This window comes from Miscanthus floridulus, chromosome 15, assembly GCF_019320115.1.
Source record: "Miscanthus floridulus cultivar M001 chromosome 15, ASM1932011v1, whole genome shotgun sequence".
NCBI lineage: Eukaryota > Viridiplantae > Streptophyta > Magnoliopsida > Poales > Poaceae > Miscanthus > Miscanthus floridulus.
The window spans coordinates 83307547-83370192 of record NC_089594.1 but is presented as its reverse complement, the minus strand read 5'-3'; the positions used below and the strand labels follow the sequence as shown (position 1 = coordinate 83370192).

Sequence of the window (62646 nt, the reverse complement as noted above, 5' to 3'; positions counted from 1 at the left end):
GCGTCCTTCGAGTAGATTCATTAAGTTACCGATCTTGCTGATGTTTTTATTGTCATTAGTTTCAGCAATATCAATCTGCCCGATCCTTTTTAGTCCATCGTTTATTTTGCTACATTGCGATGGTTCTTACTTTAAATGATGGATTATGTTTCATCGGCTGTTTTGCTTCGATCTTGGTCGTGCATAGTATGCGGTCAAGGCATGTCTGATCTTGAGAAGGTTTACTAGCTAGTTGAATCTGGTTCATAGCTCGCTATTATGGATGTATCGATCCGGTCGACCCCCACTGTTAGTACTTTAGATCGAAGGATACTAGCCGGTAGATTTGCTTTCGACCAGGCATGACCCTGACTATTTGCTATGCCCGCATCGGCTAAATAGCCGATCGCCTATGCCTTAAACGCCTATAATGTGTCTCCAGGATTCTGTTAAATGTGAATAGATCTGTTTATTTTAAATGGTTGATTTGTTGTCTTTATCAAGGCTGCCATCGATCCGGTCGACCCCCACTATTAAAGATAGCAGGTTAGGTCTAATGAGTTTATAGGTCCGTCCTTGTTAAATAGTCGATTGTTCACATGTTGTAGTCCCTCTTCTACTTGAATCGGCTATTTCAGCCGATTCGCTTGAGCTTTCACACGTATAGCGTGTCTTTTAGAAAACCTGTCAATGTATAGACGGTTTTATGGATTCTTCGGTTTTAGTTTGTTATTATCATCATAGCTGCCATCGATCTAGTCAAACCTCACTGTTGATGGTAATAGATTAGATTCAGAGCGTTTGTAGATCCATTTGTACTGGACAGTCGATTTGTTTGCATGTTATATCCTTTCTCGTTAGATTCATCGGCTGAATGCTTTACACTGGTAATATCCACCTAGCTGATGATTTTATTTACATCTGTGTGTATTGTACTTGTCATCATAAAAACAATCGCAATCCACGAACTTTACAGTCCTTAAAAGCCGATTTCTTCGTGTATCGGTTGTTTAGTCGGTTTTCCCGTCTGGCTGCTCCCGAAGCGGCACACTTGAAACTGTGTGGATAAAAACCAGCATGTTCCATCTTAAATTACTGATAAACTCTCTCTTCTTGTCAATTACAGGTAAATTTGACTGGCACACCTTCGAGAAGGAGCAAGGAGATACAGCACCGATGTGATGCAGCAGGGAAGGAGGAAGCTGTGTGATTGGACTTGGAGAAGAAGAACACAGAAGTTGGGAGAGGCAAACACCAACCAACATTTGATATATGGCCTGTTCCATATTCTTCAATGCAACAATGGCAAGGCCTGGATCTCTTAAGTCACAATAACAGTATTACCACAAATGTGACAATGACTACTCATACACTTTAATAAAACTAGTTATAGCGGATTAGCTGGTTGCAAGCTGCACATACTACCTGGATTAGCGAACGCCTCAGCCAACCGTGGAAGGACATTGAGCAGCGCAATCCTGAATCCGGTGGAGCATGGCCACTCCTTACTACCCTCCGTTGGATGTAGAAAAACGAGTTGTAGTCCCGGTTCTCAACCCCCTGTAATCCTAGTTTTGGAACCGGGACTATGAAATCAGGACTAAAGGTCTTGATTTTTAGTCCCGGTTCCTCCAACCGGGACTAGAGGTGTTTATTGGGTAAAAAAAAAGTTGCAGCTGCGGAGATTTGAATCTACGACCTCCCACTTCAGCTCTTGCACGCGTTACCATCTCACCTACCACCACACATCTTACTTAGATAAGATACTCTTTCCTTTTAAATTTAGTTTGGAGACACCTTTAGTCTGGGTTTGAGACATAAACCGGGACTAAAGGTACCTTTAGTCCGGGTTGGTGTCTCAAACCGGGACTAAAAGTCACACTTTTAGTCCAGGTTCGTGTCTCAAACCGGGACTAAAGATTCTCGCACTTTTAGCCGTTGGGCAGGGACATTTAGTCCCGGTTGGAGCTACCAACCGGGACTAAATGTTTCTCTAGTCCCGGACGCGAAAAATACTAGGACTAAAGCCAAATTTCAAAGTAGATCAAAGATCGTTTCTCTACTAGTGATTCCCCTCCTCGTCAAGCATGCCGACGAGGCAACCCTCCCAGTACACCTCACACGCCCTGATCACATACTGCCCACGGTGGCAAAAGTGGTCTCTGACAAACTCATCGAAACCCACAGGCGGCCGACGCAAGAGGTGGAGCATGGTCTGGAGGCTTTGCAGGAAGGTGCTCTCACTGTATGGGAGCTCGTTGCGTTGACCCATCGGTGTGCTGGCCCGAGCCCAGGCGGGCTCATTGTAGTAGGGCTGGGCAGTGAGCACGAGGCCCTGGATGGAGACGATGACCTGGAGGATGGTGGATGCCTCCGGCGACCAGAGCTCATCTTCGTCTTGGCCGCCGAAGGTGTTGAGCAGGCTGAGGCACATCGTACCGGAGGGGTAGAGGATAGGGTTCACGTGCAGGCCAAATGAGCGGTAGTTCACCAGCGGCGGCTCGGTGGCACTACTACAGGATGGCCTTGTTGTCCCGGGCGGTAACGGCCTTTAGTCCCGGTTACCGCGCCGGGACAACGATCCTGAGACTAAAGGTGGAACCTTCAGTCCCGGGTCATCGAGCCGGGACTAAAGGCCCTCCAGCCGAGCAAACGTGGCTGCACCCTTTAGTCCCGGTTGGTAACCCCAACCGGAACTAAAGGTTCCTTTTCTTTTTCTTTTTTTTTGTTTAATTTGTTTTCAGTTCAGTTACACATATTTGTTTAATAAATAATATGTTTTTATGTACGTATTCTATGCTACTAATATAAATACACGCACGCATATAATTACATCTAATTCTCATCTCGAGCATTATTATATTCGAATAAAGTCTGAAACTATATATATTATAGATATATATGTATATATACAACACTTTTATAATCTTGTTCTCGAAAATAACGATATCAATAAACATTTAATTTACATCATTTATTCCTTAGGATCAAAGTAGAACTCGTCGTTGGGATTTAGCACTTTTTCTAGAAGAAATCCTACTATTGACTCTTGAACTGCTTTCAGATGGTCTTTTTGCATGACCCTTTGTTTCAACCATTTAGTCTTGCATTTGAAATAAAAGGAATAGTATTAATATATATATATATATATATATATATATATATTCATTTAAAAATAAATAAAAAATTGATATATACGTACTCTAAGGACATCTTCAGGAGTTCTTCTTATGTGTGTAGTGATAAATTCACAAACGTAGTATCCACACAAGTTATTACCTCGTTGCTGCCGCAAACACCACTGTACGAGAAGAAGATTATTCTCATCATCTCACATGTAAATTGAAGTACAATATAGTAATTAAACACGTGGGGAAGTATATATAGTACAACTTACTGGTATTTCAACTACATTAAGTGGTGCCTTGCAATCCTTGCGGTGTTGCCGAATAAACTCTTTCCAAACCCTGTGTGACCAATAATGTACGATCGTTAATAAATTATGGCAAAGTCTATTCAATAATAGTTGTGCGCGAGAGATCAAAATTACCCCTGGATAATGTCTATCATATCTTGGTATAGTGCCCGCTCTTTTCTCAACGAGTCCAAGATTACTAACCGACTTGAGTTTAACTCAATGACAATGAGTATCCAGTGAAACCTGCATTGGTTTATACACACATGTACATGCATATAAGTTGTATTGATATTACATAAAATGTGTAGACTATATTATTATTAACACTTACTCAAAGTTGTACGGGAAAAGTATTGTTGTCTTGTCGTGCTGCTTCACGAAGAACCTCATGATATTCTTATGTGCTTCAGATACCCACTACTCCTTGGCAATAATATTGGTTTTGAATACGATATAAGGATCAATGAAGCCAACACTAGTGTCTTGTATTCTTTGGAGCTCTGACATCTGGAATCTATATATAAATATAAGTTACATGTGAGGATAATTATATACACGTACGCATGCATGGAAGTGAGTTTATTAAATAAAAGTATGAATCAATTACAAACAAAAGGAGCTAATGATTGATTTGTCCAGAGCGTCCATGTGGTATAGTTGATGCAATTCTTCAAAACTAATATGTAAGATGTCATCGCCATGAAAGTAATGATGGTCTCTAAATCTGACAAAGATCCACTCCTCACCCCTGCCACACGCCTGCATGTACCACTTGTTGAGCAAGTACATTTGCGTACCCAATTCATTCAGAGCCGCAGGGTTGTACAGACTTTTGCCAAATTTATAAGTCTTCTAGGTATCAACTTCCAGGTTCTGGATTGGAGCTTTGCCCATCAATTGATCCAAGGTTAAACCAGTTAGTTCAAAAAAAGCATTAAGGTCTTGAACCGACACTTCTCTAGAGTTGTCTGGTCGATAGACTTCTATGTTGGAACCATATTCATTAGCAACAACAAGATTTTGCATTGGTTGCTTCTGTTGTCCGAGCTGTGGGACATCCTTCCCTGATGCTCTTTTTCTTTTCTTATCTACATCATGTGACTTCATGAGGGAGCGGACATAGTCTGATAGTGGCGGAGGCTTACGAACTTTAAGCATCTTTTTCTTGTGAGCTTCGACCTTCTGCCTCAGCAGATCTCGTGGTATGTAAAAGTACGGCTTCTCCTTAAGCTTCGCTTGTCTCTACTTTTGGATATCTATAAAAAAATCTTTCACTTTTTTGTCTTCTTCAGCTGCTATTTGCTCATCAGTCTTTTTAGGAAGTATTTCTTGAGAAATAACTCTTTTTTTCGGGGTCTTCTTTGTCGCCGGGACCTTAGACGTCTCTATAGTGCGTCGCTATGGAGGGGGTGGGGGCGGTGTTGGAGACCGGCGTGGAGGCGATGAGGCCGGTGTTGGAGACCGGCGTGGAGGCGTTGGAGATCGTTGTGGAGGTGGTGGGGCTGGTGTAGGAGTTGGAGATCATTGTGGAGGCGATGGGGCCGGTGTAGGAGTTGGAGATCGCTGTGGGGATGAAGTCGTCTCGCCCCCCGCGACGCTGTGATGAGATGGGAAATGAATGATTGGGCCAGGCTGGGAGGAGACCCTGCTACAAAAACAAGTTGTGAGTCAATTATTTTTGAAGCCAATATAAAATTAATGGAAAATAATATTTCATTCACTTTCATTCGTACCTAGGGTGAGGTAGGGGAAGCGGTGGCGTCCCAGGAATGATGATGAAGCATTTGCGCCATTGAATAAATGTCTTCTCTGCTTCTCCTAGTGTCTTCTCCCCATCACCACCTTCAATGTCAAGAGGAACATTGATGTAACCTTTGAGCACTCTATCGACCGAGACGCTAGCATATCCAGGTTGAATAACTGACCAATGGATTCTTGGTGTCTTCGTTTGGTCTATTGGAGATACAACCCCGATAGCCACCGTGATTGATGCATTATTACCATCTAGAATGTATAGCTCACATGTTGTTAGAGGCTCGGTAATGTCATCAATAGGGAAGCGCAACCCAGCATCATCTTGAATAACTAGCAGCTTCGTGGAAGCACAACTGCTTTTCATCTGACCAACGGGGCTAATGGTGACTCTCGGCGTTGATTGCGATTGCATTTGACTCATTGCTAGCTGCACTTGCCTCTTGATCTCCTCCTGCATTCTTGCCTCAAGAGATTTTTCTCGTTCATGTGATTCAAGCAATGCTTGTCATGACTCATTAATAAATTGCTCCAATACACGGATTTGGTCTACCTCCTCATCCTTCTTTCTCTGGCGGCTTCTGTAGGTATCCTTGTCTGCTGGGAATGCTTGTAGCCACGGAACCACCCCATAGCCTCTTGTTCGACCACCGTGTTCGGGACTCTCTAGGGCATATGTCAATTCATCCTTCTCTCTGTTGGGCTTGAAAACACCACTATCAGCTTCTTCCCTAGCACGAGCTAGTCTCTGTGTTGCTCTCTCAATTTTTTGACCGAAAATTAGCTTGCCAGTGTCTGGGTCTAGGCTTCCCCCGTGAGCGTAGAACCAATTCTTCGCACGTTGAGGCCAGTTCTTCTCTATTGTTCCAGGTATGATTCCCTTGGCAGTAATCTCTGCTTCTAGGTTCTGCCACTTGGGAATAGCACTCCTATAACCACCTGATCCCATGCGATGATGGTATTGTTTCTATCGGGCATTCTACCGATTCCTCATCACACGTTCCTCACTCTCTTGAGATGTCTTGTATTGTACGAAGTCATCCCAATGGGACTCCAACTTGACAAATGCCTTAGCATTGAAATCCGGCGTATCATTCTTCAAGATAAACATTTTATACAATGTCTTCTTCCAACTCTGGAACAATGTTGTCATCTTCTTCATTGTCCAATCCCTCACTAGCACCTTCAAAGCATCATTTGCTTGTAATGTGAAATGTTGAGTGATATCTCTCCAAGCTAGGTTCTTGTCACGATCAGATACAAAACTAATATTAGGAGCGGATATCTTCGGCTTCCATTCACGAGCACTAACTGGGATCCTATCTCTTACAATAAACCCACATTGATTGACATATGTCTGAGCATGTAGTCCCAATGGTTTGCCGGTGTCGGTGTCGAATTTTGATATTATGAAATGGCCCTCTAATGGCTTTTTTGGCCCTCGGACTTTCCTACTCTTGCTGGTGGTTGATGTAGATCCAGAGACCAGCTACATGAGTAGAAACACAACGATTAACAACAAATATACGTATGCATGCATCTATAAGAGATGATAGATAATCGAATATACCGCGCCAGTATTTTCTTGCGCGACAATTTGTTGATCTTCAACCACCGGGATATTTAGGATATCCTCATAATCAGCAAAGTACTGACTCGTGTCATCTACATCCGCATTGGTGCCGGCGTTGATAATATCCGCCATTATGTCATCATTCAAGTTATCATCCGGAGCAGCCATTTGTATCTTCAAGATAACACATAGATAGAATTACTATGGCACATAACATAAGTACATGTGATAACACATATAGAATTACTAAATCCAATTAAATATAATAACACATAATATTTCATAAGGATAAACAATAATAAGGTATAGGCTTTGGAATCGAATCAAAAACACTTTCGATCCAAAAACATGGAAATAAGTACATGTATATATACATATAGAATGATACAATTTTCTCTCTCTCTCAACACATAGAAATAAGTGCATATGTATATATCTCTAGATATGCATGTGATAACACATAGAATGTCTCTCTAGATACAATTTTCTCTCTCTCTCAACACATGGAAATAATTAAGTACATGTATATATACACATAGAAATAATTAAGTACATATATATGTATACATATAGAATCTCTCTCTAGATATGCATGTGATATAGATAGAATTACTAATAAAATATCCAAGTGATATATAGATAGAATTACTAAAATAAAATATGCATGTGATATAGAGATAGAATTACTAATAAAATATGCCTGTGTCAATTACTAAAACAAAATTAAATCTAACATATATATAGAGAGAGATAGAATATAATTACTAAATCCAATTAAATAAAATAACACACATATATCTAGATAGAATTAATTACTAAATCTAATTAAACCTAACATATATACATAGATAGAATTACTAAATCAAAATTAAATCTAACACATATATAGAGAGAGATATAATAATAATTACTAAATATATCAAAAACTATAATAAAAAACTATAATAACACATAAATCTAAATAAAGTACTAATTAAATTTTAATACATTTAAATCTAATTAACATATATCAAAAACTATCTAAAAACTAACTAAAAAACTAAGAATAAACTACTAATTAAATTTTAATACATTTTAATCTAACATATATATAAAAAACTATCAAAAAAAACTATCTAAATAACTATCTAAAAAAATATGGCCGAGATCGAGCAGCTAGCTAGCACAGGCTAGCTGGGGCGGATGGCGGGTGTGCTGGCTGGCCATGGGGCCGAGCTGAGCACCTCGTGCGAGGATGACGTACGGCAGAGATGAGCTCGACGACCGCCGGGCGGGGCTCGACGACGAGGCCGGGCGGGGGTAGACGACGACGGCGGCGCGGTAGAGACGAGCTCGACGGCTGGGCGCGGCAGAGACGAGATCGACGTGTAGATCGAAAAGTAGAAGATGAACAGAACAGGAACCGTTCGATATATATAGGCCGAAACCCTTTAGTCTTGGCTGATAACACCAGCCGGGACTAAACACCATTTAGTCCCGGTTGGTAAGCCCAACCGGGACTAAAGGTCCAACCCTTTAGTCCCGGCTCGGCTTACTAGCCGGGACTAAAGGTATTTTTGGGCGGGCAATTCCGCCCACCCTTTAGTTCCGGTTCCTGGCCTGGGCCGGGATTGAAGGCCTGAAAATTTTGGCAGCCCGTCAGAGTAATTGGAAAGGCCTGGAATTTTGATTTTGTTCTCCTTGTTTAATACTAGGTTAATCAATTAATTCTATAGCAACTTCAATACTTTACAATATTTATTTTAAAAAATACCATTGATTAACTAATTATTTATTGTAAATAGGAAAATTTTGTAACCTAAAGTTTTTAATTTCTTTTATGAATATAGAATATAAATGTTACTAATACTAAGTATTTTGTTAATGCAAAAATATATTTGTAACTTAAAATTAATAAAACTAATATTATTCGATAGGAAATTTATTATCACATTAATGTAACGTCAATGTTTAAATTTTTTCTCGGTTTTTTGACCAAAATGACAGGAAATTTTTGTTGAACCTATAAAAATAAAGAAAATATAGTATTTTTGTTCTACAACTTTTTCAAATGAAAAAATGGCCTATATAAGGATTATAGATCTTGATGAGTTGAACAAACTTAATATTCAAAACTTTTCAATTTGAGACAATCTAGGATTCCGAAAACTAGTTTGTAGGCGTCAAAATTTAAAAATCATAAATTTGAACCATCTAAACTTTCTCAAATGGAAAGTTGATCAAAACAACAATTGTATATCTTGATGAGCTGAACAAACTTTGTATTCAAAACTTTTCAATTTGAGACAATCTAGGGTTTTGAAAACTAGTTTGTAGGCGTCGAAATTTAAAAATCACAAATTTGAACCATCCAAACTATCTCAAATGGAAAGTTGACCAAAACAACAATTGTAGATCTTGATGAGTTTAACAAACTTGGTATTCAAAACTTTTCAATTTGAAGTCATTTAGAGTCCATAATACTAGAGTCAAAGTGTTGTTTTTTCATTTGACCAAATTTGACTTGGTTAAACTTGCTCAAATGAGACACTAAATGACCTCAGATGAAAAATCTCTTAATAACAAGTTTGATCATCTTAGCAAGATCTACAATTGTTACATAGCTCATTTTCCCATTTGAGAAAGTTTTATCAAACACTAGTCACAAATTCTTAAATCTCATATATACTTTCTAAAACTATGTCACACACTTATGAAATTTGAACTACGTTTTGTTTAAACTTTCTCAAATGAAAAAATGACCTATATAAGGATTTTATATCTTGATGGGCTGAACAAACTTGGTATTCAAAACTTTTCAATTTGAGACAATCTAGGGTTCCGAAAACTAGTTTGTATGTATCAAAATTTAAAAATCACAAATTTGAACCGTCCAAACTTTCTCAAATGGAAAGTTGACAAAAACAACAATTGTAGATTTTGATGAGTTTAACAAACTTAGTATTCAAAACTTTTCAATTTGAAGTTATTTAGAGTTCATAATGCTAGAGTCAAAGTGTTGTTTTTTCATTTGACCAAATTTGACTTGGTCAAACTTGCTCAAATGAGAGACTAACTGACCTCATATGAAAAAACCCTGAAAACCAAGTTTGATCATCTCAGCAAGATCTACAATTGTTACATAGCTCATTTTCCCATTTGAGAAATTTTTATCAAACACTAGTCATAATTTTTTGAATCTCATATAGACTTTCTAAAACTATGTCACACACTTGTGAAATTTGAACTACATTTTATTCAAACTTTCTCAAATGAAAAAATGTCCTATATAAGGATTGTAGATCTTGATGAGATGAACAAACTTGGTATTCAAAACTTTTCAATTTGAGACAATCTAGGGTTCCGAAAACTAGTTTGTAGGCGTCGAAATTTAAAAATCACAAATTTGAACCGTCCAAACGTTCTCAAATGGAAATTTGACCAAAACAACAACTGTAGATCTTGTGATTTTAATAAACTTGGTATTCAAAACTTTTCAATTTGTAGTCATTTAGAGTTCATAATACTAGAGTCAAAGTGTTGTTTTTTCATTTGACCAAATTTGACTTGGTCAAACTTTCTCAAATGAGACACTAAATGACCTCAGATGAAAAAAATCTGAATACCAAGTTTGATCATCTTAGCATGATCTACAATTGTTACGTAGCTCATTTTCTCATTTGAGAAAGTTTTATCAAACACTAGTCATAAATTCTTGAATCTCATGTAGACTATCTAAAACTGTGTCACACACTTGTGAAATTTGAAACATATATTAAACATATTACAATGTGAAGTCATAACATATTATATAATATCCGTCTCTAAAACATAATATATTAAACATGCATCGTTGTATCATGCGGGCACAACAGTGAATTTTTTCTTGACGTATGACCCTTGGTTATGATCTTGTCGTAACCATAGAGTGTCTTCATCATTTAACATGATGCTTGGATCTTTCTTCACTATAAAGGGTGGAATTCAGACATTTCTTTCATAATCTTCTGTCATGTCTGACTTTCTTCAATTCTCACTATATTTATTTTCCCAGAAAGAACTATGTGGCGCTTTGGCTCATTGATCATTGAGTTGATGTCTTCGTTTTTTCCTCTCTTTGATTTTGTAGACATGTCTTTCACATAGAACACCTGACTCACATCGGCGGCAAGGACAAATGGTTCGTCTTTGTACCCAATATTGTTGAGGTCCACTATTGTCATTCCATACTCTTTGTCGACTGTTACCCCTCCTCCGGTCAGCTTCACCCATTGGCACCAGAACAAAGGGACTTTAAAATTAGGTGCGTAGTCTAGTTTCCATATCTCTTCTATGCGGCCATAATATGTTTGTATATTTCCATTTAGATCTGTGCTATCTATGCGAACACCACTATTTTAATTGGTGCTCCTTTTATCTTGGGCAACTGTGTAAAATGTATTCCCATTTATCTCATACCCTTGGTACGTGAGGATATACCACGATGGTTGCCTAGCCAATAAATACAGTTGCTCATCAATATTGTCATCGCCTTGACATTTTTTTCGCAACCAACCACTGAAACTTTCCACGTGCTGAAGCCAAATCCAAGCTTTAGTCTTCCCTAGAAACTTAGATCGTAAGAACTCCTTATGTATCTCGATGTACGGATTCACCAATGATGAGTTCTGAAGAACTGTGTAGTGTGCTTTATTGAAATAATCATCTTCCATGCCAATATATGTTTTCTTCCCTAAAGTTCCTTTACCACTAAGTCTCCCCTTGTGTCACGATTCAGGAACGCCAATCGGGGCAAGGTCAGGAATAAAGTCCACATAGAACTCAATGACCTCCTCTGTTCCATAGCCCTGGGCGATGCTTCCTTCAGGCTTAGAACGGACTTTCACATATTTCTTTAAGACTCCCATAAACCTCTCGAAGGGGAACATGTTATATAAGAACATAGGTCCAAGAATACTAATCTCCTTCACTAAATGAACTAGGAGGTGTGTTATGATATTAAAGAAGGATGGAGGGAATACCAACTCAAAGCTGACAAGACATTGAACCACATCATTCTGTAGAGTAGCTAGTTCCACTGGATTGATTGCCTTCTGAGAAATTGCATTGAGGAATGCACATAGCTTCACGGTGGCTAGACATACATGTGGAGGTAGAATTCCTCTTAAAGCAACTGGAAGCAATTGCGTCATAAGCACGTGGCAGTCGTGGGACTTTAAGTTTAGGAATTTCTTCTCTAGCATATTTATTATACCCTTTATATTGGAGGAGAATCCCAATGGGACCTTGATGCTGCTTAGACATTCGAACATGTTGTCCCTCTCTTCTTTGCTAAGTGTGTAGCTAGCAGGACTTAAGTAATGACGTCCATCATCTGTCTTCTCTGGATGAATGTTGTCTCATTCTTTCATGCCCTGCAAGTCCTGGCGTGCTTCAAGTGAATCCTTTGGCTTCCCATACACACCCATGAATCCTAACAGGTTCACACAAAGATTCTTTGTCAGGTGCATCACGTTGATTGTGTTGCGGACCTCTAGGACTTGCCAATAGGGTAACTCCCAAAAGATGGACTTCTTCTTCCACATGGGTGCGTGTCCCTTAGCATCTTTGGGAATAGATTCGCTGCCTTGTCCCTTTCCAAATACTACTTTCACATCCTTGACCATTGCGAGTACATCTTCCCCAGTTCGGTTATGAGGCTTCTTTCGGTGGTCTGGCTTACCTTTAAAATGCTTACCTTTCTTTCTTACTTGGTGATTCAAAGGAAGGAATCGACGATGGCCAAGGTACACGACCTTTCGACATCTTTTCAAATATATACTGTCAAGGTCATCAAAACAATGTGTGCATGCATTATATCCTTTGTTTGTCTGACCTGAAAGATTACTTAAAACAGGCCAATCATTGATTGTTACGAACAACATTGCTCGTAGGTCAAAGTGTTCTTGTTTGTACTCATCCTAGACACATACACCTGGTTTGTTCCATAAAACTAGAAATTCTTCAACTAATGGCTTCAGATAGACATCAATGTCGTTGCCAGGTTGCCTCGGACCTTGGATGAGGATCGGCATCATAATGAACTTCCGCTTCATGCATAACCATAGAGGAAGGTTGTAGATACATAGAGTAACTGGCCAAGTGCTATGACTAGTGCTCTGCTCCCCAAAAGGATTCATACCATCTGTACTTAAGGCGAACCTTAAGTTTCTAGCCTCATTTGTAAACTCTGGAAATTCCATGTCTATCGCTCTCCACTGGGACCCATCATCCTGGTGTCTCAGCATATTGTCTACCTTACGGTCTTCTTTATGCCACCGCAACAACTTTGCATGGTCTTTATTTCTGAACAAACGTTTTAAGCGTGGTATTATAGGAGCATACCACATAACCTTGGCAGGGATTTTCTTTCTAGGACGTTGTTCACCCTCGACGTCACCAGGATCATCGCGCCTAATCTTATACCGTGCTGCTTTACATACCGGGCATTCATCCAAATTCTCGTATTCATTGCCATGGTAGAGGACGCAGTCATTAGGACATGCATGTATCTTTTGGATTTTTAATCCCAAAGGGTAGACAACCTTTTTGCTTTGTACGTAGTGGTGGGCAATTCATTTAGCTTCGGAAGCATCTTCTTTATGAGGTTCAATAAATTCCCAAATACCTGGTCGGATACACCATTCTTTGCCTTTCACTGTAGCAATTCCAGTGTTGTACCCAGCTTTTTTTGCCCCTCTTCGGCCGTTGGGTATAGCAACTTCCTATGATCCTCAAGCATGCGCTCGAACTTATCTTTCTCTTTTTCACTTTCACATTCTTGTTGTGCATCACGAATGGCATCGCCAAGAGCATCACCGAGATTATCTTCTGCCGCTACCTCTTCTTCATCTCCCCCCATTGTAGTATCATCAAATGCATACTGAGCAATAATGTCATCAATGTCTAAATCTTTTCCTTCACCTTTTTTCATCATGACCCTGCTTTCTCCATGCTTAGTCCAACATATATAGTTTGAAATGAAACCTGACTTAAGCAAATGTGAATGAAGACTCATTGAGCTTGAATATTCCTTTAAATTCTTACATAGGGCACATGGACAGCACATGAAACCATCCCGCTTATTTGCCTCGGCCACACCTAAGAAATAGTGCACGCCCTCAATAAAGTCTTGGGAGCGGCGATTGGCATTGTACATCCAATGGCGTGACATAATCTGCATTACACGACAAATTATGAAAACCTTGAACATAATTAAGTATTTTATTACACAACATAGATGACACACACACGGTTGATTAATTAACTAAGCCTGGCTACAACGTAAGCAATCCCAACTATCACTAAACAAACTAAAACTACAATGCACTTCAGTAATATAATTATTTCGTGACCGTACGTAACTAAAACAGACAAATCATTCATCTGTTGAATATTAATAAGCTTCTCCTGCTGGCTCACTGCCGCATCATCAGCAGCCGCTACCTTAAGCGCACCCGAATTATGCACGTGTGTAGCATAATCTTCCTCCCAGTACCAACCATCGCATCCATTGCCCTCCCACTGAAATTAAAGCCAAAAAATATTTAGTCAAAAATATTCAAGAAAAGCAGGTCAATTAGCCATAATAATCAAATGCGTAAGAAACTCACACGCGATCCGGACACTTGTAGAAAACACGACCCTTGTTGGGTCCCTGTCTCTTGACTCGGTACTCCATCACAATCTTCTGCTTACACTTACCGCAGATAATGAGCGGGAGTTATGGCCTCAGTCGTTTCGCAACCGAACGAGAGGCCGAGGATCCGGTACCAGTTGTCATCTACTTTCTATACTTATTTTTGCAAACTATTGTAAATTTCACATTTTCTAAAATAATATATTTAAACAAAACTAAAATTATTTATTTATCTAACTAAACCATGAAATATGTACTATGTATAATAGTAAAATACCAAACTATCAAGTGATTTTACTATTGTAAATCATCATGTGATTTTGAGCTAAAAATGACATAGAAATCATAATCAAATCCACCATATCAAGTTACTTTCTATACTTATTTTTGTAAACTATTGTAAATTTCTCATTTCTAAAGTAATATATTAAAAAAAATAAAAATATTTATTTATCTAACTAAACCATGAAATGTACTACATATACTAGCAATACTAAACTATCAAGTGATTTTGATGAACTAATTTAACTTTTGTTTATCCAAACATATATGCAAATCATCATGTGATTTTGAGCTAAAAATGACATAAAATCATAATAAAGTCCAACATATAAAGTTACACATGCATCTACATCGCAAAATAAGATAAGCTATTGATAAAACATAAGAGGATTAAGTTTGTTACCTCCAAAATTGAAGAGCAACACCAATGGAGGGGGAGAGAGCAAGAACAACAGCAAGCTGAAGAACAGAGGCAGTGAGTTTGAATGAAATGGCTCGGGCTTGGGGAGAAAGAAATGAGCTGGTCTATAGGCCGGGATAATTAGTCCCGGTTAGGGGCTAAATCGGGACTAAAGATTAATCTTTATTCCTGGGGCATCACCCAAACTGGGACTAAAAGCTTTAGTCCTGACTGATATTACCAACCGGGACTAAATGTTTACCTTTAGTCCCGGTTGGTAATACCAGCCGGGATTAAAGATCCCTGCCTCGCGGATGACCGTTGGGCAGGAACCTTTAGTCCCGGGGGCAAAAAAAAATGTCAAAGCTAATGTTAAATTGGGACATCGTTCTAAAATCTGTTATATAGTAGTGTGGGTTATGAGGTGGTAGCTGGACATCGAAGAAGTAGTGCCCATCGTGGTATGGTGTCCTGCTCGCTCGTACCATCACCACACGCACAAGGTCCATGCGGTCCTCGAATACACGCACGTAGATAGTATCTGCATGCATGCACGAGCAATTAAACCATTTGGTAGATAATAAACATACACTACCCTAAATTTTCACATCACTTTCGGTTAAAAAAACTCCTTCACTATCGGATTTTAAACCGACAGTGGCATACCGGTATTGATGGGGGGTTTCACATCACTGCCGATTCTTATAAAACGACACTAATGTGAACCGGCAGTGACGTGGATTCAAGGAAAGCCAAAAATGCAATGAAAAAATAGGGAATTTTTTTAATACCGGGAGAGGCCCCATTGGACAGCCACACGGTCACAAGTCACAAGTTACGCGATTTTTCGCGCGAAAAACGCGTGCTTCGTGGCCACCCGCGCTCTAACCCCTGACCTCATACTTCGCGTGTTCGGCCCCTAACCACTCCGTCTGCAAGCTATTTGTATCCAAACGAGATTTTCGTCCTAATCATTTTATGTTCATCTAATTTTGAACTGAGTATTTAGACCCTAAACGAATTCAAATGAAGAAATTGTCAACTACAAAGTTTTATAACTCTTCGAGATCTATAACTTTTATTTTGGTAGTTGCTCCATTCGAGGTCGTTTACAAAATTTGAATTTCAAATTTAAGAAATTCAAACGTAGTTTTCCACGACAAGATGATTTCAAATCAAAAAGTTGTCAACTATAAAGTTTCATAACTTTTTGAGATATATAACTTTCATTTTGATAGTTTCTCTATCCGAGGTCGTTTATAAATTTGAATATCAAAATTTTGAAATTAAAACGTAGTTTTCCATGACAAGATGATTTCAAATAAAAAGTTATCAACTACAAAGTTTCATAAATTTTTGACATCTAGAACTTTCGTTTTTGCTGTTTATCCATGCAAGGTCGTTTAAAAAGTTCAAATTTCAAATTTTTAGAAATTCAAACATAGTTTTCCTTAACAAGATGATTTTAAATCAAAAAGTTATCAACTACAAAGTTTCATAACTTTTTGGGATTTACCACCTTTATTTTGGTAGTTTCTACATCTGAGGTCATGTACAAAATTTGAATTTCAAATTTGAGAAATTCAAGCTTAGTTTTCCTTGATAAGATGATTGCAAATGAAAAGTTGTCGACTACAAAGTTTCATAGCTTTTTAGGATCTACAACTTTCATTTTAGTAGTTTCTCCATCGAGAGCATTTAGTACCTATCGGACAGCTCTCGGCCGACAGGGCCCTATGACAGTCGATAAGCCTTGTCTGCTACTGGAAGGCAATAAGGACCTGTCGGCACTCGAGAACCCGGCCATCCAATATGCTACATTCGCAATTACTCATTAAAAAAATGTTATTTAAAAAATTCCATGGACTTGCTCTTGCCGCGTGGTCCAGCTGTAGTCCTGTCAAGGCGTGATCCTATCTCGGTATGTCTTTTCTTTTTCTTTTTACAAATACAGTGTATATATACAAATATATATATTATTAATAGCTGCCGGACTTGCAGGACCCAGCATACCCCGTGGCTCCGCCACCGGAGGCCACCATCCCAGTACGCCTCGCACGCCCGGATCACATGCTGCCCACGGCGGCGAAAATGGTCTCTGGCAAACTCCTCGAATCCCACCGACGCAAGAGGTGGAGCAAGGTCTGGAGGCTTTGCAGGAAGGTGCTCTCACTATAGGGGAGCTCGTTGCGTTGACCCATTGATGTGCCGGCTTGTGCCCAGCCAGGTTCGTTGTTGTAGGGCTGGGCAGTGAGCACGAGGCTTGGCGACCATAGCTCGGCTTCGTCTTGGGCGCTGAACGTGTTGAGCAGGCTCAGGCACAACGCACCGGAGGGGTAAACGTTAGGGTTCACGTGCAGGCCGAATGAGCCTAGTTCACTAGGGGTGGCTTGGTGGGTTATGACGGCGGTAGCTGGACGTCGAAGAAGAAGAGCCCATCGTGGTATGGTGTCCCGCTCGCTCCTACCATCACCACTCGCACAAGGTCCATGCGGTCCTCGAACAAACGCACGTAGGTAGTATCTGCATGCATGTACGAGCAATTAAACCAGTTGTTAGATAATAAACATACACTACCCAGATCTTCACATCGCTATCGGTTCAAAAACACCCTTCACTATCGGATTTTGAACCGACAGTGATGGAGGCTTGACATCACCGCCGGTTCTTATAAACCGACACTAATGTGAACCGGCAGTGACGTGGTTTCTAGGAAAGCCAAAAAATGCATTGAAAAAATAGTGAATTTTTTTAATACCGGGAGAGGCCCCACGCCACACGGTCGCAAGTCACAAGTCACGCGATTTTTCGCGGGAAAAACGCGCGCTTCGTGGCCACCTGCGCTCGAACCCCTGACCTTCTGCTTCGCGTCTTCGGCTCCTAACCACTACACCTGAAAGTTGTTTGTGTCCAATTGAGATTTTGTCCAAGCCATTTTATGTTCTTTTGATTTTGAAATGAGTATTTATACCCTAAACTAATTCAAATGAAAAGTTGTCAGCTACAAAGTGTTATAACTTTTCGAGATCTACAACTTTCATTTTGGTAGTTTCTCCATCCAAGGTCGTTTATAAAATTTGAATTTCAAATTTTAGAAATTCAAACGTAATTTTCCATGACAAGATGATTTAAAATCAAAAAGTTTTCAACTACAAAGTTTCATAACTTTTTGAGATCTACAACTTTTATTTTTGTTGTTTATCGATCCAAGGTCGTTTAAAAAATTCAAATTTTAAATTTTTGAAAATTCAAACGTAGTTTTCCTTGACAAGATGATTTCAAGTTAAAAAAAATTGTCAAGTACAAAGTTTCATAACTTTTTGGAATTTACAACTTTTATTTTGGTACCTTCTCCATCTGAGATCATTTAGTACCTATCGGCCCGACATGGCCCACTTTACCGTATGAGCCAGCCCTGTCTGGAGCCTTGTCGGCTTCTGGAAGGCCGATACTTTGTAATCAAATGCTACATTTGTAATTAATCATTAAAAAATATTATTTAAAAAAAATTACCTGGACTTGCTCTTGCCGCCTGGGCCTCCTCGTAGTCCTGTGAAGGCGTGATCCTATCTCGGTATGTCTTTTCTTTTTCTTTTTACAAATACAGTGTATATATACAAATATATATATATTATTAGTAGCTGCCGGACAAGCAGGACCCAGCATACCCCGTGGCTCCGCCACTAGAGGCAACCATCCCGTACGCCTCGCATGCCCGGATCACATGCTGCCCACGGCAGCAAAAATGGTCTCTGGCAAACTCCTCGAATCCCGCTGGCGGCCGACGCAAGAGGTGGAGCATGGTCTGGACTCTGGAGAAGGTGCTCTCACTATAAGGGAGCTCGTTGCGTTGACATTTTACACCATTCAACTCAAGTGCCGTGTGTCAAGTGTCCAGCTGTTATTATTGAATGGTTGTCTTCCCATGTGTCGAATGCTCACAGAATACGCCAGTTAACAGTTGGGTTCAACAACGTTTCATTGTCTCCGTGATTCGTAGACTAAACTCTGTCCTCATGTTGTTAAGAAATGATTTTTAGAGGTGTCATGCTTTTTCCACGAAATGAACCGCCTCGGAGGAATAATTTATACAAACACTTTATTGAATAATTAGTATTGGCCAAGTTCAACTAATTTTTTTTAGATCTATTCGAGAATTTGCTAGAACTTTGGTATATGGCATGTCTCTATCTGGTTCCTTTTGAAAAATAAAAACCTAAAACATATGCTTAAGCCCAAGATCTCTGTATTCTTAGTGTGCATTTTTCACTAAATTGAATGACATAAATATTAGTATGACCTATGTCATACCAGTTTTGTTATCTACAGATGGACCGTAGATAGATATACTCTGATCCTGTGTCTGTCAAGTTCATGGAAGACACTGATTCTTTTGTGAAGATCGTCATATATAGCGAACATGGCAAATAATAAGTATGAGGTGATGGATATATACACTGTCGATGTGTAGTTTACAAAAATCGCAAGCAGTTTCGAGACATTGTATTTGCCACCTTAATTAAACATCACTGGTAGAGAACCGAGCTTTACTCCCGGTGGGGAACCCCCTCTAGTCCCGGTTCCCCACCCGGGAGCAAGCATCCGGGACTAAAGGGGGGTCCTTTAGTCCCGGGTCAGGAACCGGGACTAAAGGAGGACCTTTAGTCCCGGTGGGTAACACCAACTGGGACTAAAGGTGCCTCCTGACATGCCACGATGGCCGGCACCTTTAGTCCCGGTTGGTAATACGAACCGGGACTAAAGGTTTTTTTCTTTTTTCTTTTCTTTTCATTTTTTTGTTTTCTTTTCAAAATAGGTTTTCGAAGTCGTATTGTACGCTGCTAATTATACATTTTTACGCGCATATAGTATGTTTCGGTTCAAGCACAATGAACATATTAAATCACACAATTCAAGCATAGAAATATATATATATATATATATATATATATATATATATATATATATATATATATATATATATATATATATATATATATATATATATATATATATATATATATATATATATGCATGCATGCATCATATATATATTTACATGCATGCATGCATATGTGTATTTTACATTATATTATTTCATGTGCATATATTACAAAAGATTGCATTATAGTTGTTGTGACATAACAAGTTTCCTCTCATCCTCTAGCTTGGCTTCAATGGCAGTGTTGGGTCGAAGTAGAACTCGCCCTTGGAATCGATGACCTGCTCATTAAAAAATCCGGCTATAGACTCTTGAATTGCTTTGATTTGGTCTTGCCGTATGACCTTTTCCTCCAACCATCGAGTCTACAGGTTTGAATTAAAGGAAAATAAATTAATATATGTACATATATATATATAAAGACATAGTAACACAATCAATAATAATAATTAAATGAATATATAGTGTATTTTTAACGTACTTTGAGTCTCTCTGTAGGAGTTCTTTGGGAGAGCACCTTGATAAACTTGCAAACATAGTAACCACAGTAGTTGTTCCCCTGTTCCTGCCTCAGACATCACTTTACGAGAAAAAGATTTGTCATCCAATCTGGTGATCCGATGAAAGATATATGTTTAATTAATAAAGATGATGCGATTCAGGGGACTTACTTTCAAAGGGATTACATTCAGTGGCGCTTTGCATTTTTCCATGTGTTGCTTCTCAATAAAGGTTTTCCAAACACTGCCCAATAAAAAATTTGCCACGTCATCAGATATAGTTAATCATCATGTTTGTGTGTATATATAGTTGCTAGAGATCCCGAAATTACCTCTGGATAATATCTATTATATCTTGGTAGTCTTGTTGTGGTTTTCTCATCGAGTCATAGATTATCAAGTGACTTTTCACTAGATCGATGTCCATCAATATCCAGTGATTGCTGCATGTGTTTATAGGATATAATGCATAACACTCATTAATTAACTAGAATCAACATATGAGCCATTAAGGATATGATCGACATGATTAACACTCACTTGAAGTTATAGGGAAAGAGTATATCCTTCTTGTGGCGTTGGTTCACTAAGAAGTTCATGAGGTTACTCTCTGACTCAGACTTCCAATTAGTCTTTAGAGTAATTGGGTCTTTGAATACTATATGGGGATCAACAAAACCAATTTCATTGCAGCCTTCCTTTCTGAGCTCTGTCATTGTAAATCTACATATATATAGTACTTGTTAGGATAATTTATATGCACATACACACATATGATGAGTTTAATAATAGATCGAAAGAATTATTACTTACAGGCAATAGCAGCTAATGATAACTTTGTCCAGAGAGGTCAGGTGGCATAGTTGATGAAATTCTACAAAGTCAACATACATAACATCATCGCCACGGAACCAATGTTCGTCTCTAATTCTGACACCAACGTAGAAGTCTCCACTGGTAGACGCCTGCATGTACCACTTGTTTAGCAGGTACATTTGCATCCCCAGATCAGATAAGGCTTGAGGGTTGTATAGACTCTGGCCTAGTACAAATTTTTTCTTCCAAATATCAACCTCCGCCGCACTCTCAATGTTTCCATCACCAAACATCTGGTAAAGGTCGAGACCAGTCTCATCAAGAAATTCACCAAGGTGATCCAAATCGACATCCGGAGGTATGTTTGCCTGATGCATTAATCCTAAATTCGAACTATATTCATTACCAATAACTAGCGGGGAGATTGATTGGTGCGCTTGTTGTCCGAGTTGGGCAACTCCTTTCCCTGCCCGCTTCTTTTTCAGTGCCGCCTCAATTGACTTGGTGAGAGTGCGGTCATAGTCTGATAACGTTGATTTGGACGGCTTACGAGATTCCCGCTGTTGTTGCTGGTAAGAAGTCACCTTTTTTCTTAGAATATCTGAAGCTACGAAGAAGTACGGTTTCTCCGGGTTTCTCCTTGCTTCTTGATTCATTTTAAGTTTGTCATAGAATCTAGACATGTCTTTTTTATATGCATCAGTTCCTTCTTCCTTCTCTTTAGATATTATTTTGGGAATAGCCCTTGGTTTCATGGTGGCTTTCTTTGCAGGCGGGGACTGGTTCTTCGTTTGAGGGGCTGGCCTCTTGCTAGGCTTCTTGGTAGGCGGGGGCGGGGGAGGCGTTGGAGACCTCCTTGGAGGTGTTGGCAGCGGCGTTGGAGACCTCCTTGGAGGTGGCGGCTGCGGCGTTGGAGACCTCCTTGGAGATGGTGTGGATGCAGCCTCGTCTTCCAACACAATGTCATCGTACAGGGCACTATGATGATCTGGTGATTGAACAATTGGATTTAGGTTGGGGGAGGATCTGCTACAAAAAAAGGAATGACATATTATTATGAGCAGATTGTTAATTATTTAAGCCAATACAAATTAATGATGTAGTGTTTTCATCCGCACGTACCTATGGTGAGGTAGTTTAGGATGAGGTGGAGCCGACATCCCTGGAATGATGATGTAGCGCTTGCGCCATAGAATGAATGTCTTCTCCGCTTCTCCTAGAGTCTTCTCGCCATCACCTCCAGGAATGTCAAGAGGCAAATCACTAAAACCTTTTTCAGCTTTATCTACCGAGATGGTAGCATATCCTTCTTGGATTATATTCCCATGAATCCTTGGTGTCTTGGTTCGATCGATAGAATTAACAAGACCGATAGCCACCTTGATTGTGGAATTCTCCTTCAGAATGTGTAGCTCACACGTTGTACAAGGTTCAGTGACGTCATCCACAGGGAAGCGCAGTCCTGTGTCCCCTTGATTTGGTATCTCCGTGGAAGCGCAGCTGCTTTTCAACTGAACAGATTGGCTAATGTTCATTCCTGGCTCTGATGCCTGCTTGCTTGCACTCACTGCTATTTGCACTTGCCTTCTGATTTCCTCCTGCATTCTCGCTTCAAGGTTTTTTTCCCGCTCCTGTGCTTCACGCACCGCTTCCTCCAACCTCTGGAGCCACTATGCCTCTTCTTCCTTCTTTCTCTGGCGACTTCTGTAGGAAGGTCTGTCCTGAGGGAATCCATGCTCCCACGAGACACTTCCTTTGCCTCTAGTTCGGCCACCATGTTCAATAGTCCCGATGGCGTATGTCAGCTTATCCTTCTCTCTATTCGGCCTGAACGCACCACTAGCAGTAGCTCTCTGAGCATAAAACAATCTTTCTGCTGCTTCTTGCAGTCTTGCGCCATAAACGCACTTCCCTGTCTCTTGGTCTAGTGTTCCCCCATGAGTGAAAAACCAATTCTTTGCACGTTCTCCCCACTCGAGTGATTCTGGTCTGATACCCTTGGCAAGAAGGTCTGCTTCCATTTTGTTCCACTTCTTAATGGCAGTCGGGTAGCCACCTGATCCCAAGGTATGGTGGTATGTCTTCTGTTGGGCCTTACGTTGGTTCTTTATCACCCGACTCACACCCTCTTCCGAAGTTTTGTACTGTACAAACTCATCCCAATAGGGCCTCTGCTTTGAGATCGGGCCTGGGACAGTAAAATCTGGTGCTATGTTCTTCTTGACATACGTCGTGTATAGGTGTTTCTTCCAAGTCTGAAACTGGGTGGCCATCTTCTTCATTGCCCAATCCCTAACTCGCTCCTTCAATTCATCACCATCTATTATATCATCATAACCATCTGTTTGGAGCGTGAAATGTACCAAGACATCATTCCAAATTAACGCCTTGTCACGATCGGAGACAAAACTGATATGAGGAGCATTGGTCTTCTTCTTCCATTCACGGGTACTAATCGGGAGCCGGTCCCGTACAAGGTAACCACAGTGGTGCACAAATTTCATTTTATTCGCCCCCCCGGTTCTCTTGTATCCACATTAAACTCCGAGATGATGAAGCGACCCTCCAATGGCTTTTTGGGACCTCGAACATTTTTACTCTTCGTTGTAGTTGTTGATGTCGATCCAGAGGGCTACAAAACATAAACATTATTTTTAATGTCATGAGCACACATAAGACATATGATAATATATATAGCTAATAATAAAAAATATATACTTGGCCAATATGTTGTTGCTCATTTTGTTCAAGAGCTAAGTACTGACTCCCGTCATCTGCATCCTCTTGCACGTTATTTTTAGCACCATCATCGCCAGCAACTTGAGTGCCAGTGTTGATCAAATTCATCATCAACTCCTCCTCATCCATGTTTCTCGGGTCGGCCATCTAGCTTCAAAAAAACAAAACCAATATATAGTACGTCAAATCTTTGCTTACATGCATAAAATCTACGAACAATATGCATTATTAAATCTTGCCCCTCGGTCACGGACGCAATTCGCCACACTAGGACGAACTACGTCGGTACTAGGGCAAATTAGGGCTATACATAAACGGCCGAGGGCAAATTGCGTCGGTGACTAGGGTGAACCACGTCGGTGACATCAACAGCGCGGTTTGCCCTGGTGTGATTGTTTAGCATTAACGATAACGATAATATGAATGTTGATCAACTAGGCCACGAGAAAGGGCGGTGTGACAAGAGTGGCGGTGCTCCACTCCGCCGTATATATACACATGGGTGAACGAGGGCGGCGGTGCTCCGCCGTATACATAGAAACGCATGGACGAACGATGGCGGCGGTGCTCCGCGACGTATATATATACATGCATATGAATACAAATGACGTATATATACGTGTCGGTGCGGTGGCCGGTGTGCTAACGACGACGACGTGAGGCGGGCCGGCGTGCTGACGACGACGACGACGTGAGGTGGGCCGGGGCGATGTCGGTGCGTGATGTTGTGATCCTATGTACCATGTGAACCATGTAGTCATTCATCATATGAGAAAATTCTATGTTAATAATGTAAGTATAAGTCATTATGAAATGTAAGTATATGTGTCTTATTGCTAATATAACCATTACTATTTCCGAAATGATAAGAATTTATTTTCTTCTTCTACAGGCGATCTCTGATGCTATGATATAAAGTTTGAAGATAGTCTTCCCGGAAAAAATATGTAATGCTCATATTACTTTAGCAACATTAATATATTATATCTGTATATTCAAAGTTCACAAATAAAGAAACGTTGAAATTTTCCTTCATTTGTCTGTAGCCATGCATGCAAGTCCAACCAAAACTGCTTACATCATCACATGTGATATTTTTTATAAACTAAAAAACGCTTAGTTTACAAACTGGGTATCAAAATTGAGTTCCTATTTGACCATTATATATCCTACAACGACAATATCATATAGTGATGAATATATGGCGGTTGATGGGCTGGATCATTTTCAGCTTTAGTGACAACGACAATGGTTGCCATCCTGAGGAGTTTGTACGAAAGTTCATTAGCGGATGGTTCATAGCGTTGTTTCTAAATAATATATAGCGTGTTTATTATACAAGCCATGGATTTACATCGATCTAATTAATTTCTAAAGTAATTTCATTGGTGGTCCTTAATTAAACTTGTCATGAGTTCAGGTCCCAGTGATCTTAAAATGTATTTTAGTACCATAAAATACAGTTTTTGACACTCTAATTAAACTTGCTAATTTATCCATATAATATCCAAATATTCAAAACTTGTGTTAAGATTTCTTATTTAAAATCATTTAGAGTTCCAAATATTCATTTTCAGTTCCTAGATTTTGTGATTCAAAATTTGGAATTTTCAATCGACCTTGAGCGTTGACATGGCTTACACCAAAGTTGTAGTTTTCGATGTGATCTATAACTCGGCAGTGGAGGGCTCGGGCAAATGTACAAAGAGATCGACGAACATATCACCTCAAGCTCGGCAGTGGAGGGCCTCGGGCGCGGTGGGGCAACACGCGCGGTGGAGGGCCTCGGCGCGGAGGAGGGCGTGGTGGAGGGCCACGGGCGCGGAGGAGGGCGTGGTGGAGGGCCACGGGCGCGTGCGGAGGAGGGGCACGGGCGCGCGCGGTGGAGGTCGCACGAGGAAGAAGAGGGCGGCGCCGGTGTCACGGAAGGCGAACGGACGCGGCGCGAGGAAGAAGAGGGCGGCGGTGTTCGACGAGGAAGAAGACGAGCGGATCGATCTGCGCCAGGCGTTGGAGGTTATATACCAGAGAGAATTACTCCCGGTGCCAGCCATCAACCGGGAGTAAAAACCCTTTACTCCCGGTGCGTATTACCAAACGGGAGTAAAGGTACCTTTACTCCCGGTGCGTGTTATCAATCGGGAGTAACGGTTGGTAACACGCACCGGGAGTAAAGGATTTTTTTGACGGGCCACGAAACTGCAGCCCACCTTTACTCCCGGGTGGGCTTCCCACCCGGGAGTAAAGGTGGCCTACAGTTTCGTTTCCCGCCTGTTTTAAGCAATAGTCTTGTTAAATACAATAGAAATGCAATAGTTTTTGTTAAATACATAGTAAATTAAATAAAAGGCATAAAATTATTTTGTTATAAATATGAATTTTCTTTTTGTTTATTGCACATAGGAAAAATCTATAACCTAACTTTTTTATTTTTTGTTAGAATTATAAAACATAATGTAACTAATATTTATTATTTCGTTAATGCAAAAATGTAGTGTTTAATTAAAATTATTAAAACTATTGGTTTTGGATAGGAAATTTGTTTTCACATCATTTTAACGTTAATATTTTAATTTTTCATCACTCAGTATCCTAATTTACCTTTTTGAGAGAGAAATCCCACCAAATCAAACATTGATTTAATTTGAAACATGACATAATAAACATCTGAATTCACAATTATTACATAATATCTCAAACACATACTATATTAAATCACTATATCATCAAGTGGGCACAGCAGTGAACTTCTTCTTTACGTATGTCCGTTGGTTATGATCGCTTCGTAACCATGGAGTGTCCTCATCATTTACCAAGATGCTAGGGTCTTTGTTCACTTTGAAGGGCGGAATTCGGTCATCCTTTTCATATTCTTCTGACATGTCCGACTTGTCCTCAATTCCCACGATGACTCTTTTCCCTGAAAGAACTATGTGGCGCTTTGGCTCTTTGGTTGAGTCATTATCATTTTTCCCTCTTTTTGGTTTGGTAGACATATCATTGACATAGAACACCTGATTCACATCCTTGGCAAGGACGAATGGTTCGTCTTTGTACCCAATATTACTAAGGTCTACTGTTGTCATTCCATACTCGTTGTCTACTGTTACCCCGCCTCCGGTCACCTTGACCCATTGGCACTTGAACAATGGGATCTTCAAAGTAGGTGCATATTCTAGTTCCCATATTTCATCTATGCGTCCATAATATGTCTGCTTATTCCCATTCGGGTCTGTGGCATCTATGCGGACACCACTATTTTGGTTGGTACTCCTTTTATCTTGGGCTATTGTGTAGAATATGTTCCCATTTATCTCGTACCCTTTGTATGTGATGATATGCCATGATGGTTGCATAGCCAATAAATACAGTTGCTCATGGATGCTCTCATCACCGTGACATTTTTTTCGCAACCAACCGCCGAAAGTTTCCATGTGCTTATGCGTAATCCAAGCTTTAGTCTTCCCTGGAAACTCGGATCGTAAGAGATCCTTGTGTGTCTCAATATACGGATCTACCAAAGAGGAGTTCTGTAGAACTGTGTAGTGCGCTTTATTGAAATAATCATCATCCGTACCAATATATGTTTTCCTCCCTAGTGTCCCCTTTCCGCTTAGTCTCCCCTCATGTCTCGATTCAGGAACACCAATCGAGTCAAGGTCGGGAATAAAGTCAACACAGAACTCAATGACCTCTTCTGTTCCATAGCCCTCAACACCAATCAAGTCTTCTTTGTGCCATCATAACAATTTTGCATGTTCTTTGTTTCTGAACAGACGTTTCAAGCGTGGTATTATAGGAGCATACCACATAACCTTGACAGGGATTTTCTTACGCGGATGTTCGCCCTCAACATCACCAGGGTCATCTCGCCTGATTTTATACCGCGACGCATGGCATACCGGGCATGCATCCAATTTCTCGTACTCTTTGCCACGGTATGGGATGCAGTCATTAGGACATGCATGTATCTTCTCTATTTCTAGCCCCATAGGACAGACAACTTGTTTTGCTTCATAGGTAGTGGCGGGCAATTCATTGTACTTCGGAAGCATCTTCTTTTGGATTTTTAGTAACTCTCCAAATCCCTTGTCAGATACACCATTCTTTGCCTTCCATTGCAGCAATTCTAGTGTGGTTCCCAACTTTTTTTCCCTGCATCACAAGTTGGGTACAACAATTTCTTGTGATCTTCTAGCATCCGCTCGAACTTGATCTTCTCCTTTTCACTTTCACATTCTCTTTGTGCGTCACGAATGACCTGACAAAGATCATCAGCCGGCTCATCTTCTGCGGCCACCTCTTCTTCAGCTTCTCCCGTTGCAGTATCATTGAAGCACGCACCATCAGGAATAATATCATTGTCGTCCCATTGTTCTTCTTCACCTTCTTCCATTACAACACCGGTTTCTCCGTGCTTTGTCCAACAAATATAGTTTGGCATGAAACCCGACTTGAACAAGTGTGAATGAAGAGTCCTTGAGCAAGGATATTCCACCGTATTCTTACATATGGCACATGGGCAGCACATGAAACCATCGCGTTTGTTTGCCTCGGCCGCACGTAACAAAGAATGCACGCCGTCAATGAACTCTTGGGAGCGGCGATCAGCATTATACATCCAATGATAGCTCATCTGCATTACATGACATAAATATCATATTAAAACCTAGATCATAATTAATTATTTATACAACATGCGTACCACCACAAAAGATACAAATTTATGAAAGCATCGCTACAATGTAGACAATCCCAACTACCACTAAAAGAACTAAAGCTAAAATACATTTCAAGAGCACAAGGATTTCGTGACCAATCTCAACTAAAACAGACAGATTCCCGATTGTGCAACATCTTTGGGCTTCTTCGGCTGGATCACTGCCTCATTAGCCGCCGTATCTGCCTATTGTGCAAGATATTTTAGCACGAGTTCAACATACTCTTCCTCCCAGTAGAAGCCTAAACATCGTCCACTGCCATCCCACTGAAATTAAAACAAAAAATTAGAACTTTAATCACAACCATCATGAAAATAGGTATAAACTAACCATAATCATTAAATACGATAAAATAACTCACATTGCGATCCGGACACTTGTAGAAGATACGATCCTTGTTGGGACCCTCCTTCTTCACTCGGTACTCCATCACAATCTTCGTCTCATCACGACACTTGCCGCATGGAATGAGAGGAAGGCCCGGCCTAAGTCGCTTTGGAAACCCATGAGAGGCCGAGGACCCGGAAGCAGTTGCCATCTACTCTCTATACTCATTTTTTAATACACTATAAATTTCTCCTTTTATAAACAAATAAAATTAACAAACTATAAAATTATCTAGATCTCTAAACAATGATATTTTTAATGGTCATTGTGTTCTGTCTTTTACTGCGGCAGGTAAGTAATTCACATGATATTTCCGCAAATTAACAGAAGAATGGGAGTGTACACACATAACAGACTACTACGACGATATCAGGACGTGTGAATAAATAACCATCCGTACTAGTTGACCTTGCTTACGTGATCATCTCGGCGAGCATTTCTCCACCGGACGGCACCGTACTTGGCCACGGAAGAGCTCCAATTCTACGAGGAAGGGAACACGGTCTTCCACGACCGTTGCCGCTCTCCCTCATAGAATCAAAGCTCCTCCTTGACGTTCGTTACCGCTCGGCAGAGAACATGCTCGCCGAAATGAACACGGTCCGCTAGTTCAACTAGTACGGATTTTCTATAATTTTCTAACTATTTTTTAAGTTTTTATTTATATATACTACGTTTAGGTACGGTGATTGACAGACTACTGCGACGATATCGGGACATGTGAATAAATAACCATCCGTACTAGTTGACCTTGCTTACGTGATCATCTCGGCGAGCATTTCTCCACCGGACGGCACCGTACTTGGTCACGGAAGAGCTCCGATTCTACGAGGAAGGGAACACGGTCTTCCACGACCGTTGTCGCTCTCCCTCGTAGAATCAAAGCTCCTCCTTGACGTCCGTTACCGCTCGGCAGAGAACATGCTCGCCGAGCTGAACACGGTCCGCAAGTTCAACTAGTACGGATTTGCTATAATTTTCTAACTATTTTCTAAGTTTATATTTATATATACTTTAACCTTCTTTCATGTAAATATGCAAGCTTGAAGTGATTTTGAGCTCAAATTACTTACAAATGAAAAAAACCACAATAAAGAACCATAAATATATATAGTGAACAAAATGGCATAAGAAAATGGTGAAAAATGAGAGTATGAGATTGGTAACCTTTACAACTGAAGAATCGACGGAGGAATCGAAGAAATTGATGGAGGAATCGAAGAATGGATGGAGGAACAATGGAGGGAGGGAGGAAGCAAGAACACTACTGCAGTGAGCTTCAAAATGTGCTGAGCTCGGGCTCGGGGAGGAAGGAGGAGATGGCCGATTTATAAAGGGAGAACATTTAGTCCCGGTTGATGGATCCAACCGGGACTAAATGTAACTTTCCAACCCCGGGCGCAGCCACGGACCGGGAGTAGACCTTTACTCCCGGTTGGAGCCACCAACCGGGAGTAAAAGTATACCTTTAGTCCCGGTTGGTGGCTCCAACCGGGACTAAAGGTCCCTGCCACCTCTGTCTGGCGCAGTAGCCGTTGGGCAGGGACCTTTAGTCCCGGTTGGAGCCACCAACCGGGACTAAAGGTATCTCTAGTCCCGGGCGCAAAAAATTCCGGGACTAGAGCCCATTTTGGCCGAGGATCAAAGGTCTGTTCTCTACTAGTGCATATATATGCCTATTATGCAACTTTTGTCAATTACATTGCATCCTCGATTGTTTCCATATTATGCCATCCTTGTCAATTATATTGCATTGTATAGCATAAATTTAAGCATTAACAGCATTGTTTGCGCCAAATCAAGTTGTCGCTCGAGCCTTTCTTGCGTCGCTCATCGCAAGGTTCCATCTTGTCCCTCCATTTCTCTTAGTTGCATGCATGTTACCAGGCAAGAGTTTCCAGTTTTGCCAAGAGTCGTGACCAGCCTTGATCTTAACCATATCATAAAGCATAAGTCGTTGGAAAATTCGTGATGCATCTAATTCCCTCCGTTCCTTGTCTTGGCTTCCACCTTATTAGGCGTATTCCATCATACATGGATGAATAGGGGCTAGGGTTTGGGCAGAGAAGGCATAGGTAAGCGTTTTGTGTTAAAAGTGTGAATGACTGTTAGTATATATATGCACATATATACGACGATGCAATTTTTCCAACTGTGAGCCTTTAAGCCACGATAGGCTAGTGCAGTGTTCACATGTATAAATAATGCTTCACATCTTGCTATTGAATATCCTGTTCAATGCTGACTCTGAATTTAAGTACAAATTGCTCATATCTAAATAACAAACTTGTTTCATAAAAACATATAGAGCTTTAAAACGGAAATTCAAGGAAATATATCCAAAATCCTACATGTATTTATTTATGGCAGCGTATGCTATGGAAACCAAGGAGCTGTGCAAACTATGCAAACTCTAATCTAGATCACTGGACTCTAATCCGATGGTTAGAGGTAAAGGTGGGTTATTTTAGCACTTAAACCCCCCCCCCCCCCACTCATCCCATCTAATCCAAGATTTTGCAAATCACCCCAGCCCCAGCGCCTGTACGGTTCCCTTCCGTCTCCTCGCGATCCCCGTACGGCGCGATACAGCACCGCGACGACGCCCGCGTCGAGGCCCGGCCGCAGCCAGCACGTCCTGCGTGCCCGCTGGGGAGGTCGTCGTCCCGGTCAGGAGGAGGATCGCTGGGGAGGCCCGCCGGCTAGCCGGATAGGAGGAGGCCCACGAGAGGCGCCACGGCGCCGGCCGCGACGGCCTTGCCGTGGTTGCTGTACAGGGACGCAAGGGTGAGGATCGAGGGGAAGATGAGGGACGCGTTCGACATCACCATTGACGAGATGATGGCCAGGATGAGGAGGATCAAGAATGGAGAGAATTTGATATGGAGGGGCGATGACAGGGATGAGGATTTTGATTCGTGACATTGGATGAACGAAACTTCTCTCTTTTGTGTTCATGTAGCGGTACTAGACTAGTAGTATTATTGTTCTTGTTTTGTTGTTATGTGTTCGTAGTTAATCAGAGCGTACAGTTGCAATGTAATAAGATAAAAATTCAGACTTGACATGACTGCATTTTTCCTCCCCATCCTGACAACCTGACATGCATATACGCAAGCCAAACACAAGTCACCTGGTGCCGCAACCAAACAACAGGAGCATGCACACAGTAGCATGCACGTCCACGGCGATCAACAATTGCACACACGAGCTTGCAAAATGAACTAGCAGTAGCACATGGACAATAATTAATTGTAAATAATTCTCAGAATTGCACATTTACTTCGACAATGGTACTGATCAATCAAACATAGGCTCTTCCAAATTAAAAAAAAACAAACTAAAGGTAACAAACTCTGTGTTGTCGGACAGCCAACAACATTCAAGTGTAAAAAAAATATTAGCCAACAACATTGTTTGGGCAATTTCGTGCATCATGATCCGCAACTTGATTACATTTTCGACATTTCCGTTTATTTTTACCCTGACCTCCACTTCCAGCCTTCTTCTCCTTGCCCTTCTTAATTCTTTTGCATCTCCCTTTTGACTTGATATCATTTGGTGGATGTATATCGACTTCATTTGGAATTTTATTACCCAGGAAAGTTTCATATTCCTCATGTTTATCAACTCTCATAGCAGGCGTGATTTGTTGGAGAGGTTCTACTAGGTTGGATAAACTAGAATATAAAAAGTCTATCCCTTATTCTGAGTTCTTGGCCATTTGGATGAGATCTTCAAACTTGTTGCGTGATTCTGAAATCTTTTTCCGCATTGCCACCTCCATGGGATCCTTAGGCTTTTCATCTAGTAGGTTACCTTCTTCATCAAAGAATAGTTCCCTGTAAAACGAAACAGAAGGATTGTTGGCCTATACAGAACGAAACAAAACAGGCATAGAAAAAAAAAGTACAGTACACACCTTTTACATCTTGTCTCCCATCTCTTCATAATATAAATTGAAGGTATCTCATTTTGTTTCTCGACTCGAAGCACTTGTATGATATGACGACACGGGATGCCATATGACTCATATAATTTACAGGAGCACCTACCAAGCATGTTTGACTTGTTCATATGAACAACTCGATCTTTTCCAGTTAGGCTGCTGATGGTGAAACATCTTATATCTTCACACTCTGAAATACCTTGAATAATGCAATGGTCTCTTGCAGCTACGAGTTGTTCCTGAAATTTACTAAAAACTTCATGTGTATATATCCCTCTACATTGCTTCTCCATGGCCCATGGTGTCATCAATTTAGGAGTGTTGTGAAGACTTGCATTGTCGGCTTTCAACTCCTCTTGGCGCTGGCACTCCAAAGCTGTGTCAAACCTTAGCCAGAACTCAACAAAGGTCAACTTTCTATGAATGAAACGGTTAAAAAAAGAATTTGCACTCTCCGATCGTGATGTAGTCCTAAGCATTCCTGCTAGAGGTATGTCCAAAAAATATACCGGAATCCATGATTCGCGAATGGCAAACCTATTGGAAAACCAATCATTTTCCATGAGTTCATAATCTGTTATGATAGAATTCGATTGTGACACAAAATCATCTGAATTCTCAGTTCCCCAAACACACTTGTTTAGTCTTTCCCAAAATTGTTCATCATTTCTTATAGACGGCCCGACCTTCTCAGGTACCTTTTCCATGATATGCCACATGCAAAATCTATGAGCTGTATCTGGTAGAATCTGAGCAATAGCAGCCATCATGCTCGCATCTTCATCTGTTGTGATTAGATGAGGTGCTACTCCACCCATGGCCTTAAGAAAGGTCTTAAACAACCATACATATGAATCGATCTTTTCATTTGCTAAGAATGCTGCCCCAAGGAAAACACTTTGCAAGTGATGATTGACTCCAGTAAATGGCACAAATTTCATGTTATACTGGTTGGTAGTATATGTTGCATCTACCGAAATCACATCACCAAAAACACTATAGTTTTTCCTGCATATAGCATCTGCCCAAAATACACGAACAAGTCGTCTTTGTTCATCCACCATAAACTCATAAAAGAAGGCCGGATTTACTTCCTTCTTTCGCTCAAGTTGTGCCACAAACATTTGTGCATCTGCATCCTTGATTTTTGTTCTGAGGTCACTGAAATAGTTTTGCAAATCCCTCTTTGTGCACCCAACATTCTCAAACCCACCATCTCTGACATGGAGAAGTCGATATGCTTGTGATGTGCCAATGCTAGCCTTATGACAATTGAACAAAGTACTCTTTGCTCTCTCACTGACATTTCGGTTGGATCGTAGCTAATGCCTCTTATCTGGCGACACAAAACAATGGCTGTGCGCCTCAACCATTGAATATATTCGATACTTCTTGTCACTGTCAAGCTTGACAACAATATGTGCCTGACAACCACATCTGGATTCCATCACATTTGGTGACTTTCTTTTTTTCCGGATTCACCACTAACTTTTTTTACGCTCTCCTGTCTGTACCCTTCCCTTGAACAACAATACCGCTTGAATAATATTTCATCATTTTCCTTCTTGTGCTGACCAACACGAACAGAGAAATCAACTTCGTGTGCATACGATTTGTAAAATGTTTCCACATCTGTGAGAGTATCAAAGATCATTCCAACTACAGGCTTCAAATGTTCTTTGCAATTTGTGTCCTATACAAGTGTAAAATTGTATGAGCAACAGACCAGGCAAACTAGTTCTTTGCAAACAAAAAAACCATATGTTCTATGCAACTTACTACTAAACTCGGAGAAGGTTTCGGCTTAGGTGTGCTTGGCTGTTCAAGGTGGGCTCCAACTCCGGCGTCGACCGCGTCGATCGTGATGACGGCATGATCATCGGCGACAACGGGATCAACGGCGATGACGGGATCAATGGCGACCTGAGACTTGGTGGCAGCGGCAGCGGCGGTCTCCAACGCCACAGGTCGCGCACGGGGGCCAGGAAGCCCTGCTCCTTCTCCTGCGTCGCCCTGGTCGGTCTCCATGGCGGCAGCGGGCACACCTGGTGCAGCACACCTTATTAGATTACATGTAAACGAATACTAGTGCAGCACATCTTATTAGATTAGATCGTACATACTGTCAGAAAGGCAGGCAGCAAATTAAGCCAAAGATCTGGTGTTCACGTACGTACGTGTACGTACTGTCGTGGACGATCCGGCCAGCTGATCGATCGATCAATATATACAGCCAAAGACAAGCAGCTACTGGGGGTCGCCGTCACCGCGCGCTTCGCTGAGGCCGGGCCGCTGCCGTCCGCAGAGGCCTCCGGCGCTGGCGCCGGCGGCTGCTGGGTCGAGCTCCTCAATTGCCTCCTCGAGTCAACCGCGCTGTATACTAACGCGAGGGACAGCGGCGCCGTAAACAATCGCCGTAAACAAAACGGCGCGGCTAGGCCTCGTCGCGGGTGTCGTCGCGGCGCTGTATCGCGCCGTACGGGGACCGCGAGGAGACGGAAGGGAACCGTACAGGCGCTGGGGCTGAGGCTGGGGTGATTTGTAAAATCTTGGATTAGATGGGATGAGTGGGGGGTTTAAGTGCTAAAATAACCCACCTTTACCTCTAACCATCGGATTAGAGTCCAGTGGTCTAGATTAGAGTTTGCATAGTTTGCACAGCTCCTTGGTTTCCATAGCATACGCTGCCTTTATTTATTAGTAGAATAATTAGGCAACCATTACGTGGGAAACCGCTACCTATGTCAACACCCTATAAAGTGATGGCGTTAACCATATTGTTAAGACGAAGTAACCACTTTGTAGGAACAACTAATTAATTAATGATCAGTTTTCTTTAGAAAATGAAAACGTTTCGGGCTCTGCAGCCACACATAGCCATGCTTACAATGTTGTCAACTTATTTCACTACTACAGGATTGATTAACCACGACGGTGTCCCGGAGGCCTCCGTGGCGGGCTCAATTTTTTCCAGCTGCGGTAAATCCCATAATTTACCGTGGCGGACATTTTTTATTTATCGCGGCGGGCACAGTATAAGGCCCGCCACGGTAAATTCGGCCCAGCTCAGAGCCCAGGTGAAAGCCCATATATGTTTTCCTACCATATAAAGCAGACTTAGGTCATCTCCACTCCGACTCCCACTCTGCTCCCTCCACTCACCCACCGCACTCGCCCGACTCCCTTCACTCTCCAGACGGCGGCGCTCCTCTCCCCTCTCCCTCCACTCTCCAGATGGAGCGGGCCTCCACCTCTCCCTCCACCGATGGCGCCTCCCCCGCTCCCCTCCCCTCCCCTCCCTCACGAAGCAGACGGCGGCGCGGCGGCTCTCCCGGCGGCGCCTCCACCAGATCCGGCTCCACCAGAGCGGCGGCGCGGCGGCGGCCATTCCCCATCCTCTGCGTCGCGCCCCCCCAACTCAGGTAGGTTGCCCTCGCTCCTCATCTCCCTCTCTTCCACTCCCTCACTCTCTCCCCTGTATATGCATGCAGGTCCGGTCCAGGAGCGCCGCCGCCTTCCCTTGGGCTGCCCAGATCCGGTGCAAGGATATCCCGGCCACCACGGCGGCTGGTCCAGGCGGGTCCGTGAGCTCTGGCGGCGTGAGGAGGCGGAGGCCGGCGAGATCCATACGCACGAGGACGACGACCGCGAGCGGGTCTGCGAGCTCCATCGGCACGAGGAGGCGGAGGCCGGCGAGATCCACACACAAGGACGACGACAGCGAGCGCGTCTACAGCAGATCCGATGCACTGGCAGCGGGCTCGATTGGGACTGGCGATGGGCTCAATTGGGCTCGCTAGGGTTTTTTTGTTTTTTTTTCCAAACCATTAACCGCGGCGGGCATCCTAACCTGCCCGCCACGGTTAATCGATTAACCGTGGCGGGCAAGTTGGCCCGCTGCGGTAACGCCATGATTTCCTGTGGCCTTTGAACCACGGCGGACAGCTTTGCCTGCCGCGGAAAACCGATTTCGCCCGCTGCGTAAAATCATTACAGTAGTAGTGTTTGCTGATAGAAATAAAAAAGAGTGCACTCAAATATGAGAAAATAACATACTAAGTCTATTATACTTTGCCATCCATTTTTTGCATTCATGGATAAATTACACTATCAGTCATATATCCACTGATCTACCCCAAGTGTTGCTAAAATGTTTAACAAAACGACACTATGCCTGTGTTGGTTAGGAAAATCCTTGCTGCCTCTCTTCCTACATGCCTGTGTGCGCTGGTCTTCTAGAGTTGTTGTATAGTTTTTGATAGCACCCATATGTACCCTGTTACTAATAATGTAAGTTCTAAATCTTTTCATGTCAATCTTTAATGTATAATGGTCTCAAAATCTCCATCTTCTGTGGAGCCATGGCAAAGCTTACTTGTGCACACATGGATGTCTTTTTTTTCCAGCATTTTAGCTTTGGGCCAGAATCAAAATAAAAGGCTGAAATAAACATATAATAGATTTGACTTTGTACGAACTCTATGTAATGTGCATGAAAATGCACAGATTTTGAAAATCCATGGATTATGAAATTGCATGCTGCCTAGCAAAGCTTGTTTTTGTGCAACAAATGCTTTGATGTATTAGTTTGGGTTTGTCTCGCCATTCATATAGCTGTATTGCAGCCTAGGCATTCATTGGGAGTTTGCTATTAGAACCTTTTTTTACCCTCTTTGCAGCGACATGTCTTTTAGTTTATAAAACTAAGGATGAGTCCCAGTCCGTGGCACTGAGAAAGCACCAAATTAAAAAATAGCACTGTTTGCGCCAAATCACAAGCTATGAGAGCGACCTCATGCAAAGACGTTACAAGTTTAGAATTCCATTCACTTTAAGAGATGTTACAAGTTTAGAATTCCATTCAGTTTACTAGACAAGAAAGAGGCTAAAAATCGCACAAATTCACATGACCAGGTGAAGGATAAATTTTGATCAGTTCCAGCCCAAGACTTTGTGGCCTCGTCGCTAGGTACTTTCCATTTCTTGTAGAGCTCAAGGTTTTCTTATCGGAAATTGGAGTTTTCAGTGTGCCCTGAGAGTTTTGATCATTCCATCATCAGCATAACCTTCAGCTTGGAGAGTCTTGGTCACCCTGAGTTTACAGTTTCCATTTGGCGACATCAAAGTCGTCCAAAAATTCGTGATGCTTCTCATGCCTATCGCGGCTTTGTCTTGCCAATGCAGCTTAGAGATATTCCATCATATATGCATGGATATGGGGCTAGGGATCTCGCAGTAGAAGGCATTTGTAAGCATTTGTGTTGAGAATACGACTGACTAGTAGTATATATGCTGAGGCACCAGAAGTATTTCATTGCACACAATTATATATGATGGAGAGCTTTCATATTAAGCCATATCTAAAGGCCCCACAGTTATATAGAGAAAGATGAAGTTTTCGCTGCTGTGAGAACTCTAGGCAAGCAAAGCAGAGCGTGCACACGCCAAATGAAGCAACAATATATAGTGACAGAAAATAACATAGAAAGATGAAGTGGTGGTGAGTACATGACGTTATTGTATACCTGTCTCCTCACGTGTTGAGTGCTGATACTGTTCTAATGTTGTATAAATTAGCACATAGCTACTAAGGTTATCTTTAATGAATATATGTTTGTTGAAAGGAACAGAAATTCTAAAGTTGTATAAATTAGCACATAGCTCACGTTGCCCAAAAATTGTTGATGCCTCTCTTGCCTATTGCAGCTGTATTGGCATGCACCTTATGACCTTAGGCACATTCCACGGTGCTTGCATGGATAAGGTGTCAGTGAGTGTTTGACTTTGTGTTTAGAAATGTTGCTGATGTACTTGTGATTTTTTTCATTGGCGGTTCATAACATGTTTAAACGCTAGTGAAAATGAACTTGTTATAGGTGCTTAACACATAAATTTACTTAAGGGCTGGTAATAATAACCTTGTTTGGCTACAGCTCATTCTAACTTGTACCTTGACGCTATTCTATTTCTTGTTTATTCCACTTGGATCCCAACTTCCTCATGATTGCTATTTGACTCAATAGCCAAATATGGTTTGTCCAGGATGCCCTCCGTCCGTGAGCTCCCCATGGACAGGAACAGGACCCAGCCCATGTCCCATAGGCCAATAAGCAGGGTGACATCAGCAATCACTGCATCGAGCGGCAACCATGACCTATACCACTGGGGTTGCAAGCGGACTGGGTAATTACCGCTCACTTTTCTTCAGGACCTGCCTACAAGAGGGTTCACTGGTGTTCCCGAGAGACCCCTGTCTCCTACTTCTCTAGCGAACCCTACCCCACCAATCCGATGTGTGATGGGGTGTTGGGCAACCAGTCACGACTTCCACTATTGCCGGTGGCATGTGAGTCCTTGGCCAATCGGCTCAAGCGGCGGGCGCACAGCCATCATATCCTTGGCACGAGGGATCTCCAATGTTGCCACGGGAGATGGCAGCTGCATGCCTTGTTGGGGAGCAGCCAGTCATCCTGCCTCATCAATGTTCTTAGCACAGAAGGCCCATACGACGCGGTTTTTGTGTTGCAGTGGCATGAAATCAAATATCCTGATGCCTCACACTCCCAAAAAACTGGATTATTGCTCGTTCTGTGCTTCTTATAGGATTGTACTAGCTGGACTACTAGTATGCAATGCATGCACCACGCATGTGTATATATAAACAAACAAAGACAATGCAAGTAGATCGAGCATTGTTTTAACCCCATATATATACCAAGGAACCGGATACCGTGTACAGTGTAATGCAAATTATTAAAGCACGGAAGCCTGAAACAATATAAATGCCATGCGATGCTGTTAATGATGGCCTCATGCACTACAAATAAAATTGATCGAGTATCACTGGTATTTATTCATTGGGCAGTGCATATATGTTGCTGTGTTGTAGATTCTAACGATATCAACGAGACAAGAGAATAAATACCACATTTGGGCTTCATCAAGGCCCACAAAATGCCCCAAAAGCCCATGAGTGCTCTGACGACTTGTGTGGATGCTTAGGGCATGTAAAACGCATAGACAAGGTGTTGTCGGTAAGTTGTTGAAAACTACACACAGACAGCTTCTACACTGGGTCATCTATTTGACTGTCTACTAACTATTTAATGCATATACATATAACCATCATCAAGCCTGATCAAGATCTATGTATATCATTTCGTTGCTTTGTGTTGATATATAATTGGATATGTAAAATAATATAATATATTGCGTTGCTTGCTTGTTTGATATACGTTAACTATAAAATTTCCTTAGAGCATTTTTAGATCTTTTCTTAATATTAGAACAAAGGTCCCAAGCTTTCTCCATCCGAAGATAGTACACAACTTGTTCATTGAAGAAATTGCATTTGTGCATCAATGCAATATATGTTTAATTAAAATCATCAATACTAGAACTTCCATCCAAACTCTGAAAGGACCTTCATGATACAAATAAAATTAATCATATATCAAAAACTTAATCACAATATTTGTTTAATTAAAATCATCAATACTAGAGCGCCTATGTCGCATCGCTGCATCACAGTGCGGCAGTGTGTCACATTATCACAAGATGAAAAAAACAAAGAGCTGATGTGCTCTGTATACAGTATGCTCATCCGCTCATTTCTTTATCCTCTCATGTCTGTTCTTATCTCTTCGTGTCTTCTTTCCCTTGTAATTTCAAGAGACCATGCTAAACAATCTTATATATAGAATGAAGCAATGAAATAATATTGTATTAGACAAGTTGGTTGTCTCGGGAGTCGGGACTAGCCTGCAAGACGTCCCAAGAGACCTCCTATCCCTACTCCTCAGGCGAATTGTGGAACTGTGCCATGGCGCGTTGGCATCCAGCTACGGCTGCCATCGTTGCCCGTGGCATGAGTCTCTGGCCCACTGACACTAGTGGTATGAGCACTGCCAGCATGTCCTTGCCACAAGGGACCCCTATGGTTCCCATGGGAGGCAGCCGATGCATGCCTTGCTGGGGAGGTCGTCCAGGCGCGTCGATGTTCTCAGTATGGAAAAGCCGAGATGGGTCGGATTATGCGTTGCGGCGGCATGAAATCTACTATCATGATGCCTCTCACTCCCAACAAACTGGATTACGGCTCCTTTCATGCATGCTTCTTAGAGGACCATAGGTACTAGCTAGTCTACAGTGTGCAATGCAAGACCACACATGTGTATCCTTATACAGACGAAGACGAAGGAAGCAAATTGTCGAGCAATTGTTATTCCCCTTATATACACCTGGGAACAGGGATAGATACAGTACGTGTGTAATGGCAAATTAATGGAGGCAAGCGTGAAATAATATAACTGCCATGTGATGCTGCTCATTGTCTCATGTACTCCAAGTCAGATTTGATCGAGTATCATTGGTTGACTCATTCTTGGGGCAGTGTGCATATGACTTCCTGTGTTGTATGTTTTTTAATGGATTCTGGAGGATTCATTGATGGGTATCAAGGAGACACGACAATATGTACCAGAGGGAATTCATTAATGAATTCTGGAGGACTCATTCTGGAGGATTGATGGCGGCAGCAGACTAGACTTGGTGTGTGGAGGAACAATGGGGAGTGGTGCCACAATGGCTACCCTGCAATACCTACAGTTCCATGCCGAAACCAAATCAAGTTGGTCCTCCTTGCTCTTGCTCGACCAGCTCCAGCTCCACCTCACTGCGGCACCGGTGCTAGACCCCGCCTATCAGTAGTCACATTCGACATTGTGAAAGCTAGTCATTACTCTCCAACACATTGTAGGCTGCCATTCTGACCATCTCGGGCACCCGGTCCCCACCCTCTCTCCCTTGCTCACCTCTTGCCGCGAGGAGGTCATTTCACGTCGATCATGGAAGTACATGCCTACGCTACCATGGGTGGCCGGGTGAGGTGCCTCAGCAAGGGCATAGCATGGCAGCGCACACAAGCAATCACAATGTAGCGCGCGGCGTGGGCAGGCGCAATTGGTCTTGTTGTGGAAGCGTGGGTATGGCACTGCACCAGCGACACAAAACTCGGATGCATGGCTGGGGTGCTTGGCCATCCACCTGAGCCTCCCCATCGTGGGGTCCGCCGAAGAAAACGACACAAACATCAATGCCATGGTCGACGCGGATAGCATATTAGTAGGGCGACTCATAGATGATGCAGTGGTTGGCGGCATGTCACTTGGGCCCGAAGTTTTTGACATCGTCGCTGCAGTCCTATGTGGCAATTGTGAAACGAAAGGACAATGAGAGAGATGCGATTTTCCTCGGCGACAGCGGTGGCATCGTGCATGGTGTGGATTGCGGCATGGCGGTAGCATTGTGCACTGTGTGGATTGCGGCTTGGATGTCATGGAGCGGACTGGCTTGGATCCGGCATAGATCTGACCGTTTATGTGGTAGTGTAAAATATATTAAAAATAAAACACTTTCTAAAATGTAAAAGGAAAAGGAAAGAACATACAAAGATGATTAAAACATTGCCTGGTGACCAATTGAGTGTAGCTCAGCTGGTTGGGTTCTTTATGATGAATTGAGTGTCTAATATGTAAAAGGGGTCATATAGATTTCCTGATCCTGAAATTTCCAAGGACAAGTGCATTTCTTGGTACGGATTGTTAAGAATGACTCTGATACGGCATGACCTTTTGGTTGCGAGAAGAAACACCACATCATCATTCATGAGTGTATAAAGAGCTCAACCTACAATGAAGAATCTTTTTTATTTGTAGACACTTAACACATAAATTTACATAAGAGCTGGTAATTACTTTCTTTGGCCACACCTCACTTGACTTGTACCTTTACGTTATTCACTATTGGACACAGGTTCTTTGCCGAGTGCCTGAGGCACTCGGCAAAGAACACACGGCAAAAAATTGATCGGCAAAGCCCTCTTTGCCGAGTGTTTTTTATCGGGCACTCGGCAAAGACTTTGCCGAGTGCCCCGGGGGCACTCGACAAAGAAAAGCGGCCGTCACGGCGCCGGCCCCGTTGACGGTGGCTTTGCCGAGTGCCAACCCTGCAGGCACTCGGCAAAGATTTTTTTAAAAAAATTCTTTGCTGAGTGTCAACCCTGCAGTCACTCGGCAAAGATTTTTTTAAAAAAAATTTCTTTGCCGAGTGCCCACTGGCCGGCACTCGGCAAAGTTTAAATTTTTTTTTAATTCTTTGCCGAGTGCCCTCTTTCCGGCACTCGGCAAAGTTTGAATTCTTTTTAAAAAAAATTCTTTGCCGAGTGCCCTCTGGGCCGGCACTCGGCAAAGTTTGAATTTTTTTTAAATTCTTTGCTGAATGCCCTCTAGCCGGCACTCGGCAAAGTTTGAATTTTTTTTTAAAAAAAATCTTTGCCGAGTGCCCTCTGGGGCCGGCACTCGGCAAAGTTTGATTTTTTTTTTAAAAAAAATCTTTGCCGAGTGCCCTCTTGCCGGCACTCGACAAAGTTTGAATTTTTTTTTAAATTCTTTGCCGAGTGTCCTCTGGCCGACACTCGGCAAAGTTGGATTTTTTTTAAAAAAAAATCTTTGCCGAGTGCTATGGTCATGGCACTCGGCAAAGCTAAAAAAATGTTTTCCATCGGCTCATTTTCCCAGCTTTGCCGAGTGCTGTGACCATGGCACTCGGCAAAGGGGTCCTTTGCCGAGTGCAACACTCGGCAAAGTGACCCAAAACGGCCATTTTTATTTTTTTTTACATTCCATCATGACAAATAAATTCATACAATCATATATCTCATCCATCGCATATATATCTCATCCATCCACACATTCATCCGCACATATCACATCCATCACAATATATATCACATATATAATAATAAGTGCTAAGTCCATCCAAATAAATCCACAAGTCCATCAAAGTCCACAAGTGCATCACAAGTATATCAAAGTCCATCACCAAGTGAACAACAAATAAAAAAATACAACGTGCACTTATCTCGGCCACTGCGACTGTGGTGAAGACCCAGTTGCATCATTTGGAGGTGCATGAGGTGGATTATTCGAACCACCGTCAGATGGAGACTGCACAAAGGAGTAAAGATTGCATGTGAGACAAGATTATTTAGATAGCTAATCTAGGAAAGTAGAGGCCATACAAGCAAAGCACAAGCGAAAGAAAAAAAACTATCATACTCACAGGAGTAGTTGCAGCTGCAAGACGCGAAGGCGGAGGTGGAACCAACAGCCCAGGTGGTAGAGACAAGCCCACACGTTGCCCAAGCCCTTGTAGGAACTCCGTAATATCCGTCAGCCTCTACGCCTGGGCCTGTCGCTCAGTCCGCTCGGCGTCCAGCTGGGCCGCCAGCTCCTGACGTTGCCTTATTTCTTATTCTAGCCGAGCCTGCAATATTCCACTCCAATGTTTCAGTAATACAAAGTTAATTAAGGTGTGTAAAGATCAATGTATGACGAGTAAAACAAGAATAACCTCGAGTACGTCGACTCGGTGTTGTGCAGCGGTCGGCCGTGTGCGAATGGCCGGGCTCTCGCTCGTGCTCCGTGCTCGGATCTGAGAGAGAGAGGGAGTAGAGGCCATGTCGATGACGCCGTCGCCAAGTCAGAACCGCCCATGCTTCTTGCCTTGCCCCGCCCTCATGACGGCCTCTCCATCGAAGTCCTGGGTGCTCAGATCGTGGTCTAACCCATCGAGCGACCTCGCCACCTCAGTGTACTCACTGATGCGGGAGTGGATGCTCAGGTTTGTGTATGCCTTGGGCGGGTCCTCCAGGTTGAAGGAGACGTCGGACGTCGCCTTGCCCTTGTGGGCCGTACACCATGCCTGGAAGTCCGAGCAAGCCTGACCACTATGTGACGCCGACTGCGAGAAAGACCGTACGATGATTACAAAACAGGCAAAACTGAGCGTCATAATAGATAAATGAATTCGCGTACCCATGGTTGTTTGTATCCGGCGAGGCTGCGGCTGCCTTGATGGTGTGCTGGACCTTGCATCTGCAAACGATGGTCCTGGGCATCCCTGTGCATCTTGAGGTATTCCTCCGTGAACCACCTCTCCACCATCATCGCCCAGCACTCGGGATACGCTTGGCACCACCAGGGAATCATCTACACATCATCAAGTATTGGACATATAAGAAGATCAAATTAAACCAACTTAATCTCAAAACGAATCAATATTGATGTTCTTCATTTACCTCAAGGTACTGCTCCCGTGTCAGCTGCATCTCTCTTACGTCTTTCTTGGTTTACCTCTCTCCAAGTTTCGACCCGTAGTAAGTTACGATGGCCTGGATGCGTGCCTCGTGATGCATGTCGGTGACGAGTTTTTTACAGGCTTTTGTAGTCACCTGCTCCGCCCTGGCCTCAAATCCCTCCTCGCATCTGTAATAAGTCTGCATACAAAAACGATGTATCCATTCATTATTTTAAGAAAAGTCCAATGAATACGACGTATTGAGCAATGTTGTGCGAGGGAGACTTACCCAAAGCTCTGCCTTCACCCGCGCCGTCTTGTTGGGGTACTCCACATCGGTGGCGACGGCATAGTGGTCAAACGAGTAGGCCGGCTCCGTCTTCGATACGTACGTGACAATACCGGGGAAGTGTTGCCTGCACAGAAGACCCAGGATGCCGTTGACTAGCCCAACAGTTTCAAACATGTAGAGATGTCCTGGTTTGTAAGCATCGTATGTGACAACGTTTACGAAATCTTCTGAAATTTTTATCATAGCCTCAACATATGATATCACGACATCTCAACAAGTTTCATGATTTTCGGACTTCGTTTGCTTTTTATAGAATTTAAAAACACTTTGCACGCAAGTTAGCGGTCATATTTCGTGAACAAGATGTTCGAAATTTCGGGTACGTTCCTGGATACGGCCTCACACTACACTCAGTAACATGACTATCATTTTTTGAATCATTAAATTCCATTATTCGTACCACGTGCAGTTCAAAATTATATTTTTTCGAAAAAATTCAAGTAAATGAAATAAAGTAACTAAATATATCAAAAAGCCATAAAAATCCCCAAATTCTAACTAGGAGTTCCTGGTGCTTTTAAAGGGCTTCACAAAAAATTTGGAGGCCAAAAACAAAAAAAAAACTTTGCCGAATGCCATGGGGGTCTTTGCCGAGTGCCACGGATAAGGCACTCGGCAAAGAGGGTTTGGATTTTTTTTAAAAAAATTCCTCTCTACCGAGTGCCTTCACAGGGCACTCGGCAAAGACATTTAAAAAAAAAATTAAATCTTTTTCCAAAAATAAGACATTTTTTAAAAAAAAAAATCTTTGCCGAGTGCCGTGTCAGGGGCACTCGGCCAAGCATTAAAGAAAAAAATTGCCGAGTGCCAGATCTGGGACACTCAGCAATGAAATTTAAAAAAAAATTAAATCTTTGCCGAGTGCCAGATCTGGGACACTCGGCAAAGAATTTTTTTTTAAAAAAATAAATCTTTGCCGAGTGCCTAACAGCAGGCACTCGGCAAAGAAGGACGTGGCCGAATACCGTTACGCGGGTCAGCCTATGCCGAGTGCCGCTCTTTTGCCGAGAGTCTGGTACTCGGCGAAGAAGTCCTTTGCCGAGTGCAGCACTCGGCAAAGAAGGTCTTTACCGAGTGCCCGATTTTTGACACTCGGCAAAGAATTTTGCACTCGGCAAAGTTTCTGTTTACAGTAGTGATTCTATTTCTTGTTTGTTCCTCTTGGATCCCAACTTGTTCGTGATAGCTCCTTTGTTGGAGCTATCTGCATATTTCACACCATCATTCACTACTGTATCAAGAGCTCAATAGACAAATCTGATTTGTACAGTATGCCCTTAGTGAGATCCCCATGCTAGCATATGATTCACACTATTCAAACTGTAGCCTTGACCGATTGGCACAGTGATACTCCTTTGTTGGAGCTATCTACATATTTCACAACACCAGATACCTCGCATAACAAACTATAATGACCAAATTTCTATTCTTGTCGTGGGAAACTCTCGTTAACCTCTACAACTTCATGGCAGCCACCACAAAGCATTGAGCCTACCTAGACCGTCCCTTTATATACAACTCCAGACCCACATATACAATGTGCTTGGAGACTTCATTGCATGCATGTGGAGCACTCTGGCTGACCACTTGTTCTCCTTTGATTGACCAGGATAGCTAAAAGGGTCATTGTTAGTAGAATGTAAACAGCGTGCGAGTGTCAGAGTGAGTGAAGCAAAGCAGCAAATGCCTCTTTCCCCTAGGCCCATCAGGAGGGCTGCTGACTCAGCATGATACTTGCAATAGTTCATCCTCTTTAGGCCAGTCTCACTGAACTGTTTCATGTCACTGTTTTCAATACTTTGGGTCTTAGAAACTGGGACATGAAACAACTTCTCTAAATGGATAGTTTTATTTTGCAGTTTCATAGGCTTGTTGCAACATTTAATTCTTGTGTTTTGTTGTGATCAAATATGCCAAGTGAATTTTGTAGCCATTTGAAATTGTGTTATCAGTGGATCAAATAATGTGGTTGTCGGAAAAATCATAGAAAACCTGGTGGGTAACCTGAAATTTTCACACAATTTAGAATATGTGCATATTAAAATGAAATGCATCATAACTCAATGAAATGTACTTTTGCAAGGAAGAATAAAACACAGTCAGTCAGTCGAGCATTCAGATTCAGATAACACTATAGAATCAGCACATATTCAGTTAAGTATTCAGATTCATTCCTTTCGACTGCACTGTATCAGATTGCGGTTGTACCTCAGTTTCATCTCATCTCTCAGCAAACAGACAGAGACCTCAGGTCAGTGGAACAAACAGAGCACACCGTGCATGCAGCTGAACTTCATCACAGCAAGCCCTGTACAGAAACGAGCAGGTTCACAGAGAATGAAACAACTGTTCCACTTCTCAGCAAGTCCGGTACAGAATACGACTTGCAGAAATTTGGCGCAATGGCGAAATGTACAGGAGGACACAATTAAGCATAGCATTGGCAAAAATCGGCATACAGGAGGAACTTGTATATCTCTACACATGGAAATCAACCACTCACAGGCATCAAACAATATACGTACCATGGATTTGGGGGTTGGGTTCCATGTTGAGATGGAAAGTTTGGGGGTCTCGGCCCCCATCCTGCTCCTTGCGGTGGTGCCACAGACGGAGCCGGTGGTGCGCAGGTGAGGAAGTGGGCAGCAGCGGTGCAGGGGAAATCAATTGCAGCGCTGGCGTGGAAGTTGTCAGCGGCGGCGGCAATAGCGAGGAAGCTGGAAGCAGTGGTGGCGCAGGCGAGGACGCCATCTTGGGGCTGCGCCGGCTGCCCCCGCGTCCTTTTCCTCCTCTGCTGGAGCAGCGCCGCACTGAGCTGTCTGCCGCCGTCGAAGCTTCATCCATCTCCAGACGAGGAGATGTTTGGAGGGGTGGGGAGTGGTTGGGGCGCAGGCGTGGGACAATCACGGCGCCCCAAGTTGGATCCGCTCCATGCAAGGGAAAAGGAGCGGATCCAGCACGGAGGCCGTGGACGCCAGGCCAAGGCCATGCTCAGCCACCATCGCAGGGGGTTGACGTGGAACATCGCCGTCGGCCGCGGGCTTGGAGTCATGCAGGTCCGCCACCTGCAGGTACCTCCGGGTGCGGACTCCCGGCCACGAGGGCTTTTACCGCAGAAGCGCCGCCGCCGCAGGGAAAGACCTGGCCGCAAGCCACCACTGTCGCGGAGCCACACGCACGCGAGTTGCGCAGGCGGCAGTGAGCCCCACTGGATGGGATGACACGAAACAAACCCGCTCAGTGCAGGTTTCATCTGGTTTCCATCGTGTGGGAACACAACGCCGACTCGTTTCGTGACCATGAAACTGTGATATTGTCTCTCTTTCTTGATAAATGCAAAACAGTGATCTTTGCTGACGTGTCACCTCATTTAGTTCCCATGAAACTCCCTTGATATCTCCATTGAGACTGGCCTAAGTACCCAAATTCTTATTTATTGTAGCTGTCAATCAGATCGATTTATAAATAAAAGCCACCTAGTAATTTGAAGAGACCATGCTAAACTACCTTATATATGGGATTAAGCAATAAAATAATATTGTATTAGCCAAGTTGGTTGCCTCAGGACCAGCCTGAATGAAGTCTCAGAAGATCTCTGATCTCTACTCCACAGGCGAACTGTGGAACTGTGGCACAGGGCGTTGGGCAGCCAGCCATGGCTGCCATCGTTGGAGGAACAACAGGGAGTGGTCCCGGACCTGAAGAAGTGGGCTTCGGCGAGTCTTCACGCGTCTTGCGTTCTTTCGATGGCGAACAGCGAACGGGATGCCAAAGGCCTCGTGGTGCTCTAAACGTCGAGGCTCCCAGCCTGCAGCCACATAGGCATGAGGATCTGGCAATGAATGTACTGAACCGACATGAACCGACAGAGGTAGGAGGGGGCTAGGGGCCGCGCCACAGCCCAGATCCAAACCCCGCCCCCCAGCCGCCGCCGTACCGGAGGGGAGGGAGAGGGAGCGGGGCCTAGGAGCGCCGCCGCTGGCCTAGGGCGCCACCGCACGGTCCGGCGCCGCCGGCCTGGGAGCGCGCGCCGCTCGGAGATAGGTGGAGGAGAGGGAGAGGGTGCGGGCCCGCGGGAGAGGGAGAGGAAGAGAGATATGTGCTCGCTGGTCTGAGGGAGAAGGTGAGGGTGAGGGTGCACAGCGCTCTCGGCTAAAGGAGAAGGAGAGGAAGAGAGATATGCTCAGTCTGGGAGTGAAAACCCTAAGTTCCTATATTTATACTCCAAATGGTTATCGGGCCTGGTCTGGGCCTCGGGATTTTCTTGAGGCGGGCCATATAGCAGGTCCGCCTCCGAAAATGGAAGCATTTTTGGGGCCGCCTCGGTTAATAGACTTAACCGCCTCCGTAAATCGATTTTGCGAGACGGTTGATTGTGACCGCCTTGGTTAATAAAAATGCCCGCCTCGGTCAATCCCAGGCATTAACCGAGACGGTTCAAATTCTCGCCCGCCTCCGAGCCCCTTTGCCAAATGCCTCCGTTAAGTTTTTTTGTAGTAGTGCCAACAGTGTGCTCAATTTGCAAATTAATTGGTAATTTGAATACCCTGTTAGAAAAAAGATATATGGAATTAAGCAACAATGCAAAACTGTGTTAACCATATTGTTGGTGGCTCATTAATACTTTTCACATAGTAATATATTATGGAAAACTTGTTGATCTCAAAAACTTAACAAAATAACGGTACTGGACAATCAGGCGCCACATGACTGGCCACATGAACATACAAAGTCACACACTAGTACCTTACTCCTAGTTTTAGTACCTCAGAGAGACAGAGAGGACCCATCTTGATATAAGGCAATATATATAACTGCCTCGTTATTAGTGAGTACGTCACATACCATACGCCTGTGCTTAGAATATATCCAGGAAAATGATTAAGGACATGCGCCAAGCCTATGATATGAACCAATGTGACCAACAAAGTAGTCAGTTTGCAAACTAGCTAACTGGAAATTTTTGTATCCTGACTGAAAAGCTATATGAAATTATGCAACGATACAAAGCAATGTTAACGATGTTGGTTGGGTCACTACAATCTTTCTGACATCTATTAATGTACATTATGGGACACCTGTGTTGCTCACACTAATTTCGTAAAATGAGAGTACTGGACGGTCACAAGCATACCTTGTCAGACCCATTGCAAACACTATACTTTAGCTCCCATTTTTTGCAACTCCTGACATTGATTCCCCTCAATTTATTTAACATTATTTATCTGTCTTCATAACCAAATCAAATCATATAAGATGCACGTACCTGCCACTACTGGTTCGGCAGCATCAGAACTTCCGACGATTGAAGGTTCTTTTCTTGGTTTTGGTGGGTGTGGAGGGTTCCTGTGCCCAATTGAAATCCTCCCTGTCCAGACCACCTCCGATCCATGATGTGCTCTACCGTACTGCTCCACATGCCAGTGTGTGGCACAAGACCTCGGTCTCGAACAGTGGCGGAGGACGTAATTAAATTGAGGTATCGCCAGAACTTACAACAACAATGAACAATCACTTCTATTGTCACATAAACCTACAATAGCAATCATTTTTGCTGTCGTAAAACCTTACATGTGTGTGTGGTTTTAGGGGCAAGCTTCTGCATCTTTACCTTGTTTGATTGAAAAAATATGACAAAGGCAAAATGGATGCTCCGCTTGCACATCAATCCGTTTGCGTGCACAGGTGTGCTTCCATGGCGGCATGCAACCTGGGAAAGCTGCAGAGGGCCTACGATGCATTTGTCGATCTTTGTGCCCGTCTGCCGAGTGTCCCAGACTTTGCCGAGTGCTTTTTAGCGGGCACTCGGCAAATAGACTATTTGCCGAGTGCTAGAGAGAAAGCACTCGGCAAACAACTAACACTCGGCAAAGGGGTGGTTTGCCGAGTGCTGAGCTCTCGACAAACAATAACACTCGGCAAAACTGTCTTCACCGAGTGTTATTCTCCTGACACTCGGCAAAGGGCCGCCGCCGTTAATGGCGGGCAGCCGCCGTTAACCCTTTGCCGAGTGCTTCTTCTGACACTCGGCAAAGTTGTGATTTGCCGAGTGTCATTTTTTTTGACACTCGGCAAAGTGGTTATTTGCCGAGTGTCATTTTTTGACACTCGGCAAACCATATTTTTTTCACTTTTGACCTCCAAACTTTTTCTGCAGTTCTCATACAATACCTGGTGCTCCATGTTCCAAGGGAAAGGCGACGTCCGACGTCGACTACAACCCAGAGGACGGGCCCGAGACGTACAGCAATGCGACCATCCACAACCGCCTCAGTGAGTACACATCGATGGCAAGGGAGGTCCATGGGCCACAGTACGATCCGAGCACCGAGGACCTTGATGGAGAAGTCGTCATGAGGGTGGGAGGAGGCAAGAAGCATGAGCGGTACTGGATTGGCGACGGTGCAATCGACTCGGCCGCTACTCCCAATCTCTCCCAGATTCGAGCAAGCAGCACGAGCAAGAGCCCGGCCATACTACCTCGGCAGGACACTTCACACCACCGGGTGGAGGCACTCAAGGTTATTCCTGGTTTATTCGTCGTTCATTGGTTTTTTCATACCTTTCCTTTGCATTATTGTAACATTAGGGTGAATATATTGTAGGCCCAGCTGGAACAAGAGAGGAGGATACGGGAGCAGATGCAGGCGAAGATGGAGAGGGTGGAGTCCGAGCGGAAGGCCGAGCGGGCCGATCGGGAGGCCGAGCAGCAGAGGATGGTGGAGATTCTTCAGTACATGCAAAGTCTTGGCGCCGCTACCGGTGTACTTCCGCCACCTTCGCTATTCGCTCCACCTCCTCAAAATTCTACTCCTGTGAGTATAAATGTTTTAGTTTGTATGTTCATGCTTACGGTCAAACCTAGTGGAGTATGAAAGTTTTATTCATGTATGGTATATATTTATCTTTTCCTTTGTGCAGAATCAATCGGCGGCATCAAACAATCCTCATGCTTCAGCGAATCCTTCACCAAATCAGTGATGATACTTGTGGTTGTTAATGGTACTTCTATTTGCAATTGTGGTTGAAGATGATGGAGCACTTGGATTACTTGTGAACTTATTTATGATATATTGTGAGACATGTGACGTTTGTGATATATATGTGATGTTTGTGATATATATGTGGTGTTGGTGATATATATGTAATGTTGGTTATATATATCTTCTGTTTGTTTGGATGGAATGTAAAAAACAAATAAAAAAGACTGTTTTCAGTCACTTTGCCAAGTGCAATGGCCATGACACTCGGCAAAGTGACGACCTGGGAACATGCCTAGGAACATGCTTTGCCGGCACAGGCCATTGCACTCGGCAAACATCACAGATTTACCGAGTGCCACGAGCCAGACACTCGGCAAAGGTCGCCTGTTTGCCGAGTGTCTTGCCAGTGGCACTCGGCACAGTGGTCACCTTTGCCAAGTGTTTGAGTCAACGGCGCTCGGCAAAGAGGCGACCTTTACCGAGTGCTTGACCATGACACTCGGAAAAACCGCCGTCACGGTGGCGCTCGCTGTCACGACGACTTTTCTTTGCCGAGTGTCAGATTAGCACTCGGCAAAGGATTTGCCGAGTGCCCGATAAAATGCACTCGACAAAGAGATCTTTGCCGATCAACTGTTTACCGAGCGCCCTTTGCCGAGTGTATATCGGTATTTGCCGAGTGCCTCAGGCACTCTGTTGTAACATGGCTTTGGCGGGTGGCGAAGGCCCCCGGCAGCGGGGTGTCGCCAAGGCGTCTTTGAGCGTCTTGGGGCGGAGGCAGCCTTATCTCTAAACTAATCAAACAAATGATTTTGCCCAAGTGTGCGCAGGTATTCAAGCGCGGGCGCTCGTGGTGGGCGCAAGCGCGCCAGGATGGCTCCTGCGCGGCCGGGCGGAGACCTACGGATGATGTCTCCGCCCGGACCAGCGGGGACCCTCCAAGGCGACGGCGCGCCACTAAGGGCAGAGGCTCGGAGGCCAGCGGCCGAGCGGAGACCAGCTGGTCATGCCTCCGCCCGGACCGGCGGGGACTCTCTGAGGCAACGGCGCGCCCCTGAACGCGGAGGCCAGCGGCGAGAACCATGGCCCCCGCGCGGCCGGGCGGATACCCGCGGAGAACGTCTCCAACCGTCCGGCGGAGACCCGCCAAGGGAGCGTCGCGCCGTGGGGGATGAAGGCCGGCGCCGGGGAGCTAGGCCTTTGGGCCGAAGACCAAGCTACAGTGGGCCGACTGCTCATGGAGGCCCATTGCTTAGAAACGGTGTGGCAGGACTACCCCGTGAATAAGAGGCTAGCGACAGAATATTCCAGGAATGTACTGTAGCAGTTGAGTGGCATTGTAATAAATTCTGTTATGTGGTAGTTGAGTCCTATAAATAGGGGACACTTGTAACCATGAAGGTGGTTGGTGGATGAATTAATGAAACCATAGCTTCTCGTGCCATTCTCTTACTCTCCACTATCCCCCCTGTCGCTCGTACCCTGAGCCTCCGCCCGAGGCCGGCCGTCCGACGGGCGGAGGCCTTGGTCTTCGCCACGCAGGTTGAAACCTCTAGTTTCAACATTGGCACCCACCGTGGTTGAGCCAAGGCAAACCAACGATGGCAGGGAAAAGAAAGACCACCACCAGAGCAGCAGCGACCACATGTCAGCGAGGAAGGCCTAGGCGCAACATTTGTAGCGCCTACGCAACCTCGCCAGCGGAGGATGACACCAGAGCAGACGCCTAGGGTCAACCACCGGAACCCTAAGACCAAGAGATTCAAGATCCGGAGGCCCAACCAAACTCAGCCACAGCACCCGAGCAAGAACTACAATAGCTGCAAGCACAGTTGCAAAGAGCGCAACAAGAGAGGGACAGAATGGCAGCAGCATTCGCAGCTAATCAGCAAGCTATTCAAGCGTCAGCACAAGCAGCAGAAATAAGGCAGCAGTTGGCAGTCCTACATGCTGAGATGCTAAGTATGCAGCATGCAGTACCAGCAACAACCTCCGCAATCCCAGCCTCCGCAGCAACACCAACTGCAGCCATGCTGTAGGGTTCTACGCCAGTGATCAGCCAGCCGACAATGCCATCTCAGGTAATGCGGAGGCCTATCGATCCCAAGTCCCCACTATCGGAAGGCATACAACAGTCGCCATGGCCAACATCGTACAAGCCAATCACACTACCCAAGTTCAACGGAAAGACTGACCCCTATTAGTTCATTATGAGTTACGAGGCAGCAGTAGCCTCCGCCGGCGGAGACGATGCCGTCTTGGCAAAGTCATTTGTCATTGCAGCCGAAGGCAACGCGCTGGCTTGGTATTCTATGCTCAAACCAAGCACAGTCTATTCTTGGGAGAACCTTCGGGACAAGATATTGGCAAACTTCAAAGGGCTAACAGCACAGTCGCTGACTTCCACAAATACTACGGGTCACTCGACAAAGCCCTCTTTGCCGAGTGTTTTTTATCGGGCAAAGAACACACGGCAAAAAATTGATCGGCAAAGCCCTCTTTGCCGAGTGTTTTTTATCGGGCACTCGGCAAAGACTTTGCCGAGTGCCCCGGGGGCACTCGACAAAGAAAAGCGGCCGTCACGGCGCCGGCCCCGTTGACGGTGGCTTTGCCGAGTGCCAACCCTGCAGGCACTCGGCAAAGATTTTTTTATTTTTTTAAAAAAATTCTTTGCTGAGTGTCAACCCTGCAGTCACTCGGCAAAGATTTTTTTAAAAAAAATTTCTTTGCCGAGTGCCCACTGGCCGGCACTCGGCAAAGTTTAAATTTTTTTTTAATTCTTTGCCGAGTGCCCTCTTTCCGGCACTCGGCAAAGTTTGAATTCTTTTTAAAAAAAATTCTTTGCCGAGTGCCCTCTGGGCCGGCACTCGGCAAAGTTTGAATTTTTTTTAAATTCTTTGCCGAATGCCCTCTAGCCGGCACTCGGCAAAGTTTGAATTTTTTTTAAAAAAAAATCTTTGCCGAGTGCCCTCTGGGGCCGGCACTCGGCAAAGTTTGATTTTTTTTTTTAAAAAAATCTTTGCCGAGTGCCCTCTGGCCGGCACTCGGCAAAGTTTGATTTTTTTTTAAAAAAAAATCTTTGCCGAGTGCCCTCTTGCCGGCACTCGACAAAGTTTGAATTTTTTTTTTAATTCTTTGCCGAGTGTCCTCTGGCCGACACTCGGCAAAGTTGGATTTTTTTTAAAAAAAAATCTTTGCCGAGTGCTATGGTCATGGCACTCGGCAAAGCTAAAAAAATGTTTTCCATCGGCTCATTTTCCCAGCTTTGCCGAGTGCTGTGACCATGGCACTCGGCAAAGGGGTCCTTTGCCGAGTGCAACACTCGGCAAAGTGACCCAAAACGGCCATTTTTATTTTTTTTTACATTCCATCATGACAAATAAATTCATACAATCATATATCTCATCCATCGCATATATATCTCATCCATCCACACATTCATCCGCACATATCACATCCATCACAATATATATCACATATATAATAATAAGTGCTAAGTCCATCCAAATAAATCCACAAGTCCATCAAAGTCCACAAGTGCATCACAAGTATATCAAAGTCCATCACCAAGTGAACAACAAATAAAAAAATACAACGTGCACTTATCTCGGCCACTGCGACTGTGGTGAAGACCCAGTTGCATCATTTGGAGGTGCATGAGGTGGATTATTCGAACCACCGTCAGATGGAGACTGCACAAAGGAGTAAAGATTGCATGTGAGACAAGATTATTTAGATAGCTAATCTAGGAAAGTAGAGGCCATACAAGCAAAGCACAAGCGAAAGAAAAAAAACTATCATACTCACAGGAGTAGTTGCAGCTGCAAGACGCGAAGGCGGAGGTGGAACCAACAGCCCAGGTGGTAGAGACAAGCCCACACGTTGCCCAAGCCCTTGTAGGAACTCCGTAATATCCGTCAGCCTCTACGCCTGGGCCTGCCGCTCAGTCCGCTCGGCGTCCAGCTGGGCCGCCAGCTCCTGACGTTGCCTTATTTCTTATTCTAGCCGAGCCTGCAATATTCCACTCCAATGTTTCAGTAATACAAAGTTAATTAAGGTGTGTAAAGATCAATGTATGACGAGTAAAACAAGAATAACCTCGAGTACGTCGACTCGGTGTTGTGCAGCGGTCGGCCGTGTGCGAATGGCCGGGCTCTCGCTCGTGCTCCGTGCTCGGATCTGAGAGAGAGAGGGAGTAGAGGCCATGTCGATGACGCCGTCGCCAAGTCAGAACCGCCCATGCTTCTTGCCTTGCCCCGCCCTCATGACGGCCTCTCCATCGAAGTCCTGGGTGCTCAGATCGTGGTCTAACCCATCGAGCGACCTCGCCACCTCAGTGTACTCACTGATGCGGGAGTGGATGCTCAGGTTTGTGTATGCCTTGGGCGGGTCCTCCAGGTTGAAGGAGACGTCGGACGTCGCCTTGCCCTTGTGGGCCGTACACCATGCCTGGAAGTCCGAGCAAGCCTGACCACTATGTGACGCCGACTGCGAGAAAGACCGTACGATGATTACAAAACAGGCAAAACTGAGCGTCATAATAGATAAATGAATTCGCGTACCCATGGTTGTTTGTATCCGGCGAGGCTGCGGCTGCCTTGATGGTGTGTTGGACCTTGCATCTGCAAACGATGGTCCTGGGCATCCCTGTGCATCTTGAGGTATTCCTCCGTGAACCACCTCTCCACCATCATCGCCCAGCACTCGGGATACGCTTGGCACCACCAGGGAATCATCTACACATCATCAAGTATTGGACATATAAGAAGATCAAATTAAACCAACTTAATCTCAAAACGAATCAATATTGATGTTCTTCATTTACCTCAAGGTACTGCTCCCGTGTCAGCTGCATCTCTCTTACGTCTTTCTTGGTTTACCTCTCTCCAAGTTTCGACCCGTAGTAAGTTACGATGGCCTGGATGCGTGCCTCGTGATGCATGTCGGTGACGAGTTTTTTACAGGCTTTTGTAGTCACCTGCTCCGCCCTGGCCTCAAATCCCTCCTCGCATCTGTAATAAGTCTGCATACAAAAACGATTTATCCATTCATTATTTTAAGAAAAGTCCAATGAATACGACGTATTGAGCAATGTTGTGCGAGGGAGACTTACCCAAAGCTCTGCCTTCACCTGCGCCGTCTTGTTGGGGTACTCCACATCGGTGGCGACGGCATAGTGGTCAAACGAGTAGGCCGGCTCCGTCTTCGATACGTACGTGACAATACCGGGGAAGTGTTGCCTGCACAGAAGACCCAGGATGCCGTTGACTAGCCCAACAGTTTCAAACATGTAGAGATGTCCCGGTTTGTAAGCATCGTATGTGACAATGTTTACGAAATCTTCTGAAATTTTTATCATAGCCTCAACATATGATATCACGACATCTCAACAAGTTTTATGATTTTCGGACTTCGTTTGCTTTTTATAGAATTTAAAAACACTTTGCACGCAAGTTCGCGGTCATATTTCGTGAACAAGATGTTCGAAATTTCGGGTACGTTCCTGGATACGGCCTCACACTACACTCAGTAACATGACTATCATTTTTTTAATCATTAAATTCCATTATTCGTACCACGTGCAGTTCAAAATTATATTTTTTCGAAAAAATTCAAGTAAATGAAATAAAGTAACTAAATATATCAAAAAGCCATAAAAATCCCCAAATTCTAACTAGGAGTTCCTGGTGCTTTTAAAGGGCTTCACAAAAAATTTGGAGGCCAAAAACAAAAAAAAAACTTTGCCGAGTGCCATGGGGGTCTTTGCCGAGTGCCACGGATAAGGCACTCGGCAAAGAGGGTTTGGATTTTTTTTAAAAAAATTCCTCTCTACCGAGTGCCTTCACAGGGCACTCGGCAAAGATATTTTAAGAAAAAATTAAATCTTTTTCCAAAAATAAGACATTTTTTTTTAAAAAAATCTTTGCCGAGTGCCGTGTCAGGGGCACTCGGCCAAGTATTAAAGAAAAAAATTGCCGAGTGCCAGATCTGGGACACTCGGCAATGAAATTTAAAAAAAAATTAAATCTTTGCCGAGTGCCAGATCTGGGACACTCGGCAAAGAATTTTTTTTAAAAAAAATAAATCTTTGCCGAGTGCCTAACAGCAGGCACTCGGCAAAGAAGGACGTGGCCGAATACCGTTACGCGGGTCAGCCTATGCCGAGTGCCGCTCTTTTGCCGAGAGTCTGGTACTCGGCGAAGAAGTCCTTTGCCGAGTGCAGCACTCGGCAAAGAAGGTCTTTACCGAGTGCCCGATTTTTGACACTCGGCAAAGAATTTTGCACTCGGCAAAGTTTCTGTTTCCAGTAGTGATTCTATTTCTTGTTTGTTCCTCTTGGATCCCAACTTGTTCGTGATAGCTCCTTTGTTGGAGCTATCTGCATATTTCACACCATCATTCACTACTGTATCAAGAGCTCAATAGACAAATCTGATTTGTACAGTATGCCCTTAGTGAGATCCCCATGCTAGCATATGATTCACACTATTCAAACTGTAGCCTTGACCGATTGGCACAGTGATACTCCTTTGTTGGAGCTATCTACATATTTCACAACACCAGATACCTCGCATAACAAACTATAATGACCAAATTTCTATTCTTGTCGTGGGAAACTCTCGTTAACCTCTACAACTTCATGGCAGCCACCACAAAGCATTGAGCCTACCTAGACCGTCCCTTTATATACAACTCCAGACCCACATATACAATGTGCTTGGAGACTTCATTGCATGCATGTGGAGCACTCTGGCTGACCACTTGTTCTCCTTTGATTGACCAGGATAGCTAAAAGGGTCATTGTTAGTAGAATGTAAACAGCGTGCGAGTGTCAGAGTGAGTGAAGCAAAGCAGCAAATGCCTCTTTCCCCTAGGCCCATCAGGAGGGCTGCTGACTCAGCATGATACTTGCAATAGTTCATCCTCTTTAGGCCAGTCTCACTGAACTGTTTCATGTCACTGTTTTCAATACTTTGGGTCTTAGAAACTGGGACATGAAACAACTTCTCTAAATGGGTAGTTTTATTTTGCAGTTTCATAGGCTTGTTGCAACATTTAATTCTTGTGTTTTGTTGTGATCAAATATGCCAAGTGAATTTTGTAGCCATTTGAAATTGTGTTATCAGTGGATCAAATAATGTGGTTGTCGGAAAAATCATAGAAAACCTGGTGGGTAACCTGAAATTTTCACACAATTTAGAATATGTGCATATTAAAATGAAATGCATCATAACTCAATGAAATGTACTTTTGCAAGGAAGAATAAAACACAGTCAGTCAGTCGAGCATTCAGATTCAGATAACACTATAGAATCAGCACATATTCAGTTAAGTATTCAGATTCATTCCTTTCGACTGCACTGTATCAGATTGCGGTTGTACCTCAGTTTCATCTCATCTCTCAGCAAACAGACAGAGACCTCAGGTCAGTGGAACAAACAGAGCACACCGTGCATGCAGCTGAACTTCATCACAGCAAGCCCTGTACAGAAACGAGCAGGTTCACAGAGAATGAAACAACTGTTCCACTTCTCAGCAAGTCCGGTACAGAATACGACTTGCAGAAATTTGGCGCAATGGCGAAATGTACAGGAGGACACAATTAAGCATAGCATTGGCAAAAATCGGCATACAGGAGGAACTTGTATATCTCTACACATGGAAATCAACCACTCACAGGCATCAAACAATATACGTACCATGGATTTGGGGGTTGGGTTCCATGTTGAGATGGAAAGTTTGGGGGTCTCGGCCCCCATCCTGCTCCTTGCGGTGGTGCCACAGACGGAGCCGGTGGTGCGCAGGTGAGGAAGTGGGCAGCAGCGGTGCAGGGGAAATCAATTGCAGCGCTGGCGTGGAAGTTGTCAGCGGCGGCGGCAATAGCGAGGAAGCTGGAAGCAGTGGTGGCGCAGGCGAGGACGCCATCTTGGGGCTGCGCCGGCTGCCCCCGCGTCCTTTTCCTCCTCTGCTGGAGCAGCGCCGCACTGAGCTGTCTGCCGCCGTCGAAGCTTCATCCATCTCCAGACGAGGAGATGTTTGGAGGGGTGGGGAGTGGTTGGGGCGCAGGCGTGGGACAATCACGGCGCCCCAAGTTGGATCCGCTCCATGCAAGGGAAAAGGAGCGGATCCAGCACGGAGGCCGTGGACGCCAGGCCAAGGCCATGCTCAGCCACCATCGCAGGGGGTTGACGTGGAACATCGCCGTCGGCCGCGGGCTTGGAGTCATGCAGGTCCGCCACCTGCAGGTACCTCCGGGTGCGGACTCCCGGCCACGAGGGCTTTTACCGCAGAAGCGCCGCCGCCGCAGGGAAAGACCTGGCCGCAAGCCACCACTGTCGCGGAGCCACACGCACGCGAGTTGCGCAGGCGGCAGTGAGCCCCACTGGATGGGATGACACGAAACAAACCCGCTCAGTGCAGGTTTCATCTGGTTTCCATCGTGTGGGAACACAACGCCGACTCGTTTCGTGACCATGAAACTGTGATATTGTCTCTCTTTCTTGATAAATGCAAAACAGTGATCTTTGCTGACGTGTCACCTCATTTAGTTCCCATGAAACTCCCTTGATATCTCCATTGAGACTGGCCTAAGTACCCAAATTCTTATTTATTGTAGCTGTCAATCAGATCGATTTATAAATAAAAGCCACCTAGTAATTTGAAGAGACCATGCTAAACTACCTTATATATGGGATTAAGCAATAAAATAATATTGTATTAGCCAAGTTGGTTGCCTCAGGACCAGCCTGAATGAAGTCTCAGAAGATCTCTGATCTCTACTCCACAGGCGAACTGTGGAACTGTGGCACAGGGCGTTGGGCAGCCAGCCATGGCTGCCATCGTTGGAGGAACAACAGGGAGTGGTCCCGGACCTGAAGAAGTGGGCTTCGGCGAGTCTTCACGCGTCTTGCGTTCTTTCGATGGCGAACAGCGAACGGGAGGCCAAAGGCCTCGTGGTGCTCTAAACGTCGAGGCTCCCAGCCTGCAGCCACATAGGCATGAGGATCTGGCAATGAATGTACTGAACCGACATGAACCGACAGAGGTAGGAGGGGGCTAGGGGCCGCGCCACAGCCCAGATCCAAACCCCGCCCCCCAGCCGCCGCCGTACCGGAGGGGAGGGAGAGGGAGCGGGGCCTAGGAGCGCCGCCGCTGGCCTAGGGCGCCACCGCACGGTCCGCCGCCGCCGGCCTGGGAGCGCGCGCCGCTCGGAGATAGGTGGAGGAGAGGGAGAGGGTGCGGGCCTGCGGGAGAGGGAGAGGAAGAGAGATATGTGCTCGCTGGTCTGAGGGAGAAGGTGAGGGTGAGGGTGCACAGCGCTCTCGGCTAAAGGAGAAGGAGAGGAAGAGAGATATGCTCAGTCTGGGAGTGAAAACCCTAAGTTCCTATATTTATACTCCAAATGGTTATCGGGCCTGGTCTGGGCCTCGGGATTTTCTTGAGGCGGGCCATATAGCAGGTCCGCCTCCGAAAATGGAAGCATTTTTGGGGCCGCCTCGGTTAATAGACTTAACCGCCTCCGTAAATCGATTTTGCGAGACGGTTGATTGTGACCGCCTTGGTTAACAAAAATGCCCGCCTCGGTCAATCCCAGGCATTAACCGAGACGGTTCAAATTCTCGCCCGCCTCCGAGCCCCTTTGCCAAATGCCTCCGTTAAGTTTTTTTGTAGTAGTGCCAACAGTGTGCTCAATTTGCAAATTAATTGGTAATTTGAATACCCTGTTAGAAAAAAGATATATGGAATTAAGCAACAATGCAAAACTGTGTTAACCATATTGTTGGTGGCTCATTAATACTTTTCACATAGTAATATATTATGGAAAACTTGTTGATCTCAAAAACTTAACAAAATAACGGTACTGGACAATCAGGCGCCACATGACTGGCCACATGAACATACAAAGTCACACACTAGTACCTTACTCCTAGTTTTAGTACCTCAGAGAGACAGAGAGGACCCATCTTGATATAAGGCAATATATATAACTGCCTCGTTATTAGTGAGTACGTCACATACCATACGCCTGTGCTTAGAATATATCCAGGAAAATGATT

At 43.9% G+C, this 62646-nt stretch overlaps 1 protein-coding gene and 2 pseudogenes across 1 annotated transcript; all 3 read right to left on the bottom strand.

Moving 5' to 3' along the window:
* Positions 1 to 2041: 2041 nt before the first annotated feature.
* On the bottom strand, positions 2042 to 15612 carry LOC136507808 (putative ubiquitin-conjugating enzyme E2 38). Its single transcript, XM_066502414.1, has 3 exons — positions 15486 to 15612; positions 10356 to 10372; positions 2042 to 2479 (listed from the first exon to the last, which is right to left on the bottom strand). Exons 1-3 carry the CDS (start codon positions 15610 to 15612, stop codon positions 2042 to 2044), a joined length of 582 nt encoding a protein of 193 aa, XP_066358511.1.
* A 1183-nt stretch (positions 15613 to 16795) lies between these two features.
* Positions 16796 to 31997, bottom strand: LOC136507807 (putative ubiquitin-conjugating enzyme E2 39; annotated as a pseudogene).
* A 569-nt stretch (positions 31998 to 32566) lies between these two features.
* LOC136507805 (protein FAR1-RELATED SEQUENCE 5-like) lies at positions 32567 to 36503 on the bottom strand (annotated as a pseudogene).
* Between the last annotated feature and the right edge of the window lie 26143 nt (positions 36504 to 62646).

Bases quoted from the DNA above. Each gene is read 5' to 3' on its own strand.
- LOC136507808 (XM_066502414.1), bottom strand. From the start codon at position 15,612: ATGCATGCAGATACTATCTACGTGCGTGTATTCGAGGACCGCATGGAC.